At 44.0% G+C, this 68,752-nt stretch overlaps 2 protein-coding genes across 8 annotated transcripts in view; both read right to left on the bottom strand.

The window, feature by feature from the left end:
* The window catches only part of hdhd3 (haloacid dehalogenase-like hydrolase domain containing 3), a 4,998-nt gene extending 181 nt beyond the window's left edge, over nt 1-4,817 (bottom strand). Inside the window, exons 1-4 of one of the 7 annotated variants that reach the window (XR_013577752.1) lie at nt 4,680-4,817; nt 4,482-4,596; nt 1,206-1,375; nt 1-996 (exon numbers count right to left, since the gene is read on the bottom strand). The exon at nt 1-996 is cut by the window's left edge and continues 181 nt beyond it. Coding sequence is in view for 6 of the 7 variants with exons in the window: in XM_078550396.1 (XP_078406522.1) it covers nt 236-952 (717 nt within the window). In the remaining variant the exon portion in view is untranslated. Of the gene's footprint in view, nt 997-1,205; nt 1,376-3,683; nt 3,737-4,481; nt 4,597-4,679 lie in introns of those variants that run through there. The other 6 variants (XM_078550396.1, XM_078550393.1, XM_078550399.1 and 3 more) reach the window with 6 other exon arrangements.
* A 4,167-nt stretch (nt 4,818-8,984) lies between these two features.
* LOC144685647 (B box and SPRY domain-containing protein-like) lies at nt 8,985-52,745 on the bottom strand. The gene is made up of 6 exons (XM_078550392.1): nt 49,323-52,745; nt 30,428-30,526; nt 17,957-18,187; nt 17,843-17,868; nt 15,324-15,448; nt 8,985-11,474 (listed from the first exon to the last, which is right to left on the bottom strand). The coding sequence occupies exons 1-6, from the start codon at nt 49,635-49,637 to the stop codon at nt 10,948-10,950; spliced, it is 1,323 nt and encodes a 440-aa protein (XP_078406518.1). The 5' UTR covers nt 49,638-52,745; the 3' UTR covers nt 8,985-10,947.
* Between the last annotated feature and the right edge of the window lie 16,007 nt (nt 52,746-68,752).

Genomic DNA, 68,752 nt, shown 5'->3' with positions numbered 1-68,752 from the left:
TTGCATGGCTGTTCAGAGATGACACCTAGTGGGGGTATCAACAGATCACTCTGTATATCACTCAAAATTACAGTAATTCACAACCTCTAGCTCCCCCAATAAGGAATAAAGCAAATCTCACCCAAACACAATGATGCCTACTAGAATTCTGATTGTTCCTCAGTGAAAAACACCCATTTCCTGTGTTACATTTAATGAGGGCACTAAGAGTTTGGGGACGTACACAGTAAAGCGTTCATTTCAGGAGGCTGTTCAGCTGCTGCAGGGAGTGAAGAATGTGATCCTTGGGCACCAGTCCCTCAGCCCTGGCAGGCTGCTCCGTCTCTCTGCAGATCAGGTAACTCTCCATCCCCACAGCCCTGGCTGCCAGATAATCATTCCACACATCATCACCTATGTGTGTGGCCTGTTCAGGCTCCACTTGGGCAAGACTCAGGGCCTTAATAAAGATTCGATGGTCTGGCTTGCCTATTCCTACATCCTCTGAAGTCAACACGAACTGGAAATGCTGCCGCAGGCTGCAGTTAACCAAAATCTTCTCCAGGCGGCGGTCAAAGTTGGAAATCACCCCCATGCGGATTCCCAGCCTGTCACAGTGGATCAGGGTGTCTTTAACATCATTAAACACCTCCCAGTTCCTCGCGCTGCTGAACCCTTGATACAGGTTCTCTGCCATTGGAGACAGTACCCGCTCATCACTCACCCCGCAGAGCCGAAAGGTCCGTTTGACTATTTCCATCCACCACTGCTGGGAGCTCAGGCCCTGGCCTAGACCGTAGTTGGGGAACAGCTTGTTCTGTGTTTGCATGGCAGCCAAGAATGAACTGTTGAGGGTCTCAGCCTCCACCCGGATCCCATGCAGCTTGGCCTCCAAGGAGTACTGCTCTCCAACTGTGTGACGCACTCGGAGCAGAGTGTCCTTAACATCCCAGGTCAGCAACCGAGGCCTCATCCTCAGTCACCCTTAATTCAACCAACACAGATCGTGGTTACACGCTGGGCAAAGAAAGAAAGAAACTCAATTATATAATGTCTTTCACGTCTCAAGACATCGCAAAGCACTTTACAACCAGTGAAGTACTTTCGAAGTGTAGCCAATTTACACACAGCAAGGTCCCACAAACAGCAACATGCAGGTGACCAAATAATGGCCCGGATTTTGAAATAAATGGCTAAGGAATGACCTGGCCATTTGTTACACTTACAGCCATCTACAGACTTTGTGAACTTCTGAATAGCAAGTTAGTATCATCAGGCGTCCAAAACAGCATGGCGCTTTCCAGAAGGGATCTGCTGTTTGTCACAGCAGGCCAAGAGTGAGCATGCCTCTTCAAACAAATCAGACTGAAGAATCCTCACTGCAGGCAATCACAGTCTAAACCAGAAGTATAAATTAAAATATTTAATTCTTTGTAAAATCATGTACAGAAAGCAAAAGAGAGAGAAAGATGGGATTAAGAGGGTGAAAGTTAAGAGACAGAAAGAAAATGTAAAAAAAGTTATAAGATCTGCAACAGTAATTAAATTCTGAAGGAATGAGGGAACATGCTTGTAAAATTAAATTTCAGTTCCAGAGAAGTTGTTTTGCAGTAATCATCACTATTACACGTTTTTTTTTAAAATCACAAGTCTGAATGCATCAGCTCAAACATTTTGGCCTTGTTTAGTGGGCAACTTCATGCTCTTACAAATGTTTCAATGGCGAGTCTCTGGATGAGATTCAGGTATAACAAACCTTCTGGGGGAACATGGCAACTCAAGACAGCAACTTCCCGATTTCCTGTGCATATGCAATCACTGGAAGTTGCTATCTGAATTATTCTTTAATAATGGTGAGCACTGAGTCTCACACTTATTATTACTGCAAAATCTGGGCCATTTTTCAGTGATGTTAAATGAAGGATAAATATTGGCCAGGACACCAAAGCGTTCCCCTGCTATTCTTTGAAATAAGTACCTTAGCATCTTTTATGCCCATTGAGAGGGTAGTATGGGCCACGGTTTAATGAATTAGCTGAAAGATGGCAGTGCAGCATTCCCCGAGTATGGTGCTGCAAGTGTCAGTCTAGATTTTATGTTTCAGCATCTGAAGTGGGGGTCAAACCCACAACCTTCTGACTTAGAGTGTAAGTACCAACAGCTGATACCACTGTGTTAGTAGTAGTCGAGGGAATGGGTGACCGACATTTGTTTTAGCTTCAGAGCCCAGGAATGGAGTGTGAATGGGAAATTCCAATAGACTACACAGGGCTTTTTCTCACCCACTGAAAGCTGTCTGCAGTGGTAATTTGCTGCACCCTGAAGTCAAAGTTGCACCTGCTGCTGGATGAAACCATTAATTCTTGGTGCACTCCACTGCAAGTGGAGTTAGGGCACAATACTAGGGCTGAGAAGATAGCTGTATTCTGCATCCAACAGGAGTGCTTGATACTGACACTGGTTCTTGGAGTGGCAGCATATTTCCATCTCACCAAAAAATTCACCCTAACAGTTTATTTTTGCAGAATGGGAGAGACAAACTTAAAGCTACCTCACATTTTGCTTCATCACATAAAAATCCCCCTATTGTAGTGAATAGTTCCAATTATCCCTCACTCAAAAATCATACACCTAAAGGACACAAGTCAGGAGTGTGAGGGGACACTCCACTTGCCTGGAAGGATGCAGCTACAACAACACTCAAGAAGCATGTTAAAATATTTAAGAAACAATTTAAATGGTCAAGCTATCCCAGAATTCCTTTCTTTTGGCATTTTCAGAGTTGGGAAAATGTGGGGGAAAGGGAAATCTTAATCTTGCCTCTATATCTGATCAACAGACTGTCTTGACAGTGCAGGGACAGAAAATGGAAGCACCAGATCAAGATATCCTGACACATGACTAGTTGCCAAAACAAAAACTATATATACAATGAAAGATAAATATTTGGTCTATGCACTTCTTATAATGTAAGCAACACTTGTAGCACAAAGGCAAAGCTGAAAACATTAGAAGCTGGATAAATACCTAAAAATACAGCCTTAACTAAACATGCAAAATACATAGTACAATCTTTCACTGTGCCCATGTATTATACTTTAAGAATAGGTGAAATCCGTTTCAGCTTTAAGGCAGAGCATAAATGGAGTTACTTTTGCTGGGCTAACAACTCTTTGTTGTGACAGTAATCAAGAGAGAGATCCCCTTAACAAAGCTCAACATCATCGAGGACAAAGCAGCCCACTTGATCGACACCCCATTCACACCTTAAACATTCACGTGCTCCATATCAGCTCCACAGTGGCAGCAGTATGTACTATCTACACCATCATCCGACCTTCCAAACCTGTAATTTCTACTACCTGGAAGAACAGATGCAGCAAATGTATGGGAACACCACAACCTGCAAGTTCCCCTCTAAGCCACACATTATCCTCACTTGGAAATATATCGCCGTTCCTTCACTGTTGCTGGGTCAAAATCCTGGAACTCCCTTCCTAACAGCACTGTGGGTGTACCTACACCACACAGACTGCAGCGTTTCAAAAAGGTGGCCCATCACCACCTTCTCATGAGGCAATTGGGGATGCGCAATAAGTGCTGGGCAATCTGAGAATAGACTTGCCAACGCCCTACCTGCTCCATTGATCAACCAATGGGGTCTATCCTCATGGAGCCCCATATTAACCAGAAAGCAAAGATACCTCATTAGCCAATTGAATGGTCCTTGACTATTGGACACATACTTGGGGACAAACCGCCGCCCGGACACGCCCTGGCGTGCCTTGTTGCCGTCCGGCGGCGGAGGCCCCCGATGGGAGGCCCTCTACGGAGGTGTTCTCCCTCTTTCTATCGGGGACCTGGGTTGGAGGGTGTTGCATGCAGCAGTCCCCTACAATAGGAGAATGTTTAGGTTCACGGACTCCCAGGACACTTGCCCTTTTTGCGGTCTTGTGGAGTCCGTGGACCATGCATATATAGGATGTCTTAGGCTGCACTCCCTTTTTAGTTATTTAAAAAATCTTTTGTTACTATTTTGTTTGCACTTCAGTCCCACGCTCCTGATCTACGGACACCCGGTGCGGAAGGGGGTCGGGAAGGAGGAGGACCTCCTCGTGAACCTGCTCCTGGGCCTGGCCAAGTTGGCCATCAACAGGTCCAGGCAGCGGGCGATCGACGGGGGAGTCCCGCCCGATTGTTTGTCCCTCTTCCGCGGCTACGTTCGCGGCCGGATGTCCCTGGAAAGGGAGCACGCGGTGTCTGCCGGCACCATCGAGGCCTTCCGTGCCCGGTGGGCACCGCGGGGACTGGGGTGTTTTGTTGACCCCTTTAATCACATTTTGGTTTAATGTTTGTAAGTTTCCTTTAAACTTTGTCCTTGGTTTTACAGCTGACCTGAATTAGGGGCTGTGCTTAATTTCTCCCTTGTTATTGTTAATTTAGTTAATTGTTTTGACTCAAAAGAGTTACTTGGGACAAAGAAAATGAAAGCTGCGCACAACGTTTTGTTGTCCACGTCCCAGTGGATTTTCCTGGAATGCTGGAAGCAATTATCCAGGAGATGAAGCTTTAATTCCTGGAGACTCCAGAACAATCCTGGAGGGTTGGCAACTCTACCTGGGAAGGAATAAAAATATTATCATTATTCATCAGGCGATACTCCAGGATCTTCAATAACAAGTTAGCAATGAAACAAATACCTTTAGACTGGAAGCTGCTTCTGTCCTTTGCTTTGTGACCCCAGCAACCCAAGGCATTTATTGTTCAATATGCGGGGCCTCGGATCACCGCGCCTGATATGCATCCACCCGGAATCTTGAACCGATGCAACTTCCTGTTTGTCCCCCAGAAACAATCCCCGGAAGCATGATCTTCCCTGCCTGCCGTTCCGCCGAGTGTTCGCTTCAGTATTCAGGTTGATGATGGGAAGTCACAGTTCAGAGAATAGAAGGGGGAAATTGAATTAAATTCGAGTGGTGCTTCTGTTTGCAAAAAATCAATGGTCTAGATAGTTTAATGCCCACGAGGGAGATGCTAATTTGTGAAGCAGTTTTGCCTCTTATTCATTGTTTGGCTCTATGATATTTTACCATTGGCATGTCAGTCCACACTCCCATAAAACCTGGTCCTGCACCTATTGCTGCTCTCCTCATCTATTGTCTTGTGAAAGATCAGCCTAGTTTTTGGTCTGCAGATCAGGGTGCCCAGAGCAGCCTGACAAGACTAAGGCTGCTAACACTCCAGGATTGTCCTGTGTTATGGACCATGATGGGAGGAGCGCACAGTTACTTTTTGCCCCACTTCTCCACAGGTTGTAACAATAGTTTAAATGCTTAATTCATCCACAAAACTGGCCAATTGTTACCCTTTGATACTGTTATTCCCAGCAGAAAAAATCTCTAACCAAATTTGTTCAGTAAGCACAAAAAAATTGATTTATTATAAAACAAACTACTTTTTAAAAATAAAAATATGGTTAACATACAAGTTGTATTTAGAAGTGTAACAATGTTTCCCCTTTTTAAACAAAAACAGATATTTGAACCCCCATACACTCTCACAAACACATAAAGGACAAAGCAAACACAGTCCCTTGTCGAGGCTGGAGGATGGAAACGTTTTTAAAAGGATAAAATTAGAAGAAATCTCAACGCTGTTGATCTAACAGAATTCTGGTCACAATAGATCTGGAAGTTCTTTCAGACAGATTTGTTGGTGAAACTGTCCTTGATAACTCTTAGCACAAGTTTGTGAACTCTCAAAAAAAGATGAGTTATCCTTATATGTTTCTGAGAAAGATTTAACACAAAGGTGGGGCAGAGAGAGGGAAAGAGAGTTTGCTTATAAGGCTCACCACATACGCACTGAGATTTCAAAGACTAAGATGTACAAAGAATACTTCTCTCAGACCAGGTGTTTTTAACCAAATCAGCAAGAGCCTTTAGCCTGGCAGCAGCAGTTCTTTGTTAACTTAGATATACAAAGTATCTCCTTCCCTCATGAGGTGTTCCATGCTGGACATCTATCTCGACTTGTGGTTCCTTGATAAATAGCATATTCACAACCCCGAATAAATATAGAAAATTTTTTTAAAAATAACTCAGGAGGATGAATGTCCAAATTTCAATGTCCTTCAATTTTTCCAAAAACGGGTTCCTCAAACCTGGAGTCTTTAGGAATTAATCTCCTGAACACTATTGTGAGCAATACAGGAGGAAAATTGCCTTTGAACATTTGGCTGTATCAGTAATAAAACTATCAGAAATGAGAAAAAAAGCTTTTATTTTTCTATATGTTCATGGGATGTGAACGTGCAAGGCCAGCATTTATTGCCCTTTATAAGGTGGTAGTGAGCCACCGCCTTTACAATTGCAGTTCATGTCGTGTAGGTCAATCCACAATGCTGTTATGGAGGGGGTTCTATGATTTTGACCCAGCAACAGTGAAGGAACAGCAATATAGTTCCAAGTCTGGAATGATGTGTGACTTGGAGGGGAATTTTCAGATGGTGGTGCTCCCCTGCATCTGTTTTATGTCAGAGAGGCTGCGAGTTTGGAAGTTGCTGTTGAAGACTGCAGCTAGTGAGTTACTGCAGTGTATCATGTAGATGGTGCACACTGCTGCCACTGTACAGCAGTACTGGAGGGAGCAAATGCTACTTGCCACTTCTCCAAATCTGAATGTTATCCAGGTCTTGCTGTAGGCAGGCATAAACTGCTTCAGTATCTGAGGTGTTTCAAAACATACTGAACACTGTACAATCATCAGTGAACATCTCCACTACTGACTTTATGGAGGATCACAGTCATTAATGAAACAGCTGAAAATGGTTGGGCCTAGGACACTGACCTGAGGAACCCCTGAAGCAATGTCCTGGGGCTGAAATGATTAGCCTCCAACAACCACAACCACCTTCCTTTGTGTTAAGTATGATTCCAATCAGAGTAGAGTTTTCCCCCTGATTCACATTGACTTCAGTTATGCAAGGCTTCCCTGATGCAGCACTCGGTCAAACGCTGCCTTGATGTCAAGGGCTATCACACTCACCTCACTCTGGAACTCAGTTCTTTTGTCCATGTTTGGACCAAGAATGTAATGGAGTCAGGAGCCAAGCGGCGTTGATGGAACCCAAACTGAGCATGGCTGAGTTAGTGCTGCTTGATAGCACTGTCAATGACATCTTCCATTACTTTGCTGATGATTGAGAGTAGAGTGATGGGCAGTAATTGGCCGGATTGGATTTTCCCTACTTTTTGTGGACAGGATGTACCTTGGCAATTTTCCAAAATGTCGGGTACATGCCAATATTATATCTGTACTGGAACAGTTTAACTAACAGTTAGTTCCGGAGCACAAATCACCTATGTCTGTAATAATTGGAAGTTTGCAAGCCTTATAGAATGAAGTAGGTGGGAGGGTCACAGTTAATCTCTCACACTTACATACCCTGACGTGTGTAACACCCTTACTCTCTTTGGATGTGTCAGGGTGTGCTTGAAACCTAAAAAGGAGTAATGAGAAAACCATAAAACCCATCAGAGCCAGTAAAGTGGTGCCTTGTCGTCAGAACAGTATAAATACAGCAGGACAGTGAAAAACACAAATTCAAAAACAAAATGTATTCTTTATCCGTAATATGGAAAGTGGCAGACAGCCAGGAGTCCTTCCTTTGATGTATCCAAATTCACTGGTTAGAATGGTGAATGAATTTAACATTGCAGAAAGGTGCAGCACCTCAATATTTCACTGTGCTACCTGGAGAATGTACTTCCCCATCTCCAATTCTCTAAACTGTGACTTACTGAAAGAACAATGGTAGAACCAATAGACAGCCACTGTGCAAGTTGCCAGGGGAAGATCACAAGGGAAATCTGAGGATTCTGAGTAGCAGATTCATTAGAGGAAGTAGGGGTGATGCTTGGCCTCCATGTCAAATTTAAGGAGGGAAGAAGGGCATAAATTGCTGACTAAATTCAATACACACTTTCCCTCACTGCCTCACCCACATTCTTTTGGATTTTGCCTTGGTTACAGAGTGAGGCATGATATGATGTTGTAAAGGGATGATATCACAGAGCATACAGGGCTGTTAAAGATAGACAAGAGAGTGTGGGAAAAGCAAAAATTGTGTTCAATAAAGTAATTTCATAAATCAGAAATACATTTATTGAAATACTTTTATTTAATTAGAGCACATTACTGAATAAGAAATACATTCATTATTAAGTAACTGAGACCAGGCAATATACAGTGCCAGAAATTCAGCCTTTCCAAATCTCTCTGAATGGTGACATTGCCCCTTTAACTGCTGGCACCGTATTGTAGTGAAGACATGATGTGGGCTGAGGAGATCAACTCAGTCATTGGGATATGTTTAGAACAGGTGACTGGGGTCAGTGGTAACCACCAGGAGGCACAATACTACCTGCGTGTTTCAAATGGAAGAGTGAATATGGTGACACCTACTCTGGGCATTACAGAGTCCATAACCTTGTTCCTCTTGTAAACAGAATATACAGCTCAGTGACCTTCCTGCCAACCCCATCTTCATCTCCATAACCTATTCATTCCATAATAGTTCCTGTATCGTATGGCAATGTTCTCCAGTTATATGTTCCACCCAAATCTTATTGAAGGCACAATCCATTTCTTCTGTCTAGTCCATAGTGTTGCCAACTCTGGCTGGATGAATTCCTGGGGGTTTCATCACATGACCTCCCGACTACAACTGCCCTATCCAGTCAAACAGCCTTTTCCCTTCCCCTCATCTTCAATACTTTTATAATTACTAATTTAAGAAGAGTGTTTAAAAGAGAATGAACAGAAACCTTTTTTTTACTGCCTCTATTAATTTTCTCCAAGGTTAGAGGGTCCAGAAGATTAATCTGGAGGTTAGTAACCCTAACTCTGCTCTATGCCTCTCCAAACCCTCTCAAAGAAAGTGGTGGTGTGACATGGCAAGAACTGAAAGAACGGGATAGAAAGAAAGACAGTAAAGCAGAATCTGATTCTCAGTAGCTTATTTATTACTCTCGGGGCTCACATTCCAACCCCCTCTATCCAGGGGACATCTTTTCACTACCAGGGATTAAAAGCAGGCGTTGAACATTGAACAGAGGAACCGGAGCAGGTCATTCAGCCCCTCAAGCCTGTTCTGCCCAGTATCACCCAGTCAAGTCTGTACCTGGGAGTTGTTGCCTCTAGGAACCTCAACATTCTCGAGGGGATATTAGACTAGCAGATACACAACACTAAGTCTGAATTTCAGACAGTTTCCATTTCACAAATTGCCAACATTAAAAACTTCATAACAAAACTAAAAATACCTGGAAAAACTCAGCAGGTCTGGCAGCATCTGCGGAGAGGAACACAGTTAACGTTTTGAGTCCGTATGACTCTTCAACAGAACTAAGTAAAAATAGAAAAGAGACTCGAAACGTTAACTGTGTTCCTCTCCACAGATGCTGCCAGACTTGCTGAGTTTTTCCAGGTATTTTTATTTTTGTTTTGGATTTCCAGCATCCGCAGTTTTTTGCTTTTATCTTAGTGATTAAAAACGTCATGACTGATCCCACTAACCGGTTTTTATCCTCGGTCTATATTGAATTACCAGGCTGACAGTAACAACAACAACTTCTATTTCTATAGTACCTTAACATAATGAAGCATCTCGAGGTGCTTCACAGGAGCATTATAAAACAAAGTACGACCCTGAAACACATAAGGAGATATCGGCTCAGATGACCAAAAGCTCAAGAGCATCTTAAAGGAGGAAAGTGAGGTAGAGAGGTGAAGCGGTGTAGGAAGGGAGTTCCAGAGCGTGGAGTCTACGAAACTGAAGGCACGACCATCAATGGTGGAGCAATTAACACCGGGGATGCTGAAGCGGCTGGAATTAGGAACGGCTACAATTAGGGTCAGTGCCCCTGGGTTAGGGAGAAAACAGCCCTGGTTCCTGTCTTTTATCCTATTCAATGAGCAGTGGGATGGCCTGTTACATTCACTGCCAAAGTATGATACAGTGTGTAGTGGTTAAGTACTGAACTAATAATCTAGAGAATAAGAGTTCAAATCCCACATTGGTAGTTTGAGAATTTGGATTCAGTTCCTTTTTAATCAAGAAATAGAAAGTTGAAATCGATAATGATGACCATGAAGGTGTCAGGTTGTCATAAAAACCTAATATTTCACAAATGTTCTTTCAGGAAGGAAAACCTGCCATCCTTACCTGGTCTGGTCTACATGTAACTCCAGTCCGACACCAACATGGTTGACTCTTAATTGTTCACTGTTGTATCAAACTTATACCAGAGATACAGGTCGACCCACCACCATCACCAACCGAGAACAACCTATAGGTTGGCCATGCCAGTATTGCCCATCTCCTGAACAGTGAATTTTATTAAAATCTACACCAGCAAGGAAACAAATGCCTTCAATAGGGAAAATAAGGGTGGAAAAGCAGAGAGGAAAAGCCCTGTTACTGATCCTTTCAATGTTAAACTGTAAGCTATGCCAACATCTTATTAGCACAGGATTTAACCCAAACAGCAAGAATGAAACCTCCATATGTTGGCAACTCAGCTTAAGAAGTTAAGAAGCTGTTTAAACCAGCTTTGGGACACTGCTGGTTCCCAAACAATTAGACTGGGGTAAAAACAGAAAATGCTGGAAATACTCAGCAGGTCTGGCAGCATCTATGGAGAAAGAAACAGGGTTAGCATTTCAGATTGATGAGTTTTCATCAGAACAATGAAGGGTCATCAATCTGAAACGTTGACCCTGTTTCTCTCTCCACAGATGTTGTCACACCTGCTATTTCCAGTATTTTCTGTTTTTATTTCAGATTTCCAGCATCTGCAGTAATCTGCTTTTCAGTTAGACTGGGATCTCTTTCTAGAATGAGAAAATTCCGGAACCAAAATATTAGGCGCGTACTCGGAGATATCCAGTGCACCCAGCGCCCTGCTAGTGGACAATCGCGATACTTTCATCTGCCACCGCCAAGGCAGCGTGGATGGGAAAGATGAGCTTTGTTCTGTAGCTGTGTATTACAGCACAGGCATCAGCATCATAGAAGAGGATTTCACCTCCATCACAGTCTACCAGCACACCAATCGACTTTGGGCGCCTCAGCAGATCCAAGGTCTTCAGCTGGCCGTCATGGGCAATCATATATTCTTCATTGTACCGAGAGAACACCCAGGAGGACGAGTTATAACCAAGTCGAGATTCGTGACCAGCGCCTTTGCGCGGAAGGCAGCCGTAAGCCAGGCCCACTTTGTAGGCGCAGCTATTCCGCACATCCACTCTCCAGGTGTGAAGACCGCTCTGGAAAGACTCCAGCCCCAGGGCATTTGGCCAGTGCTCAAAACGCTCAGGACAGTCTGGATACGAGTGGGCTTTCTTCCTGACAAAGGTCAGTCTCTTTTTATTCTCAGATAGTGTCAGCGATGAGTGCAGAGTTTTCTCGTCAATATGAATGTTTTCAGCATCTGAAACAAGATTGCCCATTAAAATCTTTACAGACACGGGCCACCAGAGCCAGATATGGGTTAACTTTTTACTTTTTTATTTTTAAAATAAAATTGTGTTTAAGGTCCTGGGTTCAAGCCCCACTCCAGAGGGAGAAGCACAAACACTTGGCTGGCACTGCCAGTGCAGTACTGAGGGAATGCTGCACTGGCGAAGGTGCTGTCTTTTGGATGAGACATTAAACCAAGGCCCTGTCTGCCCTCTCAGGTGGACATGAAATATCCCGGGCCATTAGTTTGAAGAACAGCAGGGTATTTTCTCTAACAACCCCCCTACCACAACCCCAACCCCCTGCTCCCGCCATCCCCCTGACATGTCCTGGCCAATATTTATCATTAAAATATATGATCTGGTCATTATCACATTGCTGTATGTGAGAGTTTGCAGTGTGCAAAATCACATCTCCTGCATTACCACAGTAACCACAATTCAAAAGTACCTCACTGGCTGTGAAGTGCTTTGGGACATCCTGAGGTCATAAAAGGCACTATATAAATTCAAATCTTTCAATTGGAGGTGGAGATATTAGTGCTGGGAAATGGAATAATACTTTACATTTGAGGAAGCGGTGTCAGCATCAGGGGATGTGCCGTGAAGTTTTCTCTCTGCTCTGTCCGGTGACACACTTCCACCCCTGCTGCACCAGCATCACATCTCAGTGACGCTGTCAATTAGAGCTGCTTTTAAATTGGGGCCCTGCAATCATTAGTTTGAGACTGCCCAAGCACATTTTCCATTGAAGCCTTAACCAGCTGACACAGGATATTTTCATCCTATCAAGCAGAACTTGGGTCTGAACCTTGGCCCCCATGAGTCAAAGGGCAGTAGCCTAACCCATTGCACCACCAAGCTCCCCAATCAGGTCTTCATTGGCAGAAGAATCACATTGAAAACCACAGTCTAAAGTTGACATGAGGGTAAGTGACTGTCTGAACTCACAGTCCTCGAGGTTAGAAACAGAGGACTGATAGAAGCTCCTTGCTTGTTGCCCCAGGCCGATAAAACAGACGGTTTAGGTAATTAATCTCTCTCAGTAACTTTGCAAGGTCATTTTAAATAAAAGCATTTTTAAATCCACAGCCTTGATGGCAACAATAGCAGTTTATTAGTAACCGTGTGTTCAGCTGCTGAGGCCCTGTGCTCAGAATCTCCTCCCTAAACCGCTCCACCTCTCTCTCCTACTATAAGATGCTCCTTAAAACCTACTTCTTTGACCAATATCTCTTCATGTGGCTCAGTGTCCTATTATGTTTGGCTCAGCCCCTGTGAAGTGGCTTGGAAAATTTTACTGTGTTAAAGGTGCTATATAAATGCAATTAGTTGTTGCTTAAATCTCTGTCAAAGTATATGGGTCAAAGGTGAGTAAATGAAGCTGAGGTAAATATCGGACAGATTCTAATTCAATAGTGGCTGGAACAGGTTTGAGGGACTGAATGGCCTCTACTCCTGGTCTGACATTTGGTAGAGTTTACAAAATTTCACCAGATTTCTCAAAGCTCTTTTACCTGCCCGTAAACACATGCAAATCTGGATAATTAATCCAAACAAATAATTAGAACTCAAACCTCAAAAACACTATTTTAGTGAGAACATTTTATTTCTTATTGCTGATTCGAATTAATTAATCAGTACTCAGAGATACACTCACTGACCATGCTACTAGTTAAGCTATTCCATGATTTATAAAGGGTTACACTGTATTCATACACAGTATTTTAAACTTCTCTCTTTTTTTGTGTAGCTCATGTTGTAGAGCGACCACCCGTTTTAGAAACCATTTGATTTTCACTGACATAAGGAAGAAAATGAGGCTGTTTCTGTAATAGTGGCTGATCCACTACAGGAGCTTCACACCTGGACAGCAAGTTGAAAACCTACCTCGTAATATCACCCACTACTGGCAAAATGTGAATTCGGCACCACATAAAGACCCACTATAGACAGGGTTGGACAGAGCAAGCTAACTGTTTAATCAATATCATAGTCCAGTCACAGAACTCTGGCTCCAGGCTTCTTCATAACCTGTCACTAGCCTGAGGTGGGTGTTTTAATTTCAGCAACTATACTGCACCATCATAGCACAGCCAAGCCCCTAGCTCAGCACAGCCCAGCTCAGTGCAGTTGAACCCCTAGCTCAGTCCAGACCCCAGCCCAACCCTCAGCCCAGCCCAGACCCCAGCCCAACCCACAGCCCAGCCCAGCCCCCAGCCCAACCCACAGCCCAGCCCAGGCCCCAGTCCAGCCCAACCCTCAACCCAGCCCAAACCCCATCCCAACCCAAGCCTCAGCTCAGCTCAGATCCCAGCCCAAACCAGACCCCAGCACAGCCCAGCCCCCAGCCAAACCCAACTCTCAGCCCAGTCCAGCTCAGACCTCAGCCCAGCACAGACCCAAGTACAACCCACAATGTCAGATTTCATGTGTACACTGACAACCACCAGCTCTAGTTCACCACCACCTCTTTCAATCCCTCCACTGTCTCTGATTAGTCATGCTGTTTGTCCAACATCTAGTAGTGGATGAGCAGAAACTTCCTTCAATTAAATATTGGTAAGACCAAAGCGTTGGAAAATACCAAGAGGATGAGTCGCTCAGTGGGGAACACAGGTATCTCAGAGCATAGTCAGGCTGGTTACAGAGATAGTCTGTGTAGGTTTCTTGTTGGGATTGATGAACCTCACTCACACTCCAGTACTGATCCAAGTCCTTGTTGTTCTTGAAGCTACATGGCAGTCAATTTGACCACTGGGAGAGGCACATTAAGCATGATCCCTTTTTTCCCAATCAACACATGAACTCCAGCAGAGGTTACAAACAATAATTAACAGCAGGCATTCTGGTCAATCTTCACTTCCCAAACCCAGGCCAATTGTAATTCATTTATCGCTGAGATTAGCCAACTCAACACAGGCCCAGGATCGAACCTTGGATGCCCCAGTAACCATGGGCTAATCCCACTGATTCATGAGGAGAGCACTCAAAGAGTTCAAACCAGTCCTTAATATTACATCGAATTACATTGATTATACGCTCCAGAAACAAGCCACTTTAACCAACCAATCCATGCCACTGTTTATGCTTCACATGAGACATCTTCCATTATTCCTCATCTGACTCTATCAGCATGTCCCCTATTCCCTTCCTCCTCAGATTCTTATGTAGCTTCCTTTTAAATGTATCTATACTGTCCACCTCAACTTCTGCCTGTGGTAGCCAGTTTCACATTCTAACCACTCTCTGGATAAAGAAGTATCTCCTGAATTCCTTTTCGGATTTATCAACGATTTTCAACAACAACTTGTTATTTATTTATATAGTGTCTTTAATGTTTAAAACACCCCAAGGAGTTGTTGTGAGGCAAAATTTGACATCAAGCCAAATAGGGTGATACCAGGCCAGATGGCCAAAACTTGGCCAATGTGGTAGGTTTTAAGGAGTGTTTTAAAGGAGGAAAGAGAGTTAGAGATGGGGAGGGGTTTAGGGAAGGAATTTCAGAGCTTGAGGCCTAGGCAGCTGAAGACATGACCACCAACAGTGTAATAATTAAAAGCACCGATTCTCAAGAGGCCGGAATTAAATGAATGCTAATATATCGGAGGGTTGTGGGACTGGAGGACATCACAGAGATAGGGAGGGGTGAGTGCATGGAGGTATTTGACAATGGGATTTTAAAATTGCTTGACTGGGAGACAATGTAGATCAACGAGCACAGGATGATAGATAAGCGGGACTTGATGCGGGTAAGGTAATAGGCAGCAAAGTCTTGGATTACAGTAAGTCATTACAGTATCATGTCAGTTATTACTGACCTGCGATGCAGATCATGGCCGCAGATGCCCACAGATTACCGAGGAGGTGACTGTGAGCACAGGCAAGGTTGAAGTTCAGCTTGTTTGAGTCCTTGGGCTCGAGAATTCCCTCAGCTTCCTCTGCCCTGGAACAAAAAAATTACACTCAGAACATAGGGCTGAATTTTATGCTCGTCGGGCATGCGTGATCAGCGGGCCCGGGAGCAGTTGGGAAACTTGTCTCTGACTGATCAGCTCAAGACTGCGATTTCACGCTGGTTGGCCAATTAACGGCCAGCCAGTGTGAAACACGCGCTGAATAGCTCAGCGCTGCTGGGGTGGGAGATGTCACCACAGGTGCTGGTGAGCGCTTCCACTGAGCTCCCTGAAGGCAGACAGCTGCCTTAGGTAGCCGCAGACATCCAAATAATAAAAGAAAGCACAAAAATGTCCATGCAGCACAATCAAGCACCTGAAAGTGCACCCTATAAAAATGCTGTCCCCAGATATTTATTTTTATTTTATATCCTAACGGAGATTTTATCCCGCCCTTGGATGAGGTTTCATCAAAAATGTAACCTGACCAACTGGCCCGTTGCCAGCCATAAGCTTGGACGGGCCACAAAAAAATCACTTACAATTGCACCATTAATAAAAACAGAAAAACACACAGAAGGCCTGGAATATTGTGTCCAATTCTACGCACTGCATTTAGGAAGGATATCAAGGCTTTGGAGAGAATGGAGGGATTACAGGGATGAGGGACGTCAGTTATGTGGACAGACGAGAAAAGATGGGATTATTCTCTGGGAATGTTAGGGGAGATTTACTAGAGGTGTTCAAAAAAATGAAGGGTTTGAATAGAATAAATAAGGAGAAACTGTTTCCATTTGCAGTCGGACCGATAAGCAGAGGACAAAGGTTTAAGATAATTGACCTATGCGGTTACAGAAAACAACAAATAGATGCGTCTATTTTCCTCCCCAGTATTAATGAGAGTTTGAGGATCTATTTGTAAAATGTGAAAACTTCGCTCCCTGGCCCTGCTCCATCAGTAATGTGAAGCTATCATACACGAGCTTGTGCCCAAGATAATCTTTGCCTTCAAGTCTTCCCATTATCGTAGGACAGAAAACTGAACCCCAGATACAAAAATCTTAAGGTGGTGGCAGGAGGAGGGGGGCTGTGGGCAAGGGGTGGGGGAAGTAGGGTTTCCAACCCTCCAGGATTGCTCTTGGGTCTCCAGGACTTAAAGATTCATCTCCATGGCCCTCTTGCCAGCAACATCCAAGGAGAAGGATTTCACAAGGGGGTGAAAAGGCTGTTTGACCATCTGAGACAACTGGAGTTGGGAGGTCATGTGATAAACCTCCAGTAATATGTTCTACTCTAGAGAGGAACAAAGGTTTTACATCAATGGTGAAGAGGCTTCAATAGATAATACCAAGGATGGCCCAGCGTTAAAAAAACACATTCATAAGAACATAAATAGGTATAGACCATTGGGCCTTTCCAGTCAGTGGTCTTGGGATGGGAAGGTGAAAGGGATAAACACAGGTCCACAAGTTTGTTAAAAACTGTAGTAGGTGGAAGGATTTATAATATTCTGGGGAGGAGTCTTTGAGTTGCAGGTCATAGACACTCTCATTCATAATATTTATAGATCATTTGAAATTCAAATGATTTCCATTGTGTGAACTTGGAGCAGTTAAATCATAAAAGGACCTTCAGCAGATCAATGGGTTCAGTGCTCCAGGTACTGCTTCAGGCAGTTTGGTAGCTCAATTGCCCTCCTTGAAGGAGTGGGCTGAGGATGGATCAGTTGAGCCTGTACAGCCAAAGAGTCAGGAATTCCCAAACAAGATTCCCGGAAAGAAGAGAGAAGCCTGCAGCTCTTTCCTTGGAGAATGGAAAGCAGAATAAGATCCCTGAAGACAATTACAATGCAATACTTCTATAGGGGATCGAGATGACATTGTGAACTGCAGGAGAAAAGCTTGAATGGATAAGGGTGTTTTTAGTGACACCATCCAGTTGGTGCAATTAACAAGATTTGTACTGGCTCTGTCATGAAATGTTGGAACAATAATCACCCAACAGCTCACTAGAATGTGTAATTTGATCCAATCAGGATGGAGACTCATATCACTTTATTGAAGGTCTCTACAGGGCTAAATTCAATACGCAGTTAGATCCAGTTATTATCAGGTATTAATAAAAGCAGAAAATGCTGGAAATACTCACTGGGTCAGGCCAGCAGATAGAACTGTTCTAATGAGAGGCCATCGAACTAAAACATTAACTCTGTTTCTCTCTCCAGTGCCTGACCTGCTGAGTATTTCCAGCATTTTCTGATTTTATTTATGATTTCCCGCATCCCCAATATGTTGCTATTGCTAGGCCGGATGCAGGATCAGACAAGGCACAGTTAATCCTTGGGTCTATTTGACATCCTAAACTTCAGGAGTAAAGCTTCAATGGGTTTTGCTGAGTTTAATGTTAGTAGTTGACGTCTGCTCTGGATTATTGACAGGACATACCTTTCAAATATTTCCTTCTGGCATTTCTGCAGAGAAAGAGAGTGAATTAAGTTATTTAGTAAACAGAAGTAATTCATAAATGAGACAGTACAGTAATGGAAAACTATAGCTCACCACAAGGGCGCTGTCATCCATTTTGGTTAGTGTGTCTACCAGGTAGCTTTTAATGTCAGTTAACTTCTGCTGAGACTCCATCCAGTAGGTTTTCTGGGTCAGGATGCTCTGTTGGACCCGCTCTTCCTCATTATGGATCACCTCCAACAGTCTCTGCTCCTCATTCTCGCACATCTCACGTATAAAGTTGAGACGTTGGATGATCAGTTCCCTGGCACTGCTGGCATTAGCCTGTTGGCAGGAACGTGGAGAGAAGCCATCAGTAAGGATGAGCTGCGACCAATGGCATTAATCAGAGCAGCAATACCCTCAATCAGTGAGATCAGCTCAGGCAACTAAAGCAGCATCATTACAACAACCTGCACTTATATGTAGTTTAATGTAGCAAAATGCCCCAGAGTGCTTCACAGGAGCATAATCAAACAAAACATTACATTGAACCACATAAGGAGATAATAGAACAGGTGACAAAGAACTGGACAAAGTCATAGGTTTTAAGGAGTATCTTAAAGGAAGGGAGGTTTAGGGAGGGAATATCAAAGCTTATGGCCTAGGCAGGTGTAAAGTTCTTGGTAAGAAACACTCAGAAGCAATCTGCATGTGCTGTTAGAACATTGCTGTTTTTATTTTCTCACTCCCTCTACTGGAACATTGCACATGCAATACACACAGTACACGACAACCATTGGTAAATGAGAGACATATCTTCTTGTCCTTGAATTTTCCGGGAATATTTGAACTTTCAGAGCGGGCTGTCTGCTTTGTGAACAATGTAAACAATAAACTTAAACACAACTTGAACATTCAACTTCACCTTAATCTTTATTACAACAATAATCCCTTCCCCTGCTTCCTTTTTTGTTTAAAACTAATAAGTGATGTAGACTTTGCACTCAGTCATATACAATAGATGAAAGATTTTCTCGGTAATATATTCCTCACAATTAGTAGGATTGATTGCAGGCAAAGGATGGCATGAAAGATAGCCTGCTGACCATGCCTGACTGATACTCAACACTCATACTCTTGTAGTTTGATTATTGAACTGTCTAGTTGGATAGGTGGTTTGCCATGCGAATGGTTGATCAAGCTTACAACTAGCCTATGATCGGTTATCACTTCGAACTCGCTTCTATGTAAGTAGAAATAAGGGTCTTAGATGCCCCATGTTCTTTAGGGAAGGAAATCTGCTGTCATTACCTGCTCTGGCCTACATGTGACTCCAAACCCACAGCAATGTAGTTGGAAATGGCCTAGCAAACTCAGTTGTATCAATCTGCTAAAAAGTCTAAAAAGAATGAAAACGGACGGACCACCCAACATCAACCCAGGCACCGGAAACGACAACGACAAACTCAGCCCTGTCGGCCCTGCAAAGTTCTCCTTACTAACATCTAGGGGCTCATGATGAGGAAACCAACAAGAGGGAAAAACATATTTGACCTCATGCTCACCAGCCTGCCTGCCACAGGTGCAACTGTCCATGACAGTATCAGGAGTGACCACTGCACAGTCATTGTGGAGAAGAAGTCCTGCCTTCACATTGAAAATACCCTCCATCGTGTTATATGGCGCTACCACCGTGCTAAATGGGATAGATTTCGAACGGATCTAGCAACTCAAGACACGGCAACCTTGAGGCACTGTGGGCCATTAGCAGCAGCAGAATTGTACTCAAGCACAACCTGTAACCTCATGGCCTGGCATATCCCCCACTCTACAAATCAAGCCAGGGGATCAACCCTGGTTCAATGAAGTGTGCAGGAGGGCATGCCAGGAGCAGCACCAGGCATACCTAAAAATGAGGTGTCAACCTGGTGAAGCTACAACACAGGATTACTTGCATACCAAACAGCATAAGCAGCAAGCGACAGACAGAGCTAAGTGATTCCACAACCAACGGATCATATCTAAGCTCTGCAGTCCTGCCACATCCAGTCATGAATGATGGTGGACAATTAAACAACTTACTGGAGGAGGGGGCTCCACAAATATCCTCATTCTCAATGATGGGGAAGCCCAGCACATCAGTGCAAAAGACAAGACTGAAGCATTTACAACAATCTCCAGCCAGAAATGCCGTGTGGATGATCCATGTCAGCCTCCTCCGGAGGTCCCCAGCATCACAGATGCCAGTCTTCAGCCAATTCAATTCACTCCACATGATATCAAGAAATAGCTGAAGGCACTGGATACTGCAAAGACTATGGGTCCTGACAATATGCCGGAAATACTACTGAAGACTTGTGCTCCAAAACTTGCTGCGTCCCTAGCCAAGCTGTTCCAGTACAGCTACAACACTGGCATCTACCCGGCTATGTGGAAAATTGTCCAGGTATGTTCTGTACACAAAAAGCAGGACAAATCCAAACTGGCCAATACCGCCCCATCAGTCTACTCTCCATCATTAGTAAAGTGATGGGAGGGGTCATCAACAGTGCTATCAAGTGACACTTGCTAAGCAATAACCTGCTCACTGACGCTCAGTTTGGGTTCCACCAGGGTCACTCAGCTCCTGACCTCATTACAGCCTTGGTTCAAATATGGAAAAAGAGCTGAACTCCCAAGGTGAGGTGAGAGTGACTGCCCTTGACATCAAGGTAGCATTTGACAGAGTGTGGCATCAAAGAGCCCTAGCAAAACTGGAGTCAGTGGGAATCAGGGAGGAAACTCTCCGCTGGTTAGAGTCATACCTAGCACAAAGGAAGATGCTTGTGGTTTGTTGGAGGTCAATCATTTCAGTTCCAGGACATCGCTGCAGGAGTTCCTCGGGTTAGTGTCCTAGGTCCAACCATCTTCAGCTGCTTCATCAACGACCTTCCTTCCATTATAAGGTCAGAAGTGGGGATGTTCACTGATGATTGCACAATGTTCAGCACCATTCGCAACTCCTCAGGTACCGAAGCAGTCCATGTCCAAATGCAGCAAGACCTGGACAATATCCAGGCTTGGGCTGACAGGTGGCAAGTAACATTCACGCCATACAAGTGCCAGGCAATGACCATCTCCAACAAGAGAGAACTTAACCATCACCCCTTGATGTTCAATGGCATTACCATCAGTGAAACCCCCATCATCAGCATTGACCAGAAACTGAACTGGACTAGCCATATAAATACTGGCTACAAGAGCAAGTCAGAGATTAGGAATCCTGCAGTGAGTAACTCACCTCCTGACCCCCCTAAGCCTGTCCACATTATACAAGGCACAAATCAGGAGTGTGATGGAGAACTCTCCACTTGCGTGGATGAGTGCAGCTCCAACAACACTCAAGAAGCTTGACACCATCCAAGACAAAGCAGCCTGCATGATTGATCACCGACGCACAGTAGCAGCAGTGTACACCATCTACAAGATGCACTGCACGACCTCACCAAGGATCCTTAGACAGCACCTTCCAAACCCACAACCGCTACCATCTAGAAGGACAAGGGCAGCATGAGAACGCCACCACTGTGGATGTACCTACACCATGTGGACTGCTGCAGTTCAAGAAGGCAGCTCACCACCACCTTCTCGAGGGCAATTAGGGATGGGCAATAAATGCTGCCTAGGCAGTGATGCCCACATCCCATGAATGAATTTTTAAAAATGTGATTGAGAGTGTTTATCTCTCCATTTGCAAATGACACTGCTCTACAGGCACTAGCAAACTGCTTGCCATCATGACACTTGATGGGTTACCTGCCTCGTCTTTCTGCACCTAAGGCAACTAGACTTGCATCCACGACAAGCTGGGTGGTTTTGTCAGGGTCGAAATAGGCATTTGTGCAACTTGTTGATAACCATTGTTTGATTTGGTGTACAGCCTGTTTGTGTGATGTAGTCCACTCCTACATGGTGGTCTCTTTTGTCAGATCGTGTAGGGGGCAGACAACGTAGCAAAGTCAAAATTGAAGCACCTACAGTACGTGATGAGCCTGAGCAGATTCTGACTTGTTTGTAGGATCCATGGAGTTTGCAATGGCTTCAACTTTCCATGGGTCAGGTGATACCCATTTGTCACTGAACACATGACCGAAGAATTCAATTCTGCTTTCATTGGACAAGCATTTGTCTTTGTTCAAAGTGAGGTTACATTCTGTAAGATGTTGTAAACATGCATGTCAGCATGTCTCGAGTTCACTTTCAGTGTGATCATAGATGAGAATGTCAACGCTGATGATCAGTGTGCCCTCTGCACTGCAGAGTGAATCATGTGCTGAAATAAAAACAGAAAATTCTGGAAAAACTCAGCAGGTCTAACAGCATCTGTGGAGAGAAAAACAGAGTTAACGTTTCGCGTCTGTATGGCTCTTCTTCAGAGCTGGAATATGCTGAGATGTGCTCAAATACCTCAGCTGCTGAGCTGACTCCAAAATTGAGCCTCTTGTATTGAAAAAGTCCGATGTGAGTGGAGAACAATAAGATACATCGATTCTCCTGGAAGTTCAATTTGATGGTAGCCTGCATTGAGGTCAAGTTTAGCAAAGTGTTTAGCACCTTGCCTAAGATGTCATCAGTTGTTGGTGTCAAGTGTCTTTCTTGTTGTATGGCTTGGTTTGGCAACTGCATAGCAACATGGATTCTAATCTGGTTCTCACACTTGGGGCAGTATTTTTCAGTCAGCGTGCGGGGGCAGGGCAACACACTGATGCATAAAATGATGCGCGATGACGTTGGGCGTGCATCCTGATGTCATCGCCCAGTCCTGCAATATTTTGTTCGATATGTAAATTGCCTATTAAGGCCATTAAGAAAGTAATTGATATCATTGGTAATGCTGCCCGTCCAACCTTAAGGTTGGCAGGCAGGCAGAAAGGCCAAGCGACCTTCACATTTTTTAGGAAACCTCATCCACAAGCAGGATGAGGTTTCCTAAAGCTTTTATTAACTAAATTTTTTAAAATTCCTAAATATAAAAACATGCCCCGTCTCATGTGACACAGTCACATGAGGGGACATGTTTAAATAAATTTTTGAATCATTTATTTAATTATTTGAACATCCATTCAATCTCCCTGAGGCAACTCTTTCGCGCGCATGCATGAGCCAATCACGGGTAGCCCCCGCCAAGCCCACCCACCGCCTGAAAAATTCAGGCCTTGGGTTTCTTTATGACTTGTACAGGTAAGACCCAAGGGGTGGCTAGTCCCCAACTTTCTTAATAATGTTAAGGTCACAGAGGCACTGATGTTCCTTCTCCATCTGCTTTCTGACATGAAATATATTCGTCATTGCGGATGCACGACTGGGGGCACATTCAGGTCTACATGTACACGAGAATGTTGTTGATATGTGTGAGAATCATGTATGTGACGGCAGTCATGTATAGATCTGTTGTTGTCTAAAAACTGAAAAGCTGATTCTTTTGATGTGACATCATTCATCCTATTATCTTTGAATGTGATCAATGTTTCAAAAGTCCCACAAATTTTCAGTGGTTTGTCAAGATGTCAAGGGAAATTTTTTATATTCCCTGGTTTGCAGAGAGTGGGGTAATCCTGAAGTTTGCTGAACATTTTGTCTCCCAAGACAGTGACAGGGGCTCCTGTATCTCTGAGAGCATCTAGGTCCGAGCAGCCAATGGTCACTGTCACACGTGGCTGATGCTGTGTGAAAAAGACAACACAGAAGTACATTCAGGGTCATCAGCCTCTACACTGGCTACATTCCCTTGCCCTTTTGTTGTGGTACATGTACGTGGTTCCCTTCTGGCGGTATTGCTCTGAACAGTTGATTTTTGCTGATAAGTGACAAATGTGAACAAAGTGGTTGATTTTTACACTGCTTGCCAGTAGCAGGACATTCTGTCTGATGTGGCTAAACACCCCAAACAACAGAAAAATTCTTTGGACAAGTCGCAGTTTTGTTTGTGGGACTGCTGTTGTTGCTTTGCAGGTGGGTTTCCTGTCATGTGAGCGATGAACACTGTTTATAGGAGTTAAATTGGAGTGTGGTAGTTTTTTTTATATATTCGTTCATGGGATTTGGGCATCATGGCTAGGCCAGCATTTATTGCCTTGGTCAGTTAAGAGTCAGCCACATTGCTGTCAAATATAGGCCAGGCCAGACCAGGTAAGGACAGCAGATTTCCTTTTCTAACGGACATGAGTGAATCAGATGGGTTTTTACGACAATCGGCAATGGTTTCATGATCATCATCATCAGGCTTTTAATTCCCGATTTTTAATTGAATTCAAATTTCACTATCTGCCATGGTGAGATTTGAACCCGAGTCCCCAGAACATTACACTGGGTCTCTGCAATACTAGTCCAGTGACAATACCGCTACTCCCCCTGTTACTGTTGGCAGTCTCAACTTCAGTAGCTCTGGACTCTGAAAGCGATAGCGATCCTGCTAATTCCAATAGTTCTGACAGCTCTTTGACTTTCTTGAGTGCTTTTCTCCATTGTTAACTAGGGAGACAACCTTTGATTATTTGTATTTTCATTTCATGTTCAACATGACCAAAATCACATTTGGTTGTTAATTGCCTCAATTGCATGCACTATTGATCAATTGTATCATTTGCTCCTTGCTTAGTGCGTCAAAAGACAATTGTTTCATATAGTGTATTCTTCCTGGGTCTGAAATAGGTCATTAGTGCATGTTTTGCTAAGTTGTAGTCATTTTAATCAGGCTTAAGTGTCTCAAAGATATCTTCCAATTCTTCACCTCCATTGTGGAGAAATAAGGCCTTTTTTCTCTCGTCATCAGTAATTGCAAAGCCTGTCATTGTGCCTTTGAAACGTCGCAGCCACTTCTGCCAACGTAGGAATACAAAGGACAGCTTGAGGTGCATATCAAAGTGTAATAGCATGGGCATAGCCATCACAACCTTAATTGTCAGTGCAGTGATACTGCATGATCAAGGATCTGGGATAGTGTTCCTGTAGCATACACATGTTACAGATTCTATGTTTGTAGATGTTTCCTTCTGCAGAACTGATTGTCATTATGTTCTCTGTTTAATCTGCACCTCCACCACTGCTAAATCAAACTGGAGATGGGAGCTCCGCCATAAAAAAAACATTCCTCTACAACGTTTTTTTGCATGCCTGTAAATCCCAACAGCACTGCTGATTTGTCTCTCTCCCAAAAGGCAAGATATGTGCTCTGTGCTGACAGCCCATCGAATTAATATCAATTGGACACCATTATGCAAATAATTTCTTCAGACCCCGAGCATCACTGCGCAACATGTGCTCCACATGAAAATCGTCCAAGAAGCCTTTTGTCCCGATCAATCAACAACTTACCAAGCAGCTACTAGTAGCTGAAGGTTTTTCACTATACTGTCCAGACACATGTTCATTGACATTGTAAAGTTATTGGTAAGAAACACTCAGAAGCTGTTTTATTTTCTGACTCCCTCTAATTGCACACGTTCCTTCAGACAAGTACAGTGGCCTCAAATAAACAATAAACACAATACACCACAGTAATTCCTCACCAAACATTGTTGTTGTATTCCTGAAAAGTGTAACATTAGAAACAACTTTGAGTGAATCAGATGTTCCCATTACAACCAACGTAAAAGCTTTAGCTAGGTTCTGTAGGACCTGTCCCATCAGCAAAGAACAAACATTATACATGTAAGATTAAAAACTGCACATTGCTAAATTACTGCAGGTACATACTCCAAATCCAGCACCCTGGGAACAAAGATCATGCACTTTTCAGGAGAGAATTCCAGACATTCACTACCCTCTGAGAGAAGAAATTCCTTCGCATCTCGGTTTTAAATGAGCGTCCCCTGACTCTGTAACTATGTCCCCTTGTTCGAAGTTCCCCCACTAGTGGAAATATCTTCTCAACATCTACCCTGTCAAGCTCCCTCAGAAGCTTGTATGTTTCAATAAGATCACCCCTCATTCTTCTAAACTCTAATGAATAAAGGCCTAACCTGTTTAGCCGTTCTTGATAAGTCAACCCCTTCATCCCAGGAATCAGCCTAGTCAATCTCTGCCTTTTGATTCTTCATACCAAAGTGCATGACCTCACATTTCCTACATTAAATGTGATCCGCCAAGTTTTTGCCCACTCACTCAATCTATCTATATCCCCTTGCAGATTCCTTATGTCCTTATCACAACATGCCCTTCCATCTATTTTTGTATCATCAGCAAATTTGGATACATTACACTCTGTCCCCTCCTCCAATTCATTAATATAGATAGTAAATAATTGAGGCCCTAGGACTGATCCTTGTAGCACTCCACTAGTTACGTCTTTCCAACCTAAAAAAGACCCATTAATCCTGACTGTCTTCTGTGCGTAAAACCAATCTATAATCCATGCTAATACATTACCCCAAATACCATGAGCTCCTATCTTGTGCAATAACCTTTTATGTGGCATCTCATTGAATGCCTTATGAAAATCCAAATACACTACATCTACTTGATCAACTTTGCTTGTTGTATCCTCAAAGAACTCTGGCAAATTAGTCAAACATGATTTCCCTTTCACAAAACCATGTTTGATTGCGTTAAGCTTTTCTAAATGTCCTGCTATTTCTTCCTTAATAATGGACTCTAGCATTTTCCCAATGACAGATGTCAGGCTGACTAGCCTACAGTTTCCTGCTTTTTGTCTCCCTCCCTTCTTGAACAGGGGCATCACATTAGCAGTTTTCTAATCCGCTGGGATCCTCCTGGAATCCAGTGAGTTCTGGAATATTTCGACCAATGCCTCCACTACCTCTGCAGCCACTTCCTTTAAAACCCTTGGATGCAGGCCATCAGGTCCTGGTGACTTGTCTGCCTTTAGTCCCATTAGTTTGTCACATACTTTGCCCCTCGTGATAGAGACTGTTACAAGATCTTTCCTCCCATTAGCTCCTTGCTTACCTGATATCTTTGGGATGTTTATAGTGTCCTCCACCGTGAAGACCGATGCAAAATATTGGTTTAAATTATCTGCCATTTCCCTGTTCCCCATTATTAATTCTCCAGTCACTTCCTCCAAGGATCCCACTCTCTTTCTTTTTATATACCTGTAGAAGCTCTTTCTGTTTATTTTTATAGTCCTTGCCAACTTATTTTCATAATCAATTTTCTCACTCTTTATTAGCTTTTTAGTAATCCGCTGCGGGCTCCTAAAAAATTCCCAACCCTCTGGCCTACCAGTAGCTTTCGCTGCTTTGTATGCCTTACTTTTTGACTGGATACTCTCCTTGACCACCTTTGTTAACCACGGGTGGTTCATCCTTCTCATCGAGTCCTTCTTTTTGACCGGGATAAACTTTTGCTGAGTGTTTTGGAATATCTGCTTAAATGTTTGCCGCTGCTCATCCATGGTGCCATGGCATACAAGGCTATGGGCCTAGTGCTGGAAAATGGGATTAGAATAGTTAGGTACTTGTTTGACTGGCATAGACTCGATGGGCTGAAGTGCCTTTTTCTGTGCTGTAGACCTCTATGACTCTATGACACTGACCTTTCTCTTAGTCTATTTGCCCAGCCCGCTTTAGACAACTCTTTCTTCATACTTCTGTAATTGCCCTTATTTAAGATGAGGACACTGGTTTGAGACCCGAGTTGCTCGCCCTCAAACTGAATTTGAAATTCTACCATGTTGTGATCGCCACCCCCTAAAGGATCCTTAACTACGATATCTCATTTTAATCCCACCTCATTAGACATTACTAGATCTAAAATAGCCTGTTCCTGGGTAGGTTCTGCAACATATTGCTCTAAGAAACAATTGCTGATGCACTCTACAAATTCATCTTGTCCTGTCAATCTGATTTGTCCAGTCAACATGCAGATTAAAATCATCCATGACAATTGTAGTGCCCTTCTTACATGCCTCCATTATTTCCCAAACTATACTTTGTCCTACAGCGAGGCAACTCATCGGGGGCCTATAGACGACTCCCATATTATATCAAAGATAGTTATTCTGAAGACAGAAATGAGTTTACTATGATCATGTTAGCTGAGGCTCATTTGGCAGCATTCTCACCTCCAAGTCAGAAGGTTCTGGGTTAAAGTCCCATCCCAGAACTTGAACACAAGAATCTAGGTCAACATTATAGTGCAGTGCTGGGGGAGTGCTGCACTGTTGGACGTGTTGTCTTTCAGATGAGATGTTAAACTAAGGTTCCGTCCATTCTTTCAGGTGGATGCAAAACATCCTATGGTACTATTTCAAAGAGCGGTAGGAGAGTTACCCCAGTGTCCTAGCTAACATTTATTCCTCAGACGGATTATATGGTCATTGCCTTACTGAGGTTTGTGGGAGCTTGCAGTCCTCAAATTGGCTGGTATGTTTCTTACAACAGTGACTGCTCTTCTAAAATGCTTCATTGGCTTTAGAGGACTTTGGGGGCATCCTGAGGTCATGTAAGACACTAAATGGGGGTCTTTCTGTATGATTGAAATAAAGAAAATGTTATAAATATTGCATTATTTTAAAAAGCCATTTGATAGAACCAGCACAATTTTATTTGTGCAATCGAATAGCAACCTTATTTTCTTCCTTTTACTTTATAAATCATTTTGCTTTGCTTTCATTACTTTTGTCAAACATTGAAAAGATATTCAAGAGACTGATTTAGATTTCAATCTCATCGAAAATTATCAAATTTACAGATGGTCAATGTTATGTGCCTCTCTCAGTGGAGCGAAGAGCAGAAAGTGAAGTGCTCCCTACAAATAATTGCCAGTACCAGGGAGTGGTGTTGCTGTGGGATACGTGTTACATAACGACAGAATTAAAATCCCAGGAGTGTAATGTAATCATTAGTAAAAATACAAGAATGGTAAGACCCAACTCATTAAACCTACCTCTTCCTCTCCACAGATGCCATCTGACCTGCTGTATGTTTCCAGCACTAACCATTTTTATTTCAGATTTCTAGTATTTACAATATTTTGCATATACATCAGGCCTGTTCGCATTACTGTATAGCGCAGTAGTATATGAGCATAACTTTTCTTGTGTCCTGATGGGAAATAATTGAATTTTGCAGAGATAGAACAAGTGACCATGACTTAGGGAGCTGACAGTTTGCAAATGTGGCTACTGAAGGTTGTGAAGGGAGTGGGAAAGTCTGTACTCCAGACCACACACTGTATTATAGCAGTAAAATACCAACAGATTGCTGGCCAAATGAGCGAAAGCAGGCCAATCCACTGCATCTGCTCATCCACACCCTATTAGCTTCAAGTACACAAAACAACTGTCTCCACATAAAAAGACAGCTTCAATCAGACAGATGCAGTAACTGAGGGCTTCACATACTTGATCTCTTTCACCAAATTTCAGTACTTTGCAATTCAAATGATTTATGTTATCAGAACTTTGGATGCTGCTTGCTTAATCAGGGTCCCACCCAAAATTTCCATAACTAGCTAGGGCACATGTCCAAACCACAATACCAGATCTCAGTCAAGCAACAGTTGGGGCTCAGGGCTCTACAACTGACCCTTTACTCTGAAGCTAGGGTTCCTGTTTATTTACCCCTCCGAGAAAGTCTGCATGTGGGGACAATAGGTGAGAACAGTTAATAAAGCATACAGTATCCTGGGCTTTAATAATAGGGGCATAGAGTACAAGAGCAGGGAGGTTATGCTGAGCTTATATAAAATACTAGTTAGACCTCAGCTGAAGTATTGTGTACAGTTCCGGGTACCACACTATAGGAAGGGTGTGATCGCATTGGAGAGAGTGCAGAAGAGGTTTACAAGAATGGTTCCAGGGATGAGAAACTTCAGTTATGAAGATAGATTGGAGAGGTTGTGACTGTTCTCCTTGAAGAGGAGAAGGCTAAGAGGAGACTTGATAGAGGTGTTCAAAATCATGAGGGGGCTGGATAGAGTAGATGGGGAGAAACTGTTCCCGCTTGTCAAGGGATTGTGAACAAGAGGGCACAGATTTAAAGAGATTTGCAAAAGAAGCAGATGTGATGTGAGAAAAAACTTTTTCACACAGCGAGTGGTTCGAGTCTGGGAGGCATTGCCTGGAAGTGTGCTAGAGGCAGGTTCAATCGAGACATTCAAGAGGGCAACAGTACCTTCCAAACCCATGACCTCTACCACCTAGAAGGACAAGGGCACCAGATGCATGGGAACACCACCATCTGGAAGTTCCCCTCCAAGCCATTCACCATCCTGACTTGGAAATATATCACCATTCCTTCACTGTCGCTGGGTCAAAATCCTGGAACTCCCTAACTGAACTTTGGGTGTTCCTACACCACATGGATTGGTTCCAGAAAGTGGCTCGCCACCATCTTCACAGTGAGGGCTGGGCAATAAATGCTGGTCTTGCCAGGAAAACTCATATGACATGAATTAATAAAAAATACTGCCATTTCCCCTGCTCCTTCCCCACTCCCCTGCACTTTTTTTCCTTTTCAGTCTATATCCAATTCTCTTGTGAAATCCAATCTGTAAAAAGCAAGTAATTCTTCCAGAACGAGGGAGCATGTTGCCCAAGACCAGAAACTGGAGCGTGGGCTGTTAAATGAGGACACTTGCCTTAACGCCGCAGCTTTTGTTATTCAGAGTCTCTGCTGTGAATTTCTCCACCGAAGCTAATCTCAGCTGTAATTTCTCACAGACATCAACCAGTTTATTCTGGGGAGAGAAAAGAATGACCCAGTTATCGTTCACCCTCAGTCAGCGAGTTATACTGGGAGGAACATCAAACTGTGGGCAACAATAACACAAGGAGGAGTAGGTATATCTTATTACAGCAAAGATACTTGTAACTTGTGTGATCACAAAATGTGCAGGGCTTTGTTTTACAGTATCTGTGAAGTGATACTTTCACTTTAACACAGGTTTAAGTAGCCCAATTTTAACTATGTTATATATAACTATTTTAAGTTTGTTTGAATAACCATATTAAAGTGTAAGCCTTGGCTCATTGGTAACACTCACACGTCTGAGTCAGAAGGTTGTGGGTTCAAGTCCTATTCCAGAGATGCAGTAGTAGTGCTGCTCTGTCAGAGGTGCTGACTTAAAGATGAGTTGTTCACCTAAGGCCCTGTCTACCCTCTCAGGTGGACAGCAAAGGTTCCATGGCACTATTTCGAAGAAAAGCAGGGGAGCTCTTCTCATGTCCTGGCCAACATTTGTACCCCAACCAACATCACTGATTGTTTATCACATGACTGTTTGTGGGAGCTTGCTGTACTCCAACTAGCTGCTCCCTCTTATAATAGTGACCACCCTTTGGAAATACTTTTATAAATTTATTCTTTCATGGGATGTGGGCATCATTGGCAAAGCCAGCATTCAATGCCCATCCCTAATTGCCCTTGAACTGAGAGGCTTGCTGGGCCATTTCATAGGGCAGTTAATTGTCAACCACATTGCTGTTGGTCTGGAGTTACATGTAGACCAGGCCAGGTAAGGACAGCAGATTTTCTTCCTTAAAGGGGACCAGTGTTTTTATGACAATTGATAATGGTTTCATAGTCACTATTACTGAGGTTATCTTTTAATTCCAGATTTTATTAATTGAATTTAAACTCCGCTAGCTGGTGAATTTTTCAAATTTCCAGTAAGGGTGTTTTTCTTTTTATTGCTAATTGTCTTTATGTCGCACCTTACCTCAAGGTCCCCAGAGAATTATCTTGGGCCTCTGGATTACTAGTCCACTGACATTACCACTACACCACCACCTCCCCTAGCTAATTGGCTGCAAAGCATTTTGGAATTTTCTGAGGTCGTGAAAGGCACTATATAATTTCTTCTTTTGATACATCAATTGACATCATGGTCATGGCTGAGGTGTGTTCATGAATGTAACAGAGCCGCCACAGCCACCACATCTATTCCCTCTTCAGGGCAGACAAGCTCTTTCGGGGATGGGCCAGCAGATTATCGGGTGGGGACCATGAAGAATGTGTAGGACCGGCTACTTCTATAAACGGGAGTCTTTGGCATTGTCCAAGCTGGTAAACTCTGAGTGGGGGAAGAGGGAAAGGGCTGTGTAGGCATCCAGCAGAATATCTCAAGGAAGAGAGGGGGTTCTAGAGTGCAGGGGTGCAGGGACAGTTGACAAACCCCACTGCACTGCAGCAAAAATCTTCATCAACATCACCCACACGCAGAAGATTTACTTCTGGCAGGCAGACCAAGACAATTGTGGTGAGGGTGGGGGAGGGCTGTTGTTTGCAGACCAACCTGGTCCTGACTCCCCACTGAACTCGTCAACTGGGGAAAAAGGTGGGAAAAGAAGCTTAACATTTTTCCATCAGAAGATTAGGGTCAACAACAAAGTGGCCATGTTTTTCCAGATGCCATAAAAACACCATCAGTGAAGGTAGGGGAAAGGCTGGTTTCTCTAGAATTGTATTCCACAGCATCAGGGTGAGAGTCTGAGATGTTTACATTGAATAAAAGGGAAATTACAGTACAGAAAGGGGCCATTCGGCCCAACTGGGCTATGTTGGTATTTATGCTCCAAATGAGCTTTCTGTCACTCTATTTACTTCATTTCACCGTTTCAGTATATCCTCCTATTCCTTTCTTCTTGATGTGTATATCTAGCTTTCTCTTGAATGCATCTGTGCTATTCTCTCAGCTGCTCCCTGTGGTAGCAAGTTTTACCTTCTCAACACTCTCTAGGTAAGGAAGTTTCTCTTGAATTCCCTACTGAATTAATTAGCGACTATCTTATATTCATGGTTTCTAGTTTTGATCTCCCCTACAAATGGAAAAAAATCTTCCCTACATTGACCCTAGGACAGCAAGATAGATGGGAACACTACCACCTGAAAGTTCCCCTCCAAGCCACTCACCACCCTGACTTGGAAATATATCGCCGTTCCTTCACTGTTGCTGAGTCAAAATCCTGGAACTCCCTTCCTAACAGCGCTGTGGGTGTACCTACACCACATGGACTGTAGTGGTTCAAGAAGGCAGCACACCACTACCTTCTCAAGGACAACTAGGGATGGGCAATAAATGCAGGCCCAGCCAGTGAAGCCCACATCCCGTGAATGAAACAAAAAAGTCTTCATAAATCTAAGACTTTTATCAGGTCCTCTCAACCTTCTCTTTTTTGCTGATTGTTAGGCCTATTTTGTGCTTGAACAGCAGAAGCAATGTCAGAGGATTGGGCTGCAAGGTGCCAGTTTGAAGTGCCAATGGCCTTGTTCACAGCAAAGCTCTCCTGGCTGTCTGATACTTCTCCAACTCCCAATGATTCGGCCTAATCTGTGGGTGGCTGGACATTGGGCATCGAGACACCAGCAGCCAGCAAGTACAACTCTGCAATGAGTCTGAGTAGAATCACTGAATCTCACAGGGAAGCCACAGAGAGGAGCAGGGGTATGTCCTAAACTGATAGGAGGAAGGAAGTGTCAAGTGGTGAAGTTCTGACCATCAAGAGTATGGGCAAGCCTAAAGAACTACCTGTTCTTTTCCTCCCTTTTAATTCTGAATGTACATAACCATTCAAGCTACTAGAAAAGGGAGTTGTAATTTTAACATTTATCTCTGGCAATTAATGGGTGTTCACAAATGGCCCACTGACATAAGAACATAGGAGCATACGACTTAGGATCAGGAGTAGGCCATTTGGCCCTTCATGCCTGCTCTGCCACTCAATAAGATCATGGTTGAACTGGTTGTGGTCTCAATACCACTTTCTTCTGTGCCCCCCATAACCCTTGACTCCCTTGTCTATCAAAAATCTAGCACAGCCTTGAATAAATTCAATGGCACAGTCTTCACTGCTTTCTGGGGAAGAGAATTCCACATACTAATGACCCTCTGAGAGAAAAAAATTCTCATCTCAGTCTTGAAGGAGACCTCTTATTCTTGAATTGTGTTCTAAACTCCCCAACAAGTAATAACATCCTCCCCTCAGGATCTTATATGTTTCAATAAGATCACCTCTCATTCTTCTAAGCTACAATGGATATAGGCCCAACCATTTTTCATAGGATAAGCCCTTCATATCAGGAATAAGTCAAGTGACCAATTTTATACATCGTCCAGTTTTATGTCTATTGAAGTGATGACAACCAGGCAAGATGTAAAACAGAAGAACCCCTTTCATGATCATATTGCCCCTGTAGATGTTAGAATTACACCCAATGCTATGGAGCCATTTATCGGGCAATTGGGAACCTTCAACTTAGTGCTTCATTCAACCCAAAAGCTGGAAGCTGAGGGAGGACAAGGCCAACTCTTGGAATCTATCTCTAACCTGTGCTTCCAACTCCACAATGCATATATGGGTGGATGAGAATTCACAGAACTACTTGTGAGGAAGAGGGAGGGAGAGAGAGAGAGAGAAGAAATGAGGCAAGATTGTCCATGAAAGAAAAAAGTGATCTCTGCATTCTTCCAATTCTGGCCTCTTACGCAATTACGATTTTAATCGTTCCATTATTAGCAGCCATGCTTTCAGCTGCCTAGGCTCTAACCTCTGGAATTCCCTTCCGAAACCTCTCCACCTCGCTCCTCCTTTAGGACATCCCTTAAACCTACCTTTTTGACCAAAATTTCCATCACTAATATCTCCCTTTGTAGCTCAGTGTCAAATTTTGTTTGATAATGATTCTGTGAAGCACCTTGGGTTGTTTTACAATGTTAGAGGTGCTATACGTGGGAGGCAATGGCGTAGTGATATTGTCGCTGGACTAGTAATCCAGAGACCCATGGGAATGCTCTGGGGACCCAGGTTCAAATCCCACCACAATAGAGGGTGGAATTTGAATTCAATAAAAATCTGGAATTAAAAGTCTAATGATGACCATAAAACCATTGTCAATTGTTGTAAAAACCCATCTGGTTCCCTAATGCCCTTTAGGGAAGGAAATCTGCCATCCTTACCTGGTCTGGCCCATATATGACTCCAGACCCACAGCAATGTGGTTGGCTCTTAAATGTCCTCTGAACAAGGGCAATTAGGGATGGGCAATAAATGCTGGTCTGGCCTAGCCAGTGACGCCCACATCCCTTTAATGCACTAAAAAAATACAAGTTGTCATGAAAGAAACAGTACTATTCACAGTGCTGTGACGAACAGCATTCCTGATTATAAACAGGCCTTTAACACACATTCTGTATATCCTTATCACATCCTCTACTTGAAATGTGTTTAGAAAACAATGGAAGCAACTACAGAAATGACATAGTGGATTTTTCACATTTGGCAAGTACTTCTCAAACAATGAACCACTCGGAATACATGCTTTTACTCAGTGATGTATTTCCATAATGACCAGCAACATATGTCATTCTGCATTTTTAGATAAACTCAGATGCAGCTATGGTGGGAGCAACAGAATTGGTGCCAATGCCTTAAGATAATAAAGGGTGGAAGGACGTAGGTCAGGCTGCAATACTTACCCATCCACTGTTGATTGGCCTGTCAGCATAAACTGCCTATGTTCATAGAAGGGCGCTTAGCCATGAGCAGGGGACTAGAGTCCGCAGGGAGCAAAATATATATTTTTTTAATTCATTTTTTACGGGATGTGGGTGTCGCTGGCTCAGCCAGCATTTATTGCTCATCCCTAATTCCCCTTTAGGTGTTGGTGAGCTGCCTTCTTGAACTATTGCAGTCCCTGTGGTGTAGGTACACCCACAGTGCTGTTAGGAGGGAATTCCAGGATTTTGACCCAGTGACAGTGAAGGAACGACGATATATTTCCAAGTCAGGATGGTGAGTGACTTGGAGGGGAACTTCCAAGTGGTGGTGGTGTTCCCATCTATCTGCTGCCTTTATTATTCTAGGTGGTAGCGGTCGTGGGTTTTGAAGGTGCTGCCTAAGGAGCCTTGTTGAGTTCCTGCAGTGCAGCGCGTAGATGGTATACACTGCTGCTAGTGTTTGTCAGTGGTGGAGAGACTGAATGTTTGTGGAAGGGGTGCCAATCAAGTGGGCTACTTTGTCCTGGACGGTGTCAAGCTTCTTGAGTGTTGTTGAAGCTGCACTCATCCAGGCAAGTGGAGAGTATTCCATCACACTCCTCACTTGTGCCTTGTAGATGATGGACAGGGTTTGGGGAGTCAGGAGGTGAGCTACCCGTTGCAGGATTCTTGCCTCAGACCTGCTCTTGTAGCCACAGTATTTATATGGCTAGTCCAATTCAGTTTCTGGTCAATGGTAAGCCCCAGGATGTTGATACTGGGAGATTCAGTGATGGTAATGCCATTGAATGTCAAGGGGTGCTGGTTAGATTCTCTCTTGTTGGAGATGATCATTGCCTGGCACTTGTGTGGCATGAATGTTACTTGCCATTTGTCAGCCCAAACCTAAATGTTGTCCAGGTCTCGCTGCATTTGGACACAGACTGCTTCAGTGTGAGGAGTTGCGAATGGTGCTGCGCATTGTGCAATCATCAGCGAACATCCTCACTTCTGACCTTATGACAGAAAGTAGGTCATTGATGAAGCAGCTGAAGGTGGTTGGGCCTAGGGCACTACCCTGAGGTCCCTGAGGAGGACACTACTCCTGCAATTATGTTCTGGAATGGAGCTGATTGACCTCCAACAACCACAACCATTTTCCTTTGTGCTAGGTATGACTCCAACCAGTGGAGAGTGGTCCCCCTGGTTCCCACTGACTCCGGTTTTGCTAGGGCTTCTTGATGCCACACTCGGTCAAATGCTGCCTTGATGTCAAGGTCAGTCACTCTCACCTCACCTCTGGAGTTCAGCTCTTTTGTCCATGTTTGAATGAGGTCAGTAGCTGAGTGGCCCTGGCGAAACCCAAACTGAGCTTCAATGAACAGGTTATTGCTCAGCAAGTGCCATATGATAGCACTGCTGATGACTTCTTCCATCACTTTACTGATGATGCAGAGTAGACTGATGGGGCAGAAATTTGCTGGGTGGTATTTGTCCTGCTTTTTGTGTACAGGACATACCGGGGCAATTTTCCACATAGCCGGTTAGATGCCAGTGTTGTAGCTGTACTTGAACAGCTTGGCTGGTGGCGCAGCAAGTTCTGGAGCACAAATCTTCAGTACTATTGCTGGAATATTGTCAGGGCCCATAGCCTTTGCACTATCCAGTGCCTTTAGCCATTTCTTGATATCACATGGAATGAATCGAATTGCCAGAAGACTGGCATCTGTGATGCTGGAGACTTCTGTAGTGAGCCGAGATAGATCATCCACTCGGCACTTCTGACGGAGATTGTTGCGAATGCTTCAGCCTTATCTTTTGCACTGATGTGCTGGGCACCCACATCATAGAGGGTGGGGATATTTGTGGAGCCTTCTCCTCCAGTGAGTTGTTTAATTGTCCAACACCATTCATGACAGGATGTTGCAGGACTGCAAAACTTGGATCTGATTTGTTGGTTGTGGATTCGCTTAGCCCTGAGCCCTGTCGATCACTTGCTACTTATGCTGTTTGGCATGCATGTAGGCCCGTGTTGTAGCTTCACCAGGTTGACATCTCATTTTTAGGTTTGCCTGGTGCTGCTCCTGGCATGCCCTCTTGCACTCTTGAACCAGGGTTGATCCCCTGACTTGATGGTAATGGCTGAGTGGGGGATATGCCAGGCCATGAGATTACAGATTGTGCTTGAGTACAATTCTGCTGCTGACAGCCCATAGCACCTCATTGGCTGCCCAGTCTTGAGTTGCTAGATCTGTTCAAAATCTATCCCATTTAGCATGGTGGTAGTGCCACACAACACGATGGAGGGTATTCTCAATGTGAAGACTGGAGTTCATCTCCACAGGACTGTGCGGTGGTCACTCCTACCGATACTGTCATGGAGAGATGCATCTGCAGCAGGCAGGTTGGTGAGAGCGAGGTCAAGCATCTTCTTCCCTCGTTAGTTCCTTCACCACTTGCTGCAGACCCAGTCTAGCAGCTATGTCATTTAGGGCTCGATCAGCTCGGTCTGTGGAGCTGCGACCGAGCTATTCTTGGTGATGGACATTGAAGTCCCCCGCCCAGGGTACATTCTGCACCCTCAATGTTTCCCCCAAATGGTGTTCAACATGCAGGAGGACTGATTCATCAGCTGAGGGGGGTGCAGTACGTGGTAATCAGCAGGAGGTTTCCTTGCCCATCTTTGACCTGATGTTATGAGACTTCATGGGGACCAGAACCAATGTTGACTCACTCCCAACTGTATACCACTGTGCCACCACTTCTGCTGGGTCTGCCCTGCCGGTGGGACAGGACATATCCATGGATGGTGATGGTGGGACATTGATCTGTAAGGTATGATTTTGTGAGTATAACTATGTCAGACTGTTGCTTGACCAGTCTGTGAGACAGCTCTCCCACTGTTGGCACAAGGCCCCCTGATTGTTAGCAAGGAGGACTTTGCAGGGTTGTTGTTTACAGTGCCTAGGTCAATGCTGTGTGGTCGGTGCGATTCCATTCCTGTTTATTGACTTTGTAGTAGGTTGATACAACTGAGTGGCTTGCTGTAGATCTGGAGTCACCATTGACTATTATTAAACTTTTAATTGAATTCAAATTCCACCATCTGCCATGGTGGGATTTGAAACCAGGTCCCCAGAGCATTACCCTGGGTCTCTGGATTACCAACCCAGTGGCAATACCACTACACCATCATCAGCTCCCCTCAAATACCTCAGCATAAGTCTATAAACAAGGGGAGGACATTGGGCAGGGTTTCAAAGAGGAGCAATAGGGAAACAGCAGCAAGTTGCGACACTGGAAAGGCAGGGCAAGAGACTGTGAGCGAAATAGCAAGAGTTAATGAGTGAAGTTAAAGAACTTTTAATGACAAGTGCAGTGAGGCACATCATGTACTGTACTGAAAGAAACTCATCTCTTTTGCACTTTATGTAATGTCAAATATTAACTATTATGTACTTTTATAACTTTTTTTCAATAAAGTATATCTTTTGGAAAATAAATAAAAGAAACAGAAAAGATATTCCAGAGAGAGAGATATAATTAAAGAAATTAGTATAGAAAAGGACGATCTAAGTGGTCTGGCAGGCTTAAAAGTAGATAAATCTCTAGGCCTGGGTGAAATGTATCCCAGGCTGATGAATGAGGCAAGGGAGGAGATAGCAGGGACGCTGGCAATAATTTTCAATACCTCTCTGGCCGCAGGAAAGGTGCCAGAGGACTGGAGGACAGCCAATGTGGTACCATTATTCAAGAAGGGAGGAAGGGATAAACCAGGGAACTACAGGCCAGTCAGTCTAACCTCAGTCATGGGGAAACTATTGGAAGCAATTCTGAGGGAGAGAATTAATCTACACTTGGAGAGGCAGAGATTAATCAAGGACAGTCAGCATGGTTTTGTTAAGGGGAGGTTATGTCTGACCAATTTGATTGAATTTTTCGAAGAGGTGACCAGGTGCGTAGATGAGGGCAATGCATTTGATGTGGTCTACTTGGACTTCAGCAAGGCTTTTGATAAGGTCCTGCGTGGGAGACTGATAATGAAGGTAAGAGCCCATGGGATCCAAGGCAATTTGGCAAATCGGATTCAGAATTGGCTGAGTGGCAGGAAGCAGAGGTGATGGTTGAGGGATGTTTTTGTGACTGGATGCCTGTGTCCAGTGGGATTCCACAGGGATCGGTGTTGAGTCCTTTGCTGTTTGTAGTATATATAAACGATTTAGACTTAAACTTAGGAGGGTTGATCAGTAAATTCACGAATGACACAAAAATTGTTGGGGTGGTAAATAGTGAGGAGGATAGTCTTAGATCACAGGAGGATATAGACGGGCTGGTCAGATGGGCTGATCAGTGGCAAATGGAATTTAATCCGGATAAGTGTGAGATGATGCACTTGGGCAGGACAAACAAGGCACGGGAATACACGATGAATGGTAGGACCTTGGGAAGTACCGAGGATCAGAGGGACCTTGGTGTGCATGTCCACCGGTCCCTTAAGGTAGCGGGAAAGATAGATAAGGTGGTTAAGAAGGCATATGGGATACTTGCCTTTATTAGCCGAGGCATAGAATATAAGAGCAGGGAGGTTATGCTGGGACTGTGTAAAACGCTGGTTAGGCCACAGCTAGAGTATTGTGTGCAGTTCTGGAATCCGCATTATAGGAAGGATGTGATTGCACTAGAGAGAGTGCAGAGGAGATTTACCAGGATGTTGCCTGGGCTGGAGACTTTTAGTTATGAGGAGAGATTGGATAGACTGGGGTTATTTTCCCTGGAGCAGAGGAGATAGAGGGGGGACATGACTGACATTTATAAAATTATGAGGGGCATAGATAGGGTAGACAGGAAGGAACTTTTCCCCTTGGTGGAGGGATCAATAACCAGGGGGCATAGATTTAAGGTAAGGGGCAGGAGGTTTAAAGGGGATGTGATGAAGGATTTTTTTCATCCAGATGGTGGTGGGAATCTGGAACTCACTGCCTGAAAGGATGGTAGAGGCAGAAACCCTCATAACATTTAAGAAGTATTTGGATGTGCACTTGCGATGCTGTGGCATACAAGGCAATGGGCCTAGTGCTGGAAAATGGGATTAGAATAGTTAGGTACTTGTTTGACAGGCACAGACTCGATGGGCCGAAGGGCCTTTTTATGTGCTGCAGACCTCAATGACTCCATGACTCTATGACAGAGAGAGAAGTAGAGAGAGAAATTAAAAGGTAAGTAGTCCAAATAAAGAGAAGTTAAATATTTTACATATATTTTGATAAAGGCAAGTGTCCCATATGTCTTTTTCACCACCCCACTAACATGCCCCTCCGTCTTCAGAGATTTATGGACACACACGCCAAGTTCCCTTTGTTCCTCAGAACTTCCGAGTGTAATGCCGTTCATTGAATACTGCCTTGTCAAATTACTCCTTCCAGAGTGTATCACCTCACACTTTTCATGGGTTAAATTCCATCTGCCACTTACCTGCCCATTTGATCATCCCGTCTATATCTTCCTGTAGCCCAAGACACGAAACCTCATTGTTAGCCACCCGGCCAATCTTTGTGTCATCCGCAAACTTACTAATCCTAACCCCACATAGTCATCTATGTCGTTTATATAAATAACAAATAATAGGCACAGATCTCTGTGGTATGCCACTGAACACTGGCTTCCAGTCACTAAAGCATCCTTCTGTCTTCACCCTCTGTCTCCTACAACTAAGCCAATTTTGAATCCACCTTATCAAATTACCCTGTATGTCATGTGCATTTGCCTTCTTTATAAGTCTACCATGTGGGACCTTGTCAAAGGCTTTGCTGAAATCCATATAAACTACATCAACTGCACTACCCTCATCTACATATCTGGTCACCTCCTCAAAAAATTCAATCAAATTTGTTAGGCATGACCTCCCTCTGACAAAGCCATGCTGACTATCCCTGATCAAACCTTGCCTCTCCAAGTGGAGATAGATTCTCTCCTTCAGAGTTTTCTCCAATAGTTTCCCTACCACTGACGTGAGACTCATTGGCCTGTAGTTCCCTGGCTTATCTTTTTATTTATTTATTAACTGGATAGAGTGGATGTGGGGAAGATGTTTCCATTAGTAGGAGAGACTAGGACCCAAGGACACAGCCTCAGAGTAAAGGGAAGACCTTTTAGAACAGAGATGAGGAGAAACTTCTTTAGCCAGGGAGTGGTGAATCTATGGAATTCATTGCCACAGAAGGCTGTGGAGGCCAGGTCATTGAGTGTATTTAAGACCGAGATAGATAGGTTCTTGATTGGTAAGGGGATCAAAGGTTACGGGGAGAAGGCGGGAGAATGGGGTTGATTGAATGGCAGAGCAGACTCAATGGGCCGAATGGCCTAATTTCTGCTCCTATGTCTTATGGTCTTATGGTCTTATCTCTACCACCCTTCTTAAATAGCGGAACCACATTAGCTGTTCTCCAGTCCTCTGGCACCTCCCCCGTGGCCAGAGAGGAATTAAAAATTTGGGTCAGAGCCCCTGTGATCTCCTCCCTTGCCTCCCTCAGCAGTCTGGGACACAAATCATCTGGACCTGGAGATCTGTCCACTTTTAAGCCTGCCAACACCTCCAATACTTTGTCACTCCCTAAATCTTGACCTCCTCACCAACCTGCCCGCCACAGATGCATCTGTCCATGACAGTATCGTTAGGAGTGACCACCGCACAGTCCTGTGGAGACGAAGTCCGCCTTCACATTGAGGATACCCTCCATCATGTTATGTGGCACTACCACCCTGCTAAACGGGATAGATTTCATGCAGATCTAGCAACTCAAGACTGGGCATTCATGAGGCGCTGTGGGTCATCTGCAGCAGCAGGATTGTACTCAAACACAATCTGTAACCTCAAACCTCAGCATATCTCCCACTCTACCGTTACCATCAAGCCAGTGGATCAACCCTGGTTCAATGAAGAGTGCAGGAGGGCATGCCAGGGGCAGCAGCTAGCATATCTAAAAATAAGGTGTCAACCTGGTGAAGCTATAACACAGGACTACTTGTGTACCAAACAACATAAGCAACAAGTGTTAGACAGGGCTAAATGATTCCATAACCAACGGATCAGATCTAAGATCTGCAGTTCTGCCACATCCAGTCGTGAATGGTGGTGGACAATTAAACAACTCACTAGAAGAGGAGGTTCCACAAATATCCCCATCCTCAATGATGTGGGAGCCCAGCACATCGGTGCAAAAGACAAGGCTGAAACATTTGCTACAATCTTCAGTCAGAGGTGCCGAATGAATGATCCATCTCAGCCTCCTCCGGAGATCCCTAGCATTACATATGCCAGTCTTCAGCCAACTCAGTTCACTCCACATGATATCAAGAAACGGCTGAAGGCAATGGATACTGCAAAGGCTATGGGCCCTGACAATATTCCAGCAATAGTACTGCAGGCTTCAGCTCCAGAGCTTGCTGCGCCCCTAGCCAAGCTGTTCCAGTACAGCTATAACACTGGCATCTATCTGGCTATGTGGAAAATTGCCCAGGTATGTCCTGTACACAAAAGGCAGGACAAATCCAACCCGGCCAATTACCGCCCCATCACTCTACTCTCGATCATCAGTAAAGTAATGGAAGGGGTCATCGACAGTGCTATCAAGCGACACTTGCTTAGCAATAACCTGCTCACTGACGTCCAGTTTGGGTTCTGCCAGTGCCACTCAGCTCCTGACCTCATTACAGCCTTAGTTCAAACATGGACAAAAGAGCTGAACTCCAGAGGTGAGGTGAGAGTGACTGCCCTTGACATCAAGGCAGCATTTGACTGAGTGTGGCATCAAGGAGCCCTAGCAAAACTGGAATCAATGAGAATTAGGGGGAAAACTGTCCGCTGGTTAGAGTCATACCTAGCACAAAGGAAGATGGTTGTGGTTGTTGGCAGTCAGTCATCTCGGCTCCAGAACATCACTGCAGGGGTTCCTCAGGGTAGTGTCCTAGGCCCAACCACCTTCAGCTGCTTCATCAATGACCTTCCTTCTATCATTAGGTCAGCAGTGGGCCTGTTCGCTGATGATTGCACGATGTTCAACACCATTCGCGGCTTTTCAGATATTGAAGCAGTCCATGTCCAAATGCAGCAAGACCTAGACAACATTCAGACTTGGGCTGATAAGTGGCAAGTAACATTTGCGCCTCACAAATGTCAGGCAATGATCATCTCCAAGAAGAGAAAATCTAACTATCACCCCTTGACATTCAATGGCATTACCATCACTGAATCCCCCACTATCAACATCCTGGGGGTTATCATTGACCAGAAACTGAACTGGACTAGCCGTATAAATACTGTGGCTACAAGAGCAGGTCAGAGGCTAGGAATCATGCAACGAGCAACTCACCCCCTGACTCACCAAACCTTGTTCACCATCTACAAGGCACAAGTCAGGAGTGTGATGGAATACTTCCCACTTGCCTGGATGAGTGCAGCTCCCACAACACTCACGAAGCTTGACACCGTCCAGGACAAAGCAGCCCGCTTGATTGGAACCACATCCACAAACGTTCACTCTCTCCAGCACCAAAGCACAGTAGCAGCAGTGTGTACCATCTACAAGATGCACTGCAGGAATTTACCAAGGTTCCTTTGACTGTACCTTCCAAACCCACGACCACTACCATCTAGAAGGACAAGAGCAGCAGATAGATGGGAACACCGTCACCTGGAAGTTCTCCTCCAAGTCACTCACATCCTGACTTGGAAATATATCACCGTTCCTTCACTATCGCTGGGTCAAAATCCTGGAACTCCCTTCCTAACAGCACTGTGGGTGTACCTACACCATAGGGACTGCAGCGATTCAAGAAGGCAGCTCACCACCACCTTCTCAAGGGCAACTAGGGATGGGCAATAAATGCTGGCCCAGCCAGCGAAGCCCACATCCCGTGAATGAATTTTTAAAAAATCTTTACCGTTTAAGGGGGAAGATTTTGAGCTTGTGCAATAGTCCAAAATAAGAGATGGTTAATTGTTTAGTAGCTCTCCCTGCTTTTATTCCCATTGAAGTCAATGCATGCTCATTGTCACCCAAACTATGCCAAGACACAAAGTCAAGATCTATTCCAGTGGAATTGCTAACATTTAGTGATTACATTTCAAAGTGGTGCATTGTTTGAGAAGCAACTTGCCAATTGTGATAACCTACTACATAAAGTCTGACCTTGCTTCCATTGTTCTGAGTTCTTTGAGTCAAAGCATGTGATAAGAAAATGATTCTACATTGAAAATGTATTGTACAGAGAAAGCCTGATTAAAAGCAGGAACGCTGTTAGTCCCACGCTGTGAATAACGCTGTCTCATTCGCATTGCATGTAAGTGGGAGACAAGAGGGAGAATAGTTTACTAAAGCAACTGTTTAACTAAACCAATCTGCAGTCAACCCCTGTTCAGCTGTTGCCACAGTCTGACTCCAAACTAAATGGATGTACTGGAACACAATGAACTACCAAAGATCAACAAGTTAATGTGGTAATATTTCTCGTCTGCATCACGGTTTGAACGTAAGTATACTTCACTAAGGAGAGCTGCCTCACATGACTCCTGGCGTCTTCCAAACTTAAACTAACCTACTCACTATCGCACCAAATATTATGACCTTGGGAGCTAGTCAACTGGTCTTAAGTTAAAACTTTCATCTCCTGTGTACAGAAATGGTTACTTTATCCTCTATAACCTTATCCTTCACTAGAGTTGAATAGCACTGCAGAGTTTACAGATTTGCCCTCGATTATTGAGAAGTGAGTGTACTTGTTCATTGTGCCTGTCTAACAGTAGCTACTGTTGAAGCACACATTCCACAAACTATTCAGGCATGCCAAGCAGTTCAGGACAGTCTCATGCTTCAGTGTCTCACCATGGGACTCAACATCCATCGGAGACTGCACTGTGGGGTCAATGCCCGATTTTGTTTATGTCTACAGTGCATAATGGGCCCAGGTTTTGCTGGAGTGGGGCATTTCCTGGTGTGACCATTAGATTTTTTGCTGCACCCTTCAACTCAAGATTTTTCAGCCCTGTTACTCACCAGAGGTACAAGCTGATAATGTAGGGTTGCCAACTGTGACTAAATCTATTCCTGGAGGTTTCATCACATGACTTGCCCCTATGCTCCAGCCATTGGTCAGCCAACACATCCATCCTTGTAACTTACTGCCTTCCTACACCAATTGGAAGCAAAAAGACTCATTACCCAATTGGTGATGCTTGATTGACAGCCAAACAGCCTTTACCCCCATCCCCCATTTTTAATATTTTTATATCTGATAAAGAGAAATATTCAAAGAAAATGACAAAAAACAATCCATTTTTTAAATGTCCCGATGATTTTTCTCCAGGGTTGCACACAGCAGTGTCCTGGAGATTAATCTTCAATTCCTGGAGACTCCAGGCCAATCCAGGAGGGTTGGCAACCCCATTAATGAGGGAAACAGGGGATCGGGGACTTCAGTGAATGATGGGACTCACAGTCTATCTCCTTAGCCAATGAGATTTAAGGATTGAGAAAGAAATGGAGGAACAACAAAAATCCTCCCTCCCTAACAGCACTGTGGGTGTACCTACACCACAGGGACTGCAGCGGTTCAAGGAGGGAGCTCACCACCACCTTCTCAAAGGCAATTAGGGATGGGCAATAAATGTTGGTCTAGACAGCAATGCCCACATCCTGTGAAAGAATTAAAAGTAGGCAATTAGGTGAATTAGAGTTCAATTAGGTATAGAAAGAGTAATAGGGAGGGCAAGAGAGAGAGGCAGAAAGGAAAATTAAGAAAAAAATTAAACTTCGCATTTTAAAAATCTCTAAGAACAAAGATCTCTTTCTCTTGTACTCATATTGCTTTCCTACAAATGCTCCAAGCAATCTTAAAATGTTGCAGGCTAATTATTACCTACCATGACGAATTTACATCCTATTGAGGGCAATGGGCAATCAGCTCTGTTCATTCATTGGCCATGTGGTATTAGGACTGCATGAGAGGTGTCAGCCTGGATTCTGTGTTCATGTCTCTGAAGTGGGACTTGAGTCCACAGTCTTCTGAGTAAGGGGAAAGAGTCAGATTCAGCCAAACAAACTCCTGGCCAGACCGGAGCTGCAGAACTGCGAGCAGTTCCGAGAACCAAAGCTTAGAGAAGGAACAGTATAAGCTCACAAGAATGATACCTGGATTCCAAGGGTTCATTGTGAAGGGAGATCAGACAAACCAGGATTGTAATCCCCAGAATTTAGAGGATGAAGAGGTGCATGGGGGCACCACCACCTGCAAGTTCCCATTCAAGTCACATTCCATCCTGACTTGGAACTATATCACCGTTCCTTCACTATGGCTAGGTCACGAACCCAGCAAGATCCCATAAGCAGCAATGAGATAAATGGTCAGATAATCTGTTTTAGTGATGGGAATAAATATTAGCCTGGATATGGTGAATCCTCACTGGCTGGCGTTTAATACCCCTTGAAGTTGCCAACAAGCCACTCAAATATAAACAATTGTGAATAGTTCAGGAGAAACACTGCCACCTCAATATAACTTGAAAATATTATTTATTTTCTTTTTTCTCTCTCTTTAGTGCAGGAACCATTTCATTCAGGAATATATTAACCCCCACGTGTATTTCTGATAATGATGGGATAATTATCAACAACTCTGTGCCACTTCAGGCCATGGCCAGGATGATTTGAATGAGTATTTGTTTAGAAAAGAGCCAGTGACTCCCTCCATGTTGTGTATCGCAAAATATTGGCAACATGCAGAGACCTGAGGCCAGACTGAAGAGAGAAGAGGGCATTTGATTGGGTCAAGAGGAGAGAGAGAAACACAAGGTCACTAAGTGGGGCCCTGAGCGTTATTGGTAAGACTCCCAAAGAGTCAGTTTGGATAGGAATTGTATAACGTGGGCCCCTTACTGGATATGGGAAGTGGGAGGGTGGTGGGTCAGGCATATGGCCAATACCCTTCAGCTGCTTCTGCTGATAGGGAAACTAATCATGCTAGTGGGACGTAAACTCTCTCTGAGACATTGGCAGCAGTTTGTACAAATGCTGCAAAGAGCAATCAATACTTGCCCACGCAAAGCTCTACATGGTTGGAATATCAATCACTCAGATTGATCAGCAATACAATCTATTTAGATGATTCAAGTTTCAAAGTAGGAACACAGCAGCACTGCTGGCTCAGTGACTTTATCTCAGTCGGTACCTCAGACATTCAGGCCATGTCTGATCCTTCAAGGCCACAACAGAATTCCCCTCCCTAAACTGTAACTGGGCTCAGTGCCCCTGTAAAAAGGGAGCAGAAATTGGGCAGGGTCTCGCCGGTCATAGCTATTGGATAACCTCTGCTGGAAGTGCTCCTGGGTGGCTATCAGATCAGGTGCGACTGCAATCTCTCCACAGTAAAACTGTCCACAACCCTCTGTCCAGGTTCACATTGGAGTGAGAGACCGGAGATATGAGAAATCATATCCCAACAAAGACTCGATTGTATCCTAGTGAGGAATCCACTGCATCCCATCAAAAGATAGGAGGAAAAGCAGAAAAACGAGGGGGTGGGGAGGAGTGGAATGAGCAAATTGGCACATGCCCCATGCCTGTCACTGATGCCCCTCTCAGCTTTCACTTATCTTGATGCCCCTGTATCTGATGCCCTTTTGTCTGATAGATGAGAGGACTCCCTATACTATGAGCCCCCTTTCTGAAGCCCCAGGTACCATTACTTGAGAAACTGCAGAAAGGAGTTTACAAGGATGATATCAGAACCAAGAAGTTACAAATATAGATAGATAGCACTTTTCGCATCCACCAAATATCTCAAGGCACTTTACAGCCAATGAAGTAATTTTTGAAGTGTAGTCACTGTGGTAATGTAGGAAATGAGACAGCCAATTTGCACACAACAAACAGCAATGTGATAAATGACCAGATAATCTGTTATGTGATGTTGATTGAGGGATAAATATTGGCCAGGGTACAGGGATGACTTTCCTGCCCTTCTTCAAAATGGTGCTATGGGATCTTTTGCATCCATCGAAGCAGGCAGATGGCAGTTCTGACAGTGCAGCGCTCTATCAGTACTGCACTGGAGTGTCAGCCTTGATTATTTTGCTCAAACCCTGAAGCAGGACTTGAACTTGGGACTCTGTGGCTCAGTGTTGAGAGTGCTACCAACTACCAGCTGAGAACTGAGCCACAGTTAGCATTGAGAACTAGGAGGGGTGGGTGTAGGCAGAGGTGGCCTGACAGAGGTCTTTAAGATTATGAAAGGTTTTGATTTGATGGTAGATGTTTCTTGTGAGGGGAAACTGGAGCTAGGGATCATAAATGTAAGTTAGTCACTAATAAATCATATGGAATGTCGACAATAGCACAGCCCCATTGAGCCGAATGGCCTATTTCTGTGCTGTTATTGCCATTCTTCATTCTTTGCTGAAAGCTCTCCCCACTCCTGTGCAGGAGACGGTAACATCAATCACTGGGGTAGGGACTGCCTGATCAAGGTGCCACACCCAGAGTCAGGCTCCAGAGCAACCAAATCCCATAACAGCACCGATCAATGTGAGACTCCCTATTTCATACTGAGGGTTTTGTATATTAAATACCTTTTCACCAGAGCACAGTCTCATCCCAGTACGGATGCCTCAAGCCGCTCCCTGAATAGGGTGAGCTTCGTCTTGGGCTCCCTATACTTTGAAACCTGTCTGATGCCCTGGGTACTATTACCCTGATGCCCCCCTTAGCTCTCACTTACCCTGATGCCCCTGTATCTGATGCCCCTATGTCTGATAGAAGAGAGAACTCTATATCTTGAGCCTCCTGTCTGATGCCCTGGGTACTGTTACCCTGATGCCCCCATGCCCTCAATTACACTGATGCCCCCCTCACCCCTCATTTACCCTGATGTCCCTGTATGTGATGCTTCCATGATAGATGGGAGGGCTCCCTTTGCCTCAAGCCCCCAATCAGATGTCCTGGGTACCAATATCCTCATGCCCCCATGCCCATTTACCCTGATGCCCCCTCACCCGGTTCTCACTCACCCTCATGCGCTCCGCCGCCTCCCCGATGCTGGTACCCAGGTGGCTGCTGCAGGGTCCCGGGATGGCACAGCGGGCACACACCGCCCTGCCCTCGGTGAAGCAGAACCAGCCCTCCTGGCCGGGGTGAATGGGGCAGTCGCCGCATTCCGGAGCCCGGGGGGCGGGGAGCTGCCCGCAGTCCGCCCGCCGACAGGTGCAGAGTCGCCGCCTCGCCTCCTCCACGTCTCCGGAACCCGAGCAGCTCGGGCAGGCTGCGGCTCCCGGGACTCGGGCAGGCTGTCCCGGCTCACGGTCCCTGCTCTCCGCCTGGGACATGGTCAGAGAGGAGCGGCCGGTTACAGGTGAATGCGGAAATACAGGATCGACACAAAGGTCACCGGGGAAAGCAGAGGAGCTGCAACTGGCAATGCAGGAAATACAGGAGGGGCAGAGGCAGCTGCCAGGAGCAGTAACCAAACTCTAATAATGCTTCGATTTAAAAACATCAACAAGTCCATGCATAATACTTGCAAACTCCAAGGCTCGGAGGGGAACAAATAATAAGAATTGTGTTGCACAAACCCTTAAAACAAGGAACTGTTTGTCAACTTTAGGTTGGTTGAGCAGGGAGGCGAGATAGCCAGCCGCCCTTCGAATGTGAGCATCTGATGGGACAAGCGATGTGTTGAGACAATGAAAGAACTGCACTTCTATCGGGCCTTTCAGGAGCTCAGCTTGTCCTAAAGCACTTCACCATGTCAGGTTTGCACGTCATTGCCTGTTGTTTGCAAACAACCAGGGTATCTCAAACATCCGGCCATATATAGACGCTGCTTCTTTAATGTCATTGCAACAGCCACATTTGTATCCAAAAAATCAATAAATGTCTTGTATGTGGAACATTTTTCAAGTGTCTGTAAGGCCTGGGACAGGGTCTAGGATGCGGACAGAATCTGAGACATGGCCAGCGTGTGGGGGTCGGGTCCAATAACGAAGAGCCTCACACATTGGCAGCTCATAGCTGCAAATTGCGTGTTATTTTTTTCCAAAATTATATTTTATTCATAAAATTTGTAAAAGTACATCACATAACAGTTCAAATTTCACATTATATACATAGTCCTGGTTCTTGGAATCTGCCAGTCTGCAACGCTCTTTACACCAGAAAGTTTCGGGCAGTCCAATATGCGACCTTCATGGTCTTCCAGCAGTGGTTGATGTTTGTATCTGTACATCCCTGGGAACAGCTCGTGGAGCACAGTGGCTCTGAATTACAGTGCTGCTTGGATGAACCTCAACAAAGACCACTGCATCTTTCCAGGCCTGCTTTGTCATTGGGAGTGAGACTCCAAGTGTGCAGGAAGGATCTGACAGGGAGGGCCCTTCTAACCACCAGTCAAGCTACGCTTTGGTGTTTGTTTGCAAGTTCTGGCGATGAGGCATTCTCCCAAATTACTTTGACAGTCTGATCAGATCATCCGACAGGACCTACCAGTCTGCATTTCCCGCAGGACTCAAGGATGTTACATGCAGACCACTGTCTGATGGGCTTCTGCCAAAGGTGTTTCATTGCACAAACTTTTCCACAATGGGCAGGTGCTATGGAACGGTCCAACTGAATGGAACATTCCACGGGAATGTGGCCAGACCCATCCTTTGCAATACTAGGGACAGGAAGGACCTCAGCACAAAGTGACACTTGGCATTTGCAGACAGAGGATCTATGCACAGCTCGATGCAACTGCACACAAAGATGGCCATCAGAATGAGGATGACTCTGAGAACTCTCTTCCACTTTATCTAAAGATATCTAAACATTGTGTCCCTGTGGACAGGGTTCATTTTCAATATCCAGATAAGGCAGAAGATGGCTTGGTGACCACCTCAGCGCAGGAGTGGGGTATGGGCCAGACCTGCGCAATGAGCGCCTTAGACCTCATGACCAAGTTCTTCCCTGTAACGGAGAAGGAGCTGTCTTCAATTTCCTGATAGGTTCTTCCAAGAAGCAAGATTCTCTAGTGGGAGTGAATACTCCAAGTTGAGTGTTGTATCACCCAGGCAACTTCTAATTAAGGGATCTAGCAATTGGTTTCAGATCAGCATTGGTAACAGCTTGGGAGTGGCTCTGCTGTCTGAAATCTAACCCACAGTTAATGCTTGTTGAGACAAAAACAGATTGAAGGTAGAGTGGAGGAGAAACCTTTGAAGGAATAATTTGTTTCACCCATTTCTTTCAAGATTATCCCTGTCTTTCTTTGCCCTGAAAACTCAGTAAATCTGTTATTTTAATTTTATCTTCATGTGTAAAAACAGTCAGGTTTTATCTGTTTTATTTTGCTTGCTATCAATAATTAATCCATGCTTTAGAATTGCAAAAGAATAATTTAGTCACATTATGTGATTAAACCTTCTCATAGCAAAATCAGAGGACATGCATTTCAATTCATTGAATCATAGAAGGCAATTATATTTACCACATCAGCACTGGTCTTGTCTTTTTAACCAGAGATCTTCTCCAATCCCATTTCCCCGCTCTTTCTCCAGACCCTTTAAAGTTTATCTTCAAATAAAAGTTGTGTTTTTGTTACTTTCACTTAAGTCTGTCCAAGCAGATGGTCATGGCTGGAGGTCTTCATTCGGCAGTTGGCACAGCAATCCCACTGCCTATTTGAATAGAAAGAACTTGCATTTCTATAGCACCTTTTATGACATCAAGATGTTTCAAAGTGCTTTTCAAGTCTTATGTTTAATTCCCCACCCCACTCTTACTCTGAATGTAGTATAAGGGTCTGGTTAATGAGGGACTGAGTATAGTGCCACCTACACAGTGATGTAAGAGACCACATGACCCACACCCAGGGTCAGTTGAGTGTTGGTCAGAACCCTGTGTACCAGCAAGCATGGGGACAGCTCCTGGCTTTTACACTTTACTGTGTATTTGTAAATAGTTCTAAGAGTCAATAAAGACTTACAGTTAATCTACTTATAACGACAAAGACTTCTTTAGACCTACTGAACTGTAACCAACAACCTACAGCATGGCGGCAGCTTATGGAAAAACCCCAAACCCTGCTAAAATGAAGAGCAAACCAAAATGCTGGAAGACTGAGGAAAACTTTAGCAAAGCATTCTGACCTGAAAGGAAAGCTCCAGAAGCAGAAGCACAGAGGAAAAATTGCCAGGAAAGAGCAATATTTAAAGGCTTGGAAGCTGAAAGCAGAAATTTAAAATTCCTTACTGCAGCAGAAGTCTCCTTTGGAGGTCCAGCTTCAGAGCACAGAGTCGGCAGAACTTTCACGGGTGAGCTGAATCTTTTAAAATTCTAGGCTGTAGCAAGTTCTGAGAAATCTTTGAAGTAATTCAGAGTCAGAAGTACAGTTTGAGAGAAACCTGTTGCTAAAACCTGATCCCCGATTCAGAGCCTGAACACGTGGTGTCTCAGTTCGTCAGAAACAAAATAAAAAAGAGAAAGAGTTAATTAAACATTTCAGGAACATTGCGACTGTTCAGCTCGGTAAAAGGCAAGCTGAAGCTAGAATTCGAGGGACTCATGAGTCAAAAAGTAAAACGCTGAACAAGAGAAGTCTGCAGGCAGCCATTGTTAAAAAAGTTTTTTTCAAGCTGGGCACCACCGCCATTGTCGAGGGGCCTGCCAAAAACGGAAAGCACCGGAAATCCATTTGTCTCCAGGTGAATGGCAATGCCATCTTGAAATTTAGACAGCTCTTAAAGCAGAACGAACACTTCGAATTTTAAACAAGAATCAGAACTCCACACTTCCAAGTCAATTCAGACCAATCCAAGGCCCAGATCAATCACAAAATTGGGGACTTTGGAGGAAAAGATTCGTAAGATACAGCATCGCTTCAGGTTTAAATAAAAAGTCAGAAGAAGAGTGGGTGAACATGCTGCTTTACTATAATAATAAAAACAAAAAACTACTGCGGATGCTGGAAATCCAAAACAAAAACAGAATTACCTGGAAAAACTCAGCAGGTCTGGCAGCATCGGCGGAGAAGAAAAGAGTTGTCGTTTCGAGTCCTCATGACCCTTCAACAGAACTGTTGTTCAACAGTTCTGTTGAAGGGTCATGAGGACTCAAAACGTCAACTCTTTTCTTCTCCGCCGATGCTACCAGACGTGCTGAGTTTTTCCAGGTAATTCTGTTTTTGTTATGCTGTTTTACTTAGTAGGCCAGATTGCGGATGACATAGATTGAGAATTAATGAATCATCCACAAATTTGAAGAAGTGCTAAAATCATTCAACATTTATTTTAATCTAAGAAGCAATAAATACTCAAAGGAGCTAAATTCAATAAGAGAGTCCAACAGCCAGGAGAACCTGTTGATTCATTTATCAATGATCTATACAGGATGGCAGAAGGTTGCAAATGTGAAGATTTAAAATCAGAACTCATCAGTGACAGAATAGGTGTAGGAGTAGCAGACGACGCACTCTCTGATCTCCTGCAAGTAAAGGAAGATCTAACCCCGGAAAAGGCAATCCAGATAGTTAGACAGTCATAAATCCATGAGCAGCAAAGGACTGTTTTAAGGGGAGAGAATGAATCATAGTGCAGAGGCCAACCCACAGTTCATCCAGTTAAGCAACAAAGACAACAGACACTCCAGGCCACGGAAAGTAATACCCAAACCAGCCAGCAGAGCAACCATGCCAACACTGCGTAGCAAAGCGTCCCCACAGGTGTGATCAATGTCCTGTAATTTCAGCCCAATGCTTTCAGTGCAACAGGATGGCAAAAACAGCTGAGATTCGCAGTGTTTGCACTGAAGCTGGAATGTTTGCTATCAGAGCACATCGAAAAATTACTACTGAGAAAGATTTCTTGGAAGCTGTAAATAAAGTTATCAAGTCCTATGCCAAGTTCAGTGCTACTCCAAGATACATGACCTACAATTAATTCAGCCATAGTTTCTTTCTCTGCATGACTGTAATATTTGCATTCTGTAACTGTGCTTTTGACTAGCTGTAATAAGTTTAATGAAGATCGTTTTCACAAATTTTGTGTTCCAGTACAAATAAAAACTTAAATTTAAAAAAGAGGATGGCAAAAACTCTGAAATGCATAGAAGGCCCAAAAGATCATCCATGAGATTGAGACAGCAAGCCCAAAGACACACAGCCATGCTTTTTGGATAAGGGAAGTAAACTTTACTTACTTCTTCCCCAGCCAGTATGTAAAGTTCTCTGTAATTAATGCCTTTTAATAGGTTTGAATTAAATAATTAAACTGTTGCATAATGAAATTCTAGCTATGTTAAAGACTAATGCTTCAAAATACCTAAATACCTATAAAATAGGTAAATAAAATACCTACTAGCACAAATATTTTTTGCATAGTTTTACTGATGTCTGTGGACTCAAATAATTAATACATAGGAAAACAATGTAATAGTAGATTTAGAAATGATACGGCCAACCCATTTTCTTAGAGTTCCCGCACCTCAAAATTTGGCACTACACCACTGGTCGGTGCCAGAAATATTGATGTCGGCCATTTTTCAGAGCCCATGGGGGTCACTTGCCACTTGGACGATGTATTAGTTCACAGTGCAATGGTGGATGAACATGACAAGAGACTCCCAGCAAGCTTAGAACGCCTGCAGGAAGCAGGGCTGACACTGAATGACAAATGCGAGTTTCCCAAAACATCAGTTTGATTCCTGAACCCCATCATCAGCAATAAAGGCATTACGGTAGACCCACAAAAAAACCAAAGCTATTGGCAAGTTCCCAGACCCATCCTCAATTCCAGAATTCCAGCGATTCTTGGGGATGGCAAACCAACTGGCAAAGTTTTTACTGAATTTGGCACAGATCACAGAACTCTTGAAGCATCTATATAAAGAAGACCAGGCATGGTTATGGGACTCACATCAAAAGCAAGCTTTCACTTGCATCAAAGCGATACTGCTCTCCATGGACATTCTGGCCTACAACGACCCAGCCCTACCAACCAACATAGTAGCAGATGCTTCGTCCACAGGCCTTGGAGCAGTCCTGTTCCAAGAACAACAGGATAGAAATTGCTGACCTGCTTACTACGCATCCAGAGGCTGTTGGACATGGAGGCGAGGTACACTGTCATGGAAAAGGAAGCCCTCGCAGTCACGTGGGCACGCTGGAAGTTTTCTGACTATATCATCAGCCTCAGGGTTACAATCAAAGTGGACCATGAGCCTTTAGTCTCCTTGTTGGATGAGAAGGAGCTAGCAAAGATTCCTCCCAGGGTCCAAAGGTTTCACCCGTGCCTCATGAGGTTCGCCTTTGAGATAGTATATATCCAAGACAAAAAAAACATAGCAGCAGACACACTTTCAAAGGCCACGGTGGGCCTCCTGACAAAACAGGATGTCAATCTTGTCGAACAACTGGAAGCGTACTACCAATTGACAAGGAGACACCTGCCAGCGGCCACAAGTAAACTCCAACAGATACACCAGGAACAAATGCATGATGGGAAGTGTGTCCACATCTGCAGATACTGCTAACAAGGACAGCCTTAGCAGAGACCAAACGGAGGGACCATGAAAACCTGGTTCAAAGGACAAAAACACTTCACAATTATAGATGACTTCCTGGTCTAGGATAACAGGCTGGTCACCCCAGTCTCGCTGTGGCCGGAGAGCCTTCACACCAGGGCCACCTGAGCATCACCAAGTGCAGAGCATGGGCCCAATCCGCTGACTGCTGGCCAGATATTTCCAAGGTGATTGAAGACACCATTGCAAATTGCCATGTGTGTGCATTGCACAGGTAGGACCAAAGAGAGCCCCTCATTCCCATACAATTCCCAACCAGGCCATGGGAGAGGCTGGGTGCTGACCTGTTCATCTTCAACAGCAAATCGTTCCTTATAGTGGTGGATTACCTCTCTGGACAGGTTGAGGCGAAGCAATTATATATGACTACCACAGAGGCAGTAAGGCACTAAAAGCGATGTTCGTAAGCCCATGGCATCCTGGACAAGATCCAATGTCTGATAACGGCCCACAATTTTCTAATGAGTATTTTGCGCACTTCACCACCACATCTGGCATCCACCAGCTCCCCGAGATAGCCACAGTCAAATAGAGAGGCTGACAGAGGGTCCGTACAGTAAAAGCCCTCCTAAAAAAGAACGACGACTTCCCCACAGCACTGCTCGCAGACAGGTCCACCCCTTTACCATGTAGCCTGTCCCCATCCGAATTCCTGATGAGCAGAAAACTCTGCACAACTTCCAATCCTGCCAAAAAACTCATACCACGGTTGGTAACCGAGGATTACCAGGACATCCAAGCAAGAGAGCAGTCTTACAGGCAGAAGCAAGCTCCCACCTACAACAGAAGGTATCGCACCAGACACCTGCCACAATTACAGAAAGGTCTGGATTAAAGATCCCGAGAGAGCAAGTTCCGTCATTAGAAAGGACGATGACCAACCTTGCTCCTACCTGGCTGGCACCACAGAGGGCACAGTCAGGAGAAAGAGGAGGAGTCTCCTCCCCATCCCTGCTGTGCAATGGAGAGATATCGAGGAACTTGCTCAAAGGCCAGAACAACCTCCAAACCTACAGGAAGAACCAGCAGCGACAGAGCCTACCACTCCTCCAACAGTAGTGCGAATGAGATATGAAAGGGTTATAAGGCCTTCAGACTGTCTGAACCTTTGAATTCAAGGACTTGAAGTGGGGAGATGAGGTAGTGATAATGTGGTAATGACAATGTATGTAAATGTATGATAATAATAACAATGTCAGACATAAGGTAAACTATAATTACTTAAATTACATTGGATATAGACTCGGGGGGAGGTGTAGTGTAAGGGTCTGGCATATATAGGGTTAATGTGGGACTGAGAACAGTACCGCCCACACAGTGTTGTAGCAGAGCACATGACCCGCACCCAGAGTCAGTTGAGTGTTGGACAGAGCGGCGTGTACCAGCAAGTATGGAGACAGCTCCTAGTTTGTACCCTTTACTGTATATTTGTAAATAGTTCTAAGAGTCAATAAAGACTTAGTTAACCTGCGTACGACTATGAAGACTTCTTCAGACCTACCAAACTATAACCAACACCCTACAGCACTGACCTGTCTCCCCATGGCCTCCTACACCGTTCTAATGAAATTCAACAGAGCTTGAGGAACAGTGAGCACCTCATCTTTTATTTAGGCACTTTAAGCTCTTCCAGACTCAACATCAAGTTCAATAATTTCAGGTCATGGACATTGCTCCCATTTTTCAGACAGCAACTACTGGTAATGATTCTGCTATCCCAGTAATGCCTCCCCTAGACCCAACTTTTGTTTCTTAACTTGTCACTGTTGTAAGGAAAAGATTGGTAAAGACAAACTATTGGGAATGTACAAGACAGGGAGAGAGAGTGAAGTTAACTGGGTGGCATATGGAGAGGTTAGGCAGTAAGTGAGAGCTAAGCCTCAAACATATTTGAGATTACTGCAACTAAAAAAAGCATTGCCAGACACTGTCAGATCACAAATCAAATAATCACGTCGGGTCGTGTTCTGGTGAACATTGTGGAACTCAGAGTCCATGGGGGTATATCCAGTATTTTTGCAGACAATACCCATAACAGGAAATCAAAAAACTGATGTTTTACACTATTCCATCAAGTATTTCTTGAGCAGACACTTCAAGGATTAGATGCAGAGTAAAGCTCCTGTTACGTTATCCCATTAAGCACTCCAAAGTCAGGTACAGCAAGACAAGATGAATGATGCAATCTCTTCAGCCAAATCCACAATAGCATAAAAACAAAAAACTACTGCGGATGCTGGAAATCCAAAACAAAAACAGAATTACCTGGAAAAACTCAGCAGGTCTGCCAGCATCGGCGGAGAAAAAAAGAGTTGACGTTTCGAGTCCTCATGACCCTTCAACAGAACTGAGTAAAATTAGGAGAGGGGTGAAAGGGATATTGGGAGGGGGGGGGGGGGGGGCGGCGGTTGGGGGGAGAGAAGTTAAGGGGGGGTGGTTGTAGGGACAAGCAAGCAGTGATAGGAGCAGATAATCAAAAGATGGCACAGATAAAGGAACAAAGAGGTGTTGAAGGATCCACAATAGCCTTGAGCTGTTAGAGCCTTGTTTACTTTAAGCTTTGTGAACCTTTCTAAGTTACTTTACCTTGTGACACTGGGGGTTTCCAGTTTATTCCCTTCTCCCATTCTGTCAACTCAGGAGCCTATCCTCCACTTTCAGTGGCAAAACGAGTCACAAAATAATTAGTAATTCTGCTGTTTCCTTGATCTGTGACATCGCCTTCACCCTGCTGCTAGTATATAACCCAACAATCTCCCTTCCCGTGTTCCTGACAAACTTGAAGAACACTTGCTGGCATTTATATTTTCTTCTAGATTTTGCCTATGTTCTCTGTTCATGCTTCTTTTCAGTTTCTTGGCCTAACAGATCAAATTGTGATCTTAATGATGTATTCTGCCAGAATAATTATTTAATTGCTCACTACTTCCTCAGTTTAGTACTTTCCTTTTAAATAGTGTTGTTTAGTTGTTCATTCTGCCAAAAATGTTGAGATATCTAAAGATTTTTTCCTTTAATATTACATATGACTATTGATTTTTATTTAATTTGTTAATCTATCATTAAGGCACATGACTGTTTTATTAATTTTCTTCAAATATAATTGTACCACAGTCCATTTAATGGATCAGAATATGACATGACGATAGAAATGGGTCATTCAGGCATCAGGTCTACCCTCATGTTAGAGGAACACTGCTCTGTAAACTCATCCAAAGGATTACCTTCAAGATTTGTAATTTGTTCTTTAAAGTGCCTGAAGTCCATACAGAAGTTCAACTGTCGAACTGAGTGCTGGAAAGTAAACAGTTAATTCAGGTTTCCAGGCTTTTAAGCAATTAAGTCATAACATTATTATCCTGGAAAGGAGCACTTAGTGAATCATAAACAGGTCACAACCCCTCATACTTGTGTGGATCCTTTTGTTAAAAGGCTGTAAATGCAGAGGAGAAGGGTTTGTAAAATTGGGAGCTGATCTGGATTAATTTTTCAGTACTAACTTGTTGGGATAACTGACACCAAAAGCTACAAGCCCTTCTGACACATGGATCACTACAAAGTAGAGTTCTTCTTTGTATTTGGTAAAAGACGCTGGGCAGAATCTTGTGCCCTCCCCTGTGGCGAGGGAGAGCATTTAATTAGGTAGGAGGGTGGCAGTGGGGACTCCACCGCCTTCCCACCTCCACCCCAATTAAGTCCGTGTTGGAAAAGCCCGTGAATGGCCTTCCCGTCCTGTCACCAGCTGAGGCCCTTAAGTAGCCAATTAATTACATATACCTGCCTTTACTCCATATCCTTTAATATCTTTAGTTAATTATAATTTATCAATCTGAGATTTAAAATTAACAATTGATCCAGCATTAATTGCAATTTGCAGACGTGAGTTCCAGACTTCTACCCTCCTATTTGTGTAGAGGAGCTTCTTAATTTCACTCCTGAAAGGTCTGGCTCTAAATGTTAGACGTTGCCCCTTTGTGCCAGGCTCCACAACCAATGGAGATATTTTACCTCTATCTGTTCCCCTTAATATCTTGAAAACGTCAATCAAACATCCTCATCCTCAATGATCGGAGAGCCCAGCACAGTGCAAAAGATAATGCTGAAGTATTTGCAACAATTTTTAGCCAGAGATGCTGAGTGGATGATTCATCTCGGCCTCCTCTGGAGGTCTCCAGCATTACAAATGCCAATCTTCAGCCAATTCAATTCACTCCAAATAATATCATGAAAAGGCTGAAGGCACTGGATACTGCAAAGTCTGTGGGCCCTGACAACATTCCGGCAATAGTACTGAAGACTTGTGCTCCAGAACCTACCACGCCCCTAGCTAAGCTACAACACTGGCATCTACCCAGCAATGCGGAAAATTGCTCAGATATGTCCTGTTCCACAAAAAGCAGGACAAATCAAATCTGGCCAATCACCACCCTATCGGTCTACTCTCGATCATCGGTAAAGTGATGGAAGGTGTCTTGTTCTATCAAGCGGCATTTACTCAGGAATAACCTGCTCACTGATGCACAGTTTGGGATCTTCCAGGGCCACTCAGTTCCTGACCTCATTGGTCCAAACATGGACAAAAGAGCTGAATTCCAGAAGTGAGGCAAGTGAGTAGCATTTGACTGAGTGTGGCATCACAGAGCTCTAGCAAAACTGAATGGAAATCAAGGGGAAAATTCTCCAATGGTTGTAGTCATACCTAGCACAAAGGAAGATGGTTGTGGTTGTTGGAGGCCAAACATCTCAGTCCCAGGACATCGCTGCAGGAGTTTCTCAGGCTAGTGTCTTAGACCCAACTATCTTCAGCTGTTTCATCAATGACCTTCCCTCCATCATAAGGTCAGATGTGGGGATGTTCACCGATGATTGCACAATGTTCAGCACCATTCACTACTCCTCAGATACTGAAGTAGTCTGTGTTCATATGCAGCAAGTCCTTTATCACATTTAGGCTTAGGCTGATAAGTGGCAAGTAACATTCGCACCGCAGAAGTGTCAGGCAATGAGCATCTCCAACAACAGAGAATCTAACCATCTCCCCTTGACATTCAGTGGCAGTACCATTGCTGAATCCCCCACTATCAAATTCCTGGGGGTTACCATTGATAAGAAACTGAACTGGACCAGCCATATAAATACTGTGGTTGCAAATGCAGGTCAGAGGTTGGTAATCCTGCGGCAAGTAACTCACCTTGTGACTTCCCAAAGCCTGTCCACCATTTACAAGGCATAAGTCAGGAGTGTGATGGAATACTCTCGACTTGCCTGGATGAGTGCAGCTCCAACAGCATACAAGAAGCTCAACACCATCCAGCACAAAGCAGCCCACTTGATAGGCACCCCATTCACCATCTTAAACATTCACTCCGTCCACGACTGGCACAAGTGGCAGCAGTGTGTACCATCTACAAGATGCAATGCAGGAACTCACCAAGGTTCCTTTGACAACATCTTCTAAACTTGCAACCTCTACCACCTAGAAGGACAAGGTCAGCAGGTGCATGGGAACACCACCATCTAGAGAGTTCCTCTTCAAGCAACACACCATCTTGACTTGGAATTATATTGTCATTCTTTCACTGTTACTGAATTAAAATCCTGAAACTCCCTCCCTAATAGCAATGTGGGAATTCCTACTACACATGAACTGTAGCAGTTCAAGAAGGCAGCTCACCACTGTTGTAAGATGTTGTGTGTAGTTCATTAGGTCTCACAAAGAGGTTCTGAGTCTTGTATAGTTTAACAGTAAGTGTTTATCAACTATTCATAACTATGCACATGTATACAGTATAAGGTCTAATCTAGGAGCTGTCTCCATGCTTGCCTCTACACACGTCTCTGTCCAGTACAAGACTGCCCTCTAGACTTGGGTCATGTGTTTCTTTACACTACAGTATGGGCAGTGCTGTATCCAGTCCTACATTAACCCTTTCTATGCTAGACCCTTATACTACAACCACCACCTGCTCAAGAGCAATTAAGGATGGGCAATAAATGCTGGCCCAGTCAGTAATGTCCACATTCCCATGAACAATTTTTTTTTTAAAATCCCATAATCTCCTTAATTTCAGGCAATACAACCCTAGTTTATGCAATCACTCCTCATAATTTAACCCTTGGAGTCCAGCTATCATTCTGGTAAATCTATACTCCACTCCCTCCAAGGCCAATACATCCTTTAGAAGGCGCAGAGTCCATAACTGCTCTCAATGACTCCAGGTGTGGTCTAACCAGGGCTTTGTATAGCCAGAATATGACTTCTAGCCCCTTGTATCCTATTCCTCTGTATATAAGGTTCAGCATTCAATTATCCTTTGTGATTATTTTATGTATCAGTTAATGACATTTTAATGATCTTTGTGGCCATCATCCCCAAGTCTCTTTGGGCTTACAATATTTTTAGCTTTTCACCATTTAGAAAGTATCCTGTTCTATCCCTTTTAGGTCCAAAATGGATGACCACACAACTGCCTACATTGAAATCCATTTGCCAGCTTTGCCCATTCACTTTATCTATATCTTTGTGTAATTGTATGCTTTCTTCTAAACTGCTTACAAAGCTGCTTATCTTTGTGCCATCCACAAATTGGAAATGTGGCTTTTTATCACATCATCTAAGTTGTTAACGAATACGGTGAATAGTTTAGGTCCTGACACAGCTCCTTGTGGGACACCATCAGTTACATTCTGCCAATTAGAGTACCTGCCTATGATCCCTACTCTCTGTCTCCTGTCAGTGAGCCAATTTCCAAATCATGTCAATAATTTGTCTTCAATTCCATGAGGTTCAACTTCAGCTAACAGTTAAAGAGAAAAAAGACTTACATTTATATAATACTTTTTACGACCGCTGGATGTCTCAAAGCACTTTACAGGCTTTGAAGTACTTTTTGAAATGTAGTTGCTGTTGTAATGTAGAAAATGAGGCTGTTAATTTGCACTCAGCGAACTCCCACAAAGGGCAATGTGACAATGTTCAGATAATCTGTTTTTTGTGTGATGTTGATTTAGGAATAAATATTGGCCAGGACACCATGAATAACTCCCCTGCTCCTCTTTGAAATAGTGCTATGGGATCTTTCACATCCACCTGAGAAGGCCTCAGTTTAACATTTCATCCAAAAGACAGCACCTCCAACAAGTGGGAGTGGGACTTGAACCCAAAATCCTGAAACTCAGAGGCAAGCATGCTACCAACTAAACCACAGCTGATACTCAAATAGTATGACAAACTTTATCAAATGCTTCTGAAAGTCCATATTAATAACATCCATTGACATTCCCTTGTCGATTACTTTAGTCTCCACTTCAAAAAGTTCAATCAGCTTCGTCAGACATGACCTGCCCTTTACAAACCCACGCTGGCTCTCTCTGATCAGCTGAAAATGTACAAGGTGTTTAATCGCTCTATCCTTAATTACAGACTCCAGTACTTTCCCAACAACAGATATTAGGCTAAATGATCTCTAATTCTATGGTTTCCCTTTCTTATGTTTATTAAATAACAAAGTGACATGCAATTTTCCAATCGAAAGAAATTCCTGAACCAAGGGAGCTTTGGAAGATTATAGTTAGAGCACCTTCAATATTCTCACCTAATTCCTTTGAGTCCTGGGTTGGAAACTATCTGGTGCAGGAGATTTCTCACTCTAGTGCCATTATTTTCTTCATCAAGTTTTGCCTATGTTAATTTTGGTGAGTGCCTGTCCCTCATTCAGTATTAGTTTCCTCATTTCCAGCATGCTGACCTTTTCCTATACTGATACAAGGTAATTTTTCAGCATGTCCACCATTTCCTTATTTTCATTAATGATATCATTGTTATCATTTTCAATGGGCCCACATTGCTCCTGACCACCCTCTGTTTCCTAATATATCTGTAAATTATTTTGTGTTGATTTTCCTTGAAAATTTATTTTCATTCTCTGCTTTTGTAACCGCTACAATCTGTTTTGTCACCCTTTGCTGTTCTTTCTTTCCCCTGCTCCAGGATTTGTGCACTTTTTTTTTACAGTCCTGTATATTTTATCTTATCTTTTATTTCATTAGTAATCTGAGGCTGTATTTTTTTGACAAGTATAGCTCTTGCCCTTTAGGAGCATAAACTGGTTCAATATCACGTTAAATTCTTTTCTGAACGCCTCCAACTGCTCTTTTTATCCATTAACAGATTTGCCCAGTTTACTGTGGACAGTCTCTGCCCCATCGCACTGAAGTCCACCTTATCTAAATCTAGAATCTTAGTAGCTGTTACACCTTCCTCCTTTTCAAATATACTGCTCACTATTCCAGGAGAAACTTTCCCACACCACTCCTTCAGTCATATGTTCATCTCCCTAATCTGCTTATCCTTACAAATTTGCACGTGGCCCATGTCCAGAGATTTTAACCCTTAAGGTTCTATGTTTTAATTTAGCTCCCAGTTCCCAGTACTCTCCAAACAGAACCTCTTGCCTACTCTTCCCTATGATGTTAATTCCAATATGGACCATAACGATTGGATTCACCCCTTCCCTCCCCAATATCCTTTCAAGCCAGTTTCAGATATCCCTTGCCCTGGCATCATGTGGAACTCTTGATCCTGTTTACGAAGTTTGCTATTGTCCGCATAATTATTGAATTCCCTACAACTACAACATTACGTTCACCCTCCTACTGCTCTGCCCTTTGGGCATCTTCCTGCTCAAAGGTGCCATGATCCACATTCTGGCTGTCATTCTAACACTTCTCATCATTATCCTCCCAGGTAGTACGTACATTAAACCTGCCGAACAGAGATTTCTGCAGAGCCTTATTCTCCATCACCTGGGTTCCCCTTACTCTGCACACTATTGGTCGCATTAACTCTGTTCTGAACTGTACCTCTCCACAAAGTGCCACCTACTGTTGTCATCTCTTAGGTGTCGGATAGTTCAACTCACACTCCAGCGCAATGACTGTGATCTGGAGAGATGAAGAGATTTGAGATGGAGACATCTACTGTAGATGAGTTCGCTTGGGACAATATCACTGTACACAAATTTGCACATACTGCAGTGTAGACACACATCCTGCTCTGCCATATCTTAATCTAGATTATTTATATCTAGTTTTTAGCTTGCTGTAATTTTTCTTTCTTTTTCCACACACTAACTAAAACACTGGACAAAAACGTTAAATACTTACTACCTCAAGCATACATGAACAACTATAAGGAGAGAATTAGAGGGAGTTAGAAACCACTTTGTAGGACTTAGAGCAGGAGTAGGCCTTACGGCCCTTCAAGCCTGCTCTGCCATTCAGTAAGATCATGGCTGATCTGGTTGTGTCTCAACTTCACTTTCCTGTCTGCCCCACATAACCCTAGGCTTCTTGTTTATCAGAAGTCTGTCTAACTCTGCCTTGAATAAATTCAATGACCCAGCCTCCACCACTCCCTGGCTATACCAGTTCAATACAGGCAGAGCTAAGAGTACCACATAATTAGCAGTAGTCTGAGATTGACAATCAACTCATTGAAAGATGCTCTTTGGTCTGCCCTGAACTTGTTGGTCTTCTGGTACAAAGGGTTGTCCATGAGCGAGTGTTGCAGACTGGCACATTCCAAGGTTCAGGACTACGTGCTGAGGGCCAGCTTGGGGCAGCTGCTGCAAAGGTGCAGTGGGGAGAGGCCACAGTCTATGGCCCCCACCGAGGGACTGGTAGCCATGGAAAATCCCTTGGGCCATATGCTTGATGTAATGAACATTGTAAATATTGGCTGTAATTGTAAATGTCGTGAGTAACATACAGTAGTGGTAGAAACTGTTTTTTTTTACACTTTACAGACTGTTCAAAGTTGAAATTACATCATGTGCTTCCATAAATTTTATGGAGAAAAAAATCCAGAATAAAAGTAGCCTGAGGTAGAGAATGGTGGGAGTGAAGCTCAGCTATTGTCATTCGTGTGTAATGTGGGTTCAGTCAGGACCGGAGAGGCACGTGAACCAGATAATCCCAGTGCAAAGGAGTTCATCAATTCAGCATTCCAGAAGTTAACAGCGATTGACCCATGGCACAGCACTCACGAGGTTGAGATTGTGTAAACTCCGAACATGTAGCTTTGAGTTATCTACTACACTGGTTATTAAAAACTGTTAATTTACAAAACAACAGGTGTGGACCATTCAATTTGTCAGCCATATGAGGAATTACTCCTAAAGTAATCTCACTAATTTGTAACTGTGGACTCTGGTCACGACTTTAGTTAATACTTAGCCCTTGATGTAAAGTAATACACTGAGTTGTCTGTGCAGTCTTTGCCACATGTTTTAAGTAACTCTGTCCTTTACTGATTTGCTACTCAATTACTAGATAACTCTGGTTATATTTATGTATGCCTACTAAAGAATCTATGTACCCAACTTTAAATTTAATCTATGTTGTGTAACCAATAAATAGTGTTTGCTGCATGATTGTAGTCTGGTTTCTTCCTTGATGATTTGGTAAGAGTTAACTTACTTACTCAGCAGCTTGACGGTAACTTAACTAAGGGTTAATAAATTAAATTAAATTTGATCCAATTTGATGTTAAAGGAGGAAACTGTGGATTCGCCTGGGTCCTTGCATTTGTCAGCATACTAAGCCCTAGCTTTCTTACACTGTCTTTGTCCACATCAGGCATCAAGTCCCAACCTAGCTTCTGACAAAATGGATTTTTGCCTGGATCAAATACTTTTAAGCTGTAATATCTCTACATTCGATTGAGTATGAATAGGGTTGCGAACTTTCCAGGATTGACCTCGAGTCTCTAGGAATTAAGGGTAACCTCCTGGACACTACTGCAAGCTAAATACAAAGAAAGAAAGAAAGATTTGCGTCTATACAGCACTTCTCATGACCACCAAATGGTTCAAAGCGCTTTATAACCAATGAGGTACTTTGTGAAGTGTAGTCACTGTTGTAATGTAGGAAACAAAGCAGCCAATTTACACACAGCAAGGTCCCACAAACAGCAACATGATAATGGCCAGATAAACTGTTCTTTGTAATGTTGATTGAGGGATAAATATTGGCCAAGACAACTTCTGGTTCAAAGTAGTGTTGTGGGATCTTTTACATCAAGCCAAGCAGATAGAGGGGCCTCAGTTTAACTTCTCAGCCAAACACAGCACCTCTGGCAGTGCAGCACTCTCTCAGTACTTTTCCCAACAGTTATCCAGAAGCCTAGAACCAGTCTGGTTACAATGCTGATTTGGAGACCTGAAATCCTCCACTCACCAAGCCCTGCAGTGAGAAGAATAGGACAAAGAAGGACACAGGGGGGAACGAGGAGGAAAAGGGGGCGGCAGCAAGCTGCCAAACACCAACGCTGTCCCCCAAGCTCCCTCTCCCTCAGCAGGCCAAATCAATAGAGGAGGAGCCAAGCAAAGGGATAATTGAGTGGGTGGCAGCTGGTTGAAAAGAAGGAGGAGGGACCAAACCACCTCCCAAACCAGTGGGAAGAGGCTGCTCCCATCTGAAATGGAATACAGGGCTGCTGCTCTTCGGACAAGGATGACACCTGCAGAAGAGGCGGCAAAATGCTAAGGAGCTAGAGGAGAAGAAACCCAAGCTCCAAAATATTGGAGACAGGAAGCTGGGAACAGCAACGTCCTTGAGAAGGAGCAGAGTGGCAAGACCACTTCAATGGAGGACAGCCCAAACCTCGCTTGCACGACCCTCCCCCTTCACCTGATGTCACCCGGGCAGATGAGGGCAGCTTTCTCAGCCCAACATTAGTGTGACTGCTTGTGAACACTATGGGTACGCAGAAACCTATCCAAAGGGCCAGAACTATCACAGAAAGTGGGTCTGGTAAACGAGTTTTAAATGGGTCTAAAGATTGTCTCCATTAACCTGCATAACGTTAAGTCTACTAGGCAATGTGTTTTGACCAAGGCCAAAACTGACCTGCTGTTTCTGCAGGAGTGCAGGATACCCTCAGCTCCCACAGGTAATGATTGCGATGGTGGTCCCATGGGCCATCGATCTGGACAGTGAGAAATGATTCCCGTTCCTCTGTCCTTGGTATTGCGCTGTGGGAGGTAACTTCACCATCTCCGAAATTAAGGAGGTGGTGGGCGGATGCCTCCTTGCAGCAGCCATAATGTACAAAAATGCTCCGCTCCAGTTAATCAATGTGTATGCTCCAGCTCAAAGCAGCTCCCACTGCTGCTGGCGACGTCCAGGCCAGTCTTTCTGGCTGGTAACTTCAACTGCATCATCAATGCGGCTGGACGATCCAGCAGGGCTAAAAGCAAACGGGACACCATGTCCAGACTCCTAATGGAAATGGTAAAAGATGCCAAGCTGCACAACATCTTCAGAACTGTGCAGATGAAGGGCCATGCAGCTATACCTGGTCGAAGCCAGATGGACCCATCCGTTTGAGGACAAACTTCTTATTTGCATATCGAGCATTTGCGGTCAAATCCACCAATGTCAAGCCAGTGTTCTTCTCTGACCACTGCCTCCTAATGGCCAACTGTCACCTACAGAAGGAACAGAGGGTTGCCAGGAGGACATGGAAGCTGAACATGAGATGTTGACCCCAGAAAACATTGAGGAACTCAAAAGGGGTTACATCGGTTGGAGAACCATGAAACCCCTCTTGGAGTCACCGATGCACTGGTGGTAAGCGGTCAAGGTGAACATCAAGAAGTTCTTTATCCTCAAAGACAGCTCAGTAAAGTCATCGCAGTCTGACATACCAAGGATCAACAAATCCCTTTATGCTGAGTTGTATGATATGAAGCTCACAGGCAGCACAGCCTCCCAGTCCATCCTGTCCTCTATCACAGAGGTCTTAGATGACAGTACGTGGAAGAGTCTGGACAAATCTAACTCTTGATGAGTTGATAAAGGCCGCCAGGTCCTTTGAGCTGAG

This window comes from Cetorhinus maximus, chromosome 10, assembly GCF_964194155.1.
Source record: "Cetorhinus maximus chromosome 10, sCetMax3.hap1.1, whole genome shotgun sequence".
Classification (NCBI taxonomy): Eukaryota; Metazoa; Chordata; class Chondrichthyes; order Lamniformes; family Cetorhinidae; genus Cetorhinus; species Cetorhinus maximus.
The sequence above is the reverse complement of the archived record's forward strand: the minus strand, read 5'-3'. Positions and strand labels throughout refer to the sequence as shown.

What these genes read in the sequence shown, in the direction of transcription:
- LOC144685647 (XM_078550392.1), bottom strand. Translation starts at nt 49,637, where the DNA reads ATGTCCCAGGCGGAGAGCAGGGACCGTGAGCCGGGACAGCCTGCCCGA. An exon ending in CAGAAGGAAATATTTGAAAG is followed by an intron (nt 15,449 to 17,842) that starts GTATGTCCTGTC and finishes TTTTTGTTCCAG; the next exon opens with GGCAGAGGAAGCTGAGGGAA. An exon ending in GGCCATGATCTGCATCGCAG is followed by an intron (nt 11,475 to 15,323) that starts GTCAGTAATAAC and finishes ATCTTGTTTCAG; the next exon opens with ATGCTGAAAACATTCATATT.